This window comes from Rhinolophus sinicus, linkage group LG01, assembly GCF_036562045.2.
Source record: "Rhinolophus sinicus isolate RSC01 linkage group LG01, ASM3656204v1, whole genome shotgun sequence".
NCBI classification, from domain to species: Eukaryota; Metazoa; Chordata; class Mammalia; order Chiroptera; family Rhinolophidae; genus Rhinolophus; species Rhinolophus sinicus.
This window is the reverse complement of record NC_133751.1, coordinates 11,936,512-12,008,600: the sequence shown is the minus strand read 5'-3', so window position 1 is coordinate 12,008,600 and position 72,089 is coordinate 11,936,512.

Below are 72,089 nucleotides of genomic sequence, written 5' to 3'. Positions count from 1 at the left end.
TATCTTAATTATTTTTACTGCTCTTTTTATCTTCACCTAATAAAATATAAACACTGAGTGAGAAACTTGTTTGTAATTTTACTGCTTTGTCCTAGTGTATAGGATGTGGCCCTTTCAAACATACTCAAAAATATTTCTCAATTAAAGGACATCAATTTCCTCAACCTTTCCTGATGCAAACAAATATATTTGCCCTTCCTTGTAATGCAGATGATATGTTAGAATATTTTTCTTCTAATTTGCCTTTTCTTTAGCGCTTTAATCCTCATGCTTACTACCTTGTCAGCTTTTAACTTCTCAAAAAAAACGGGATACTATCTCTTGCATTCCATTACTCCTTAAATCATTCAGGCCACATCTTCTCTCCCTGGGACTTTTCTACATCCTTCCTAAGTACCGTATTTTGCCATGTATAATGCACACATTTTGCCTAAATTTGTGAGGGAAAAATAAGGAAGAGCATTATAAATGGGCCGTACTAAGTCCATATCTATAAAATATTTTTAACTCCTTATTTATGCTTATGAGTTAAAACTGTAATTCTAGAAATCGATTAAAAAAAAGCCATATGCAAAATAATACCCCGGAATACAATAATCGGTTTTGATGATCTTTCGACAAACTTAAAACGACAGAGTTCTTGGCCTTCAATGATTTGTAAATATGGCAAATATATTATAGGTACATAAAACCTTGTACTTTATATCTGTTATGTAAACATGCTAGTACAATAATATGTTATAAAATAAATGCTAAAATTTCTTTATAATACAAAAAACAACTAAATGTATACCAATAAAAATTTGAATTAAAAAATTAACACGAAATTTCTTTTCTCCAAATGTTTGTACCAAAAACGGGCCTGTGCATTATAAATGGGAGCACATTATACACAGCAAAATATGATAAGTACCATTTTTTTGCTCTTCCAGACACACTGTAATTTCAAAGCTAACTTCTGAAACAGTATGATTTATGGTTGTGTATGTGAGTGCCTGAGCATGTGGGTAATGACATGTAGGTGGAGGAGATATTATTTTTGATGCTGTTATAAGAATAAATGCCTGTGTTATATCAAGGAAGAACCCAAGGTTCAAGTAAATATTGTTAGCCCAATTCTCAAGAGAGGCCATAATGCTTCAGAAAGAAGAATTCACAGGCAACTGGACATAGTTTGTTAGAAACAAAAAATCATTTTTATTGAGAACAGAGTTTTGCTCAGCTGTAGGACATTAGTATCATCAACACAGTCATACCAGGGAATCAGAGATTAAGGGAGGAAAGGCTAATACTTGGAAAATAGTCAGATGATACCACAGAGCTTCAGGCCAAAAAGCTGATTTTCTAAGAAATGGTGGTTGCATGTCAAGACCTCTGTCAAGCATGGCATTTCCTGGATATAGAAATCTTGAGGTATGGATTCTTGAATCATCATTCTCTTCAGAGTCGTCATTTCCGATGCAAACGAGTCTTGGATAGTGATGTTCTAGCAGCAAGTAGAGTAACATCTTCTATAGCACAGTGGCCTGTAGCCCCAAGAGCCACAGCCAGAGCCATATCCACAGCCATATCCGGATCCATAACCACAGCCATATCCGGATCCATAACCACAGCCATATCCGGATCCATAACCACAGCCATATCCGGATCCATAGCCACAGCCATATCCGGATCCATAACCACAGCCATATCCGGATCCATAGCCACAGCCATATCCGGATCCATAGCCACGGCCATAATAGGGGCCAAATCCACAGCCATAGCCGTATCCACAGCCATAGCCACAGGAGTTACCGTAGTAGTTGCCACACATGTTGTCAGGAGAAGAGAACTCAGGTGAGTTGCAAGAGGATGTTTCTGAAATGTCTCTGTCTTCAACTTGCCGTGGACCTTTATATACTGTCAGTAATTGGCAGAGCATTCCATTCCTCTCCTGACTTAGACAACAAATATTGAAGCAACTACATATTATGTGCCAGTCACTGTTGACAATCATTAATGTTTTGCCTAAAATGACCTCATTATTTTGGAGACTGTGTTTTTATTTAAAGAGCATCATTTTCATTTGCTCTGCCAATGAATTGTCTCAATAGAATCACGTGCCCAAAATTAAAACTAATACCCAATTTCAAAACTTCCTGCTATTAAATACTTCATATAACAGGTTTGGAGAATTGCAGGAAAATATTGCCCCTTTTTCTCTCTACTCTTTCCTATAATGACTACCTCTGTCTATAGGGGAGGAAATAACTACTGTCTCCTTCCTGATTCATTACAACTTCTTGATAGGCTTCTCCCACCCAGATACCTACTGCCAAATACTTACTGGCATCTTATGGTGAAATCAAGAATAGTTCTAATTCTATAAGACACACAACAGTCTCCAAAACATAAAAAACATATGGTTCAAAATGTCAAAGTGCTGTGAGCTAGAAACCTTGGTTTATAGCTATGCATCTATAAATACGCTTCTTTATCTACACGTGTCTAAATGCAAACATCTCCTTTTTCTCACTCCACACCAAACATCTGACCATTCCGTCACCAAACATGCATTCAAATAATATTTTTTTTGCTGTTGTTTGTTTGTTTGTGTGGGAGGGTGGATGGATTTTTTGCTCACCTTATTTATCTAGGTTTTATTTAAATCATCATTCTAAGAAAAAGCCGACTCAAAATTTATATTATTTTTTACTCTAACAACTATAAAATCAAATTTGGAGGGAAATGTAAACTAAGAAAGATCATTCCTTCTACTGGATACTCGAATTTCAACAACAGAGGAAAGAGTGGTTTTCCTGTACTTTATTGAATGCCTTCAACAAGCATTTTCACAAATATTTTACAATGCTGTCAATTTTATTTTCTGAGAATTTTCAGTATTAGACATTTTTCCTTCAGATGAGAAGTCTTCCAACCTACTTTCTTGGTGATATTCCTAATTGGTCTAATCTAATCACTCTGCTTCTTTCACCTTTAATAATAAGCATAAGAAAATATATCCCCATTACAATTTTGCTTTTCCTTTGGTTTCTTTCCTCTTCTGTCTGCCTTGAAATTCAAAACCACAAATTCCACTTCACAAATTCCCTAAATAGACACATTGTTTTTCAGAAATACTCCCCAAACCTACCTTCTGGCCACAATACCTATAGATTATTTAAAAATTCTTCTATCTATATCACATTATTTCTAATACCTTTCTACTTAGATTTCTGAATACTGATCCACAATGGCAGAAACCATCTCTATTATGTGCAAGCCTGCAAACCCAGCTCTGACTACAGTGCCTGGCACATATTTGCACTCTATCTCTATTTTCCAATAAAAAACAGATGGGCAAAGTCAAACAGATGTTCAAAAATTTGTCACTTTTAATCTATAAGATATTTGGATATATTATCACCATTTTCCCATTTTAATTCAAGCTGAAAGAATCAATTTTTGACTAAGAGTGTCACACAGTTTCAGATGAAGGTATCTTAAGTGTTGGTTTGTTGAGACTGTTTTCTGGATTCATAAATTATCTTACATGCCTAATAAGTGATATGCCCTTTCTGTATCAATTAGTGTACCAATTACCTTATAATACCACTACATAACATATTTACTTGTTTCTTTAGAATGCTTTCCATATAAGGATCATAATAAAACAAATAGCTAAATATTCAAGGAATACGCCATTGTATAAATGTACCGCAGAACAGAAATAGACTCAGAGCTATAGAGATAAAACAGATGGTTGCTAGATGGGACAGGGATGGGGATAAGGGAGAGGGCAAAGGGATTAGAAAGTACAAATTAGTAGTCACAATATTGCCACGGGAATATGAAAGACAGTTTGGGGAATATAATCAATAATGTTGTAAAGATTTTATAGGGTGTCAGATGGGCAATTGTGTTATTAGGAAGACCATTTCATGGACTGTGTATTTACACAGTAATCACTGAGCTATATACCTGAAGCTGAATAATATTGAATGTCAACTACAATCAAATATATAAATATAAATATAAATATAAATATAAATATAAATATAAATATAAATATAAATATAAATATAAATATAAATATAAATATAAATATATTCACAGGGTGTGGAGTATACCACATAGGGGACAGAATCAATGAAATTGTAACAGCTATGTATGATATTAGAGAGGCAGTAAATTGGGGAAGGGAAGTTATCACTTTGTGAGGGGTGTAAACGTTTAACTATTATATTGTTCTGAACACATAAAACTAAAAAAAAAAAAAAATCAAGGAGCTGTAATAACTAGAATCCCCTTCCCCTGTTTGTAAGTCTAACCTCAGAGTTACCCACAGCACATTCAGCCCTCAGATCTGACTTATAAACGTGCCAGCTATGAAACTGTCCTGTCTTTTAAAGAATTTTTGTTTCTTCATAATTTGGACCAATTACAGCCTGGGCACAGATAGCCTATTTCCAGGGCTAACATTGATGGAAGGACCACTTTCCTTGGTGTTGGCCATTTTGTGGTGTCTCCTAGCTCGAGCGACCTCAGGGTCAGATGTTGTGCAGTGACCCCTGCCATGTCATGGAGAGGACACAGTGATACATTATTCACTGATGGTTGAATATGAGTCTGAAAGGCCTTTTCTATTGTGGGATCTTAATGTGAGTTCTGTCTGGAAGGTCAATGAGAAAAGGACACTACTCTCAGAACCTAAGAAAGTAGTAGGCTCTCTACCTCTGGTGGTCAATGAGACTTTTTCATCCCATTTCTGTATCTGCCCCATTAAAGAACTAGGTCTTTCTCTTCAAGGGAAAAACATTGGACCACCTGTCATACCTAAACTTAATGGATTTCTTTTCCTCTTGTACTCTTGCTACTGTGCTTTCTAATCTTTCTTTGCAACTGGCACCACCTCATTTGTCACCACCTCAAGTACCTCCCTAATATTTCAATACTTCCTCTCCATACCGTTGACCTGTTTTATTCACTCCATATCTGTAATCTTTCTGAATTTATTCTACTTTCACTATTTATTTATCTTCACCTAATAAAAAAAAAAAAAAAAAAACACCTGGTAGGAAACATGTTTATAATTTTCCTCCTTTGTCTTTTGGGTATAAGATGTGGCCCTTTCAAACATACTCAAAAGAATTTCTCAATTAAGTGACATCAATTTCCTCAACCTTCCTAGATGCAAATAAATATATTTGCCCTTCCTTGTAATGCAGATAATATAATAGAATATTTTTCTTCTAATTTGCCTTTTCTTTAGAGCTTTAATCCTCATGCTTACTACCTGTGTCGGATTCTAATTTCTCAAAAATCTCTTCCATTCCATTACTCCTTAAATCACTCAGACCACAACTTCCTCTCTGGAAATTTTGTATATCCTTCCTAAGTACTGTATTTTGCCATAAATTTGTGAGTGAAAAATAATGAAGCGCATTATACTTGGGTTGCACTAAGTCCATATCTACATAAATGTTATTAATATTTTATTTATACTTATGAGTTAAAAGTGTAATTCTAGAAATCAATAACAAAAGCCATATTCAAAAAAATACACTCAAATACGATAATAGGTTTTGTTGATCTTACGATGAACTTAAAACAGAGTTCTTGGCCTTCAATGAGGTATAAATACCCTAAATTTATTACAGATATATGAAATTTCTTGTATTTTGTATCTGTTCTTGTGTTTTGTAATTATTTGTGATGTAAAAATTCATGTACAATAATATGTTATAAAATAAATGCTAAAATTCCTTTATAATACAAAAAACAAGCACCTACATATAAACAAATGAAAAGTTAAATTAAAAAGTTAAGATGAAAATATTTTATCTGAAAGTTAGTACAAAAAACGTGGCTGTGCATTAAATGGGAGCACATTACACAAGACAAAATACAGTAAGTAGCATTTTTTTGCTCTTCCAGATACACTGCAATTTCCAAGCTAGCCTTTGAAATAGTATGATTTGTGGTTGTGTATGTGAGTGCCTGAGCATGTGTATAACGACATGTAAGTGGAGGAGATATTATATTTGATGCTGGTATAAGAATAAATGCCTGTGGTATATCAAGGAAGAACCCAAGGTTCAAGTAAATACTGTTAGCCCAGTTTTCAAGAGAGGCCATAACACTACAGAGGGAAGAGTAAACAGGCAAGAACACAGAATATCATTAGAAACAAAAACTCATTTTATTGGGAATGGATTTGCTCAGCTGAATGATGTTAGTATCATCAAAACAGTCATATCAGGGAATCAGAGATTAAGGGAAGAAAGGCTAATATTTGGAAAATAGTCAGATGATAACACAGAGCTTCAGGCCAAAAAGATGCTTTTCTAAGAAATGGTGGTTGGAGGTCAAGACTTCTGTCAAGCATGGCATTTCCTGGATATAGAAATCTTGAGGTAAGGATTCTTGAATCATCATTCCCTTCAGAGTCGTCATTTCGGATGCAAACAAGTCTTGGATAGTGATGTTCTAGCAGCAAGAAGAGTAACATCTTCTGTAGCACAGTGGCCGGTAGCCCCAAGAGCCACAGCCAGAGCCATATCCACAGCCATATCCGGATCCATAGCCACAGCCATATCCGGATCCATAACCACAGCCATATCCGGATCCATAACCACAGCCATATCCGGATCCATAGCCACAGCCATATCCGGATCCATAACCACAGCCATATCCGGATCCATAGCCACAGCCATATCCGGATCCATAGCCACGGCCATAATAGGGGCCAAATCCACAGCCATAGCCGTATCCACAGCCATAGCCACAGGAGTTACCGTAGTAGTTGCCACACATGTTGTAAGGAGAAGAGAACTCAGGTGAGTTGCAAGAGGAAGTTTCTGAAGTGTCTCTGTCTTCAACTTGCCTTGGACCTTTATATACTGTCAGTAATTGGCAGAGCATTCCATTCCTCTCCTGACTTAGACAACAAATATGGAAGCAACTACATATTATGTGCCCGTCACTGTTGACAATCATTAATGCTTTGCCTAAAATGAGCTCATTATTTTGGAGACTGTGTTTTTATTTAAAGAGCATCATTTTCATTTGCTCTGCCAACGAATTGTCTCAATAGAATCATGTGCCCAAAATTAAAACTTATACCCAATTTCAAAACTTCCTGCTATTAAATACCTTATATAACAGGTTTGGGGAAATTGCAGGAAAATGTTGCCCCTTTTTCACTCTACTCTTTCCTATGTCTACTACTGCCCATATGAAAGGACATAACTCCCAACTCTTTTCCTGATTCATTGCAATTTCTTGTCAGGCTTCTCCCACCCAGATACCTACTGCCAGACACTTACTGGCATTTTATGGTAGAAATCGAAAATGGTGCTAATTCTACAAGACACAGAACAGCTCCCAAAACAAAAAACATATGTTTCAAAATTTCAAAGTGCTGTGATCTAGAAGTCTTGGTTAATAGCGATAAATCTATAAGTATGCTTCTTTTGTATAGGTTCCTAAAGCCAAACATTCCCTTTCTTCAGACTTCTTACCAAATATCAAACCATTCCATCACCAATATGCACTCAAAAAAAAAAAAAAAAAAAAAAAAACAAGAAAAAGTGGGCTTTTTGTTGTTGTTGTTCTTGTTGTTAGTTTGTTTGTTTCAGAGGGAGGTATTTTTTGCTCATTGTACTTATCTAGGTTTTACTTACATCACCTCATTCAGAACAAGCATAATTGAATTTTAAATTATTTTTTAACTAACAACTGTAAAATCAAAGTTGAAGAGAAATATAAACTCAGAAAGATCATTTCTCCTACTGGATACTTAATTTCAACAACAGAGGAAAGAGTGGTTTTCCAGTACTTTACCGAATGCCTTCAACAAGCATTTTCACAAAGATTTTCACAGTGCTGCCAATTTCATTTTCTGAGAATTTTCATTATTGGACATTATCCCTTCAGCTGAGAAATTGTCCTACTTACTTTTTTGGGATATTGGTCATTGGTCAAATGTGATCATTCTGCTATATTTCACCCCTAACAATAAGCATAAAGAAAATACAACACCATTATAGTTTTTCTTTTCATTCGGTGTCTTTTCTCTTCTGTTATCCTTGAAATTCAAAACCATAAATTACACTTCACAAATTCCCTAAATGGATGCAATACTTTTCAGTAACAACAAGTCCCAAACCCGATTTTCTGGTTTAGAAAAAAATCTTCTATCTATATCACATTTTTTCTAATATCTTCCTATTCAGATTTCTGAATACTGATCCATAATAGCAGAAAAAATTTCTGTTATGTGTAACCCTGCATAACCAGCTCTGAGTACAGTGACTGCACATAATTTGCTCTCAATATTATCCATTAAAAAACAAATGGGCTAAGTCAAACACATGTTCAAACATTTGTGTCATTTTTAAGCTATAAGATATTTCATGTATTATTGCCATTTTCCCATTTTATTCAAGCTGAATCAACATTTTTGACTAAGAGAATCACACCATTTCAGATTCTGAAAATATCTTAAGCGTGAGTTTGTCGAGACACTTTTCTGAATACATAAATTATCTTACACATGCCTAATAAGTGATACTCCCTTCCTGGAGATATTATTAGTTTATAATACTTATCTTAGTATTATAAAGATACTTAGTATCTCTCTTTTTTTTGAACAGTTTCTATGATACAATAAGTTTAATTTTGAAACAATAAGTTAAATTTTCAAGAAGGTATAATAGAGTTCCCTTCCCCTATGTGAGAGATGAACCTCAGAGTTACCACAGCACAGTCAGCCCTCACATTTCACTTATAAACATGCCAGCTGTGAAACTATTCCTGTTCTTGAAAGAACTCCTGCGTCTGCATCACATTGACCAATTACAAACTGGGAACAGATAGCCCCCTCCAGAGCTGACAGTGATGGCAAGACCATCTTCCTTGGAGTTGGCCATTTTGTGGGATCTCCTAGCTCCAGCGACCTCAGGGTCAGATGTTGTGCAGTGACCCCTGCCATGTCATGGAGAGGCCACAGTGATACATTTATCACTGATGGTTGAATGTGAGTCTGAAAGGCATTTCGTCTGTGGGATCAAAATGTGACAGTTCTGTCTGGAAGGTCAATGGAAAAAGAACACTAACGTTAGACTCCAATAAAGCAGTAGGCTTTCCAACTCAGAAAGTCAACAAGATTTTTAATGCCATTCCTATATCTGCCCCATGAAGGCACTAGGCCTGTCTCTTTTTCAGCTGAAAATATTGTATGACCTGATCATACCCAGTACTTACTGGATATCTTCTCCACATTTACACTTGCTACTACATTTTCTAATATTTATTTGCAACTGGCATCACCTCATATGTCACCACTTCATATACTTCTCTAATATTTCACCCTTCCTCTCCAATCCATTGAGCTGTTTTCTCCCCTCCATATCAGTAATCTGTCTGGATTTACCTTATTTTCACTATTTATTTAGCTTCACCTAATTAAAAAAAACACTGAGTAGGAAACATGTTTGTAATTTTCCTGCTTTGTCTTTTGGGTATAAGATGTGGCCCTTTCAAACATACTCAAAAACATTTGTCAATTAAATATCAATTTCCTCAACCTTCATATATGCAAACAAATATATTTGCCTTTCTTTATAATGAGGATGATACGATAGAATATATTTCTTCTAATTTGTCATTCCTTTAGAGCTTTACTCCTCATGCTTGTACCTATGTCTGCTTCTATTATCTCAAAAATCCCAGAAACTATCTCTTCCATTCCATTACTCTTTAAATCACACAGGCCATGGCTTCTCTCCTTTGGACTTTTGTACATCCTTCATAAGTAGCGTTTTTCTTTCTCTTCCAGAAACAAGGAAATTTCCAAGCACACTATTGAAATAGTATGATTTATGGTTGTGCGTGTGAGTGCCGGAGCATTTGGGATATGACAAGGAGAGGAGACATTATATTTGATGCTGATACAGAATAAATGCCTGGGTTAGATCAAGGAAGAACCTAAGCTTCAGGTAACATATTCTTAGCCCAATTTTCCAGAGAGGCCATTACACTTCAAAAGGAAGAATTCACAAGTAAGTACATAGAGATTTCTTAGAAACAAAAAATCATTTTTATTGAGAATGGAGATTTGCTCAACTGTAGGAGGTTAGTATCATCAACACCGTCTATCATGGAATCAGAGATTAAGGGAGGAAAGATTAATTTTTGGGAAATAGTCAGATGATACCACAGAGCTTTGGGCCTCAAAGATGCTGTTCTAAGAAATGGGTGGTTCAGGCCAAGACCTTTGTCAAGCACGGGATTTCCTAGATATAGAAATCTTGATGTATGGGTTCTTGAATCATCATTCTCTTCAGAGTCGTCATTTCAAACACAAATGAGGTTTGGATAGTGATGTTCTAGCAGCACGAAGAGTAACATCTTCTATAGCACAGTGGCCGGTAGCCCCAAGAGCCACAGCCAGAGCCATATCCACAGCCATATCCGGATCCATAACCACAGCCATATCCGGATCCATAACCACAGCCATATCCGGATCCATAACCACAGCCATATCCAGATCCATAGCCACGGCCATAATAGGGGCCAAATCCACAGCCATAGCCGTATCCACAGCCATAGCCACAGGGGTTACCGTAGTAGTTGCCACACATGTTGTCAGGAGACGGGAACTTGGGTGAGTTGCAAGAGGATGTTTCTGAAGTGTCTCTGTCTTCAACGTGCCTTGGACCTTAATACACTGTCAGTAATTGGCACAACATTCCATTCCTCTCCTGACTTAGACAACAACTATTTAAACAACCACATATTATGTGCCCGTCACTGTTGACAATCATTAATGCTTTGCCTAAAATGAGCTCATTATTTTAGAGACTGGTTTTATCATTTCCACAAAGAGTTGTTGCAATAGACTCATGTGCTCAAAAGTAAAAGTAATATCCAATTTCAAAAGTTCTTGTTATTAACTGCCTTATATGATAAGGTTTCGGGGGATTGCAGGAAAATATTGCCCCTTTTTCACTCTACTGTTTCCTATAATGACTACCTCTGTCTATAGGGGAGGAAATAACTACCATCTCCTTTCCTGATTCATTGCAACTTCTTGTCAGGCTTCTCCCACCCAGATACCTTCTGCCAGATACTTAGTGGCATCTTATGGTAAAACTGAGAATGGTGCTGATTCTACAAGACACAGAACTGTCCTCAAAACAAAAAAACAAAAACACATGGTTCAAAATGTCAAAGTGCTGTGAGCTAGAAGTCCTGATTTGTAGCTATAAATCTATAAATACACTGCTTTATCTAAAGGTGTCTCAATCCAAACATACCCTTTCTTCTTACTCCATACAAACAAATGACCATTCCATCACCAAACATGCACTAAAAAAAGTAGGTTTGTTTGTTTGTTTCTTTGTTTGTGAGGGAAAGATTTTTTTTTTGCTCATCTTACTTATCTAGGTTTTACTTAAATCACCATTTACAGAAACAAGGCAGACTCAAACTTTAAATGACCTTTTACTCTAAAAACTGTAAAATCAAATTTGGAGGGAAGTATAAACTCAGAAAGATCATTCTTTCTACTGGATACTCGAATTTCAACAACAAAGGAAAGGGTGGTTTATTGAATGCTTTCAACAAGCATTTTCACAAAGACTTTTACAATGCTACCAATTTCATTTCCGGAGAATTTTCATTATTTTTCCTTCACTTGAGAAATATTCTTATTTTTTGTGATAGTAATCATCGCTCAATCTGATCACTCTGCTATATTTCACCTCTAACAACAAGCATAAAAAAAAAATCCCCATTACAATTGCTTTACCTTCAGTTTCTTTCCTCTTCTGTCATTCTTAAAATTCAAAACCATAAGTTCCACTTCACAAATTACCTAAATAGACACATTACTTTTCAGTAACACTCCCAAAACCTACCTTCTGGCCACATTACCTCTAGGTTATTGAAAATTCTTCTATCTACATCGCATTATTTCTAATACCTTTCTACTCAGCTTCCTGAATATTGATCCATAATGGCAGAAACCATCTCTATTATATGCAAACCTGGATAGCAAGCTCTGACTACAGTGCTGGTCATAATGTGCACTCAATCAATATTTTCCAATAAAAAACAGATGGACTACCATAAATAAAGCTGCAATACAGTCTCTTACAGATAGCATTGGAGCACACTTGTCTTATATATAAATGTTTTCAGATATTTTGGGTAGATACCCAGGAGAGGGATTGCTGGGTCATATAGTAATTCTATTCGTAATGTTTTGAGGAACCTCCACACTGCCTTCCATAACGGCTGCACCAGTCTGCATTCCCACCAACAGTGTATGAGGGTTCCTTTTTCTCCACAGCGTTTCCAACACTTGTTACTATTTGTCTTGTTGATGATAGCCATTCTGACTGGGGTGAGGTGATATCTCATTGTAGTTTTGATTTGCATTTCTCTGATGATTAGTGATGTTGAGCATTTTTTCATATGTCTATTTGCCATTTGTATGTCCTCTTTGGAGAAATGTCTCTTCAGGTCCTCTGCCCATTTTTCAATTGGGTTGTTTGTTTCTTCGTTGTTGAGTTTCATGAGTTCCTTGTATATTTTGAATATTAGCCCCTTATCGGAGGCACTGTTTGCAAAAATCTTCTCCCATTCAGTTGGTTGCCTCTTTATTTTGTCGATGGTTTCTTTTGCTGTGCAGAAGCTTTTAAGTTTCATATAGTCCCATTCATTTAGTTTAGCTTTTACTTCCCTTGCCTGTGAGGTCAAATTCCTAAAAGCCTCTTTGAACCCAAGGTCCATAAGTTCAGTACCTATGTTTTCTTCTATGTAATTTATTGTTTTAAGACTTATGTTTAGGTCTTTGGTCAACTTTAACTTAATTTTTGTACACAGTGACAGATAACTGTCTAGTTTCATTTTTTTGCATGTGGCATTCCAACTCTCCCAGCACCATTTACCGAAGAGGCAGACTTTTCTCCATTGTATGTTTTTGGATCTTTGTTGAAAATTATCAGTCCATATTTCTGAAGGTATCTTAACCCTGAGTTTGTCGAAACCCTTTCAGTATACATGAATTATCTTACTCATGCCTTGTAAGTGATCGTCCCTTTTTGGATGTATCAATTATCTTATAATTACTAATAAATAATATATTTTCTTTTTTTTAGAATGCCTTCTATGATAAGGACCACAATGAACCAGTAAGGTAAATTTTCAAAGAGTGCAATGACCAGAACTCCCGTCCCCTGTTTATAAGTCTAACCTCAGAGTTACCCACAGCACAGTCAGCCCTCAGATCTGATTACAAATGTGCCAGCTGTGAACTGTTCTGCTGTTGAAAGAACTCCTATTTCTCTATCACTTGGACCAGTTGCAGCCTGGGCACAGATGGCCTCATTCCCAGGCTGACAGTGTTGGCAGAACCATCTTCCTTGGAGTTGGCCATTTTGTGGGATCTCCTAGCTCCAGCAACCTCAGGGTCAGATGATGTGCAGTGACCTCTGTGATGTCATGGAGAGGACACAGTGACACATTTATCACTGCTGGTTGAATGTGAGTCTGAAAGTCATTTTCTGATGTGGGATATGAATGAGACAGTTCTGGAAGGTCAATGAGAAAAGGACCCTAGTGTCAGAACCCAACAAATAGTAGATTCTGCAGGAAGTTAAGGGGACTTTTTCATCCCATTCCTGTATCTGTCCCATTAAAGAACTAGGCCTTTCTCTTTTCCAGCTGAAAAACATTGCAACACCTGATCATACTCGGGACTTAATGGATTTATCTTCCACTTTTACACTTGCTATTATACTTTCTAATCCTTCTATGCAACTGGCATCACCTCATTTGTCACCAGAACAAATACCTCTCTAATATTTCAACCCTTCCTCTCCATTCCACTGAGCTGTTTTATTTCCTCCATATCAATAATCTGTCTGAATTTACCTTAATTATTTCTATTGGATTATTTTTTTACCTTCACCTAATAAAATATAAACACTGAGTAGAAAACATGTTTGTAATTTTCCTGCTTTGTCTTTAGTGTATAGGATGTGGCCCTTTCAAACATACTAAAAAATATTTCTCAATTAAGTGACATCAATTTCTTTAACCTTCATATATGCAAACAAATATGTTTGCTCTTCCTTGTAATGCAGATGATACGATAGAATATTTTTCTTCTAATTTGTCTTTTCTTTAGAGCTTTACTCCTCATGCTAACTACCTGTGTCTGCTTCTAATTTCTCAATAATCCTGGAAACTATCTCTTCAATTCCATTACTCCTTAAATCACTCAAGCCATGACTTGTCTCCCTGAGATTTTCCCCCATCCTCCCTAAGTACCACATTTTGTGTGTATAATGCACACTGTTTTGCCCAAATTTGTGAGGGAAAAATAAGAATGTGTAGTACTAATTCCATATTTCCATAAATGTTTTTAATTATTTTATTTATGCTCAGGATTTAAATGTGTAACTCTAGAAATCAATAACAATATACATATGCAAAATAATATCCTTGAATATGATCATCAGTTTTGTTGAACTTATAATGAACTTGTAATGATGAAGAGTTCTTAGCCTTCTAAGATGCATAAGTATCAAAAATTTATTACTGGTATATAAATTATCTTGCACCTTATAGATGGTTCTTGTGTTTTATAATTATTTGTTACGTAAAATTTCTTATACTATATTATGTTAAAAATAAATGCTAAAATTACTTTATAATACAAAAATCAAGTCCCTAAACAAATAAAAAATTGACTTAAATTTTTTTTAGAAGATTATTACCTCGAAAGATTGGGTCTAAAACGTGGGTCTGCATTATACAAGTGAGCACATTATACACGACAAAATACAGTAAGTAGCATTTTTCTTTCTCTTACAGATACACTGCAATTTCCAAGCACTTCTGAAATAGTATGATTTATGGTTGTGTATGTGAGTGCCTGAGCATGTGGGATATGACAAATAAGTGGACTAGTAAGCATTATTTTTGATGCTGGTATAAGAATAAATAACTGTGGTATATCAAGGAGGAATCCAAGTTCAACCAAAATACTGTTAGCGCAATTTTCCAGAGAGGCTATAACACTTCAAAAGGAAGAATTCACAAGAAAGTACACTGAGATTTGTTAGAAACAAAAAATCATTTTTATTGAAAATGGTAATTAGCCCAACTGTAAGATGTTAGTATCATCAACACAGACATACCAGGGAATCAGAGATTAAGGGAAGAAAGGCTAACATTTGGAAAATAGTCAGATGGTAACATACAGCTTGGGCCAGAGAGACGCTGTTCTGAGAAACAGGTAGATGGAGGTCAAGACCTCTGTCCAGCATAGGATTTCCCAGATATAGAAACCTTGAGGTTTGGATTCTTGAATCACCATTCTCTTCAGAGTCATCATTTCAGAGGCAAACAAGCCTTGGATAGTGATGTTCTAGCAGCAAGAAGAGTAACATCTTCTGTAGCACAGTGGCCGGTAGCCCCAAGAGCCACAGCCAGAGCCATATCCACAGCCATATCCGGATCCATAGCCACAGCCATATCCGGATCCATAACCACAGCCATATCCGGATCCATAACCACAGCCATATCCGGATCCATAACCACAGCCATATCCGGATCCGTAGCCACGGCCATAATAGGGGCCAAATCCACAGCCATAGCCGTATCCACAGCCATAGCCACAGGAGTTACCGTAGTAGTTGCCACACATGTTGTCAGGAGAAGGGAACTCAGGTGAGTTGCAGGAGGATGTTTCTGAAGTGTCTCTGTCTTCTACTTGCCTTGGACCTTTATATACTGTCAGTAATTGGCAGAGCATTCCATTCCTCTCCTGACTTAGACAACAAATATTGAAGCAACTACATATTATGTGCCAGTCACTGTTGACAATCAGTAATGCTTTACCTAAAATGAGCTCATTATTTTGAGGACTCTGTTTTTATTTAAAGAGCATCATTTTCGTTTGCTCTGCCAACGAATTATCTCAATAGAATCATGTGCCCAAAAGTAAAACTAATATCGAATTTCAAAACTTCCTGCTATTAAATACCTTATGTAACAGGTATGGGGAATTGCAGGAAAATATTGCCCCTTTTTCACTCAACTCTTTCCTATCATGTCTACCTCTGTCCATAGGGGAGGAAATAACTGCCATCTCCTTTCTGGATTCGTTGCATTTTCTTAGCAGGCTTCTACAACTTAGATATCTACTGCCAGAAACTTACTGGCATCTAATAGTAGAAACAGAGAATGGTGCTAATTCTATAAGACACAGAATAGCTCCCAAAACAAAAAACATATGGTTAAATATTTCAAAGTGCTGTGATCTAGAAATCCTGGTGTATAGCTATGCATCTACCAATACGCTTCTTTATCTACACGTGTCTAAATCCAAACATCCCCTTTCTTCTCACGCCATACCAAACATCTGCCCATTCCATCACCAAACATGCACTCAAAAACAAAGTGGGATTTTATTTTCTTTTTGTGTTTTGTTTGTTTGGAAGGATGGAGGGAGGGATTTTTTGTTCCTCTTACTCTAGGTTTTATTTAAATCACCATTTTCAGAAACGAACAGACTCAAAATTTAAATTATGTTTCACTTTAACAACTATAAAATCAAAGTTGGAGAGGAGTATCAACTCAGAAAGATCATTTTTCCTACTGGATACTCGAAGTTCAACAACAAAAGAAAGAGCGGTTTTCCAGTACTCTATCAAATGCCTTCAACAAGCATTTCCACAAAGATTTTTACAAAGCTGTCGATTTCATTTACTGGGAATTTTCATTATTAGACACTTTTCCTTCAGTTGAGAAATCTTCCTATCTATTTTTTTTATTTTGACATTGGTCATTCATCTAGTCTAGTCATTCTGCTGTATTGCACCCCTAACAGTTACCATAAAGAAAATACATCACCATTACAATTTCTTTTTCTTTGGTTTCTTTCTTTTGTCATCCTTCAATTCAAAATCGTAAATTCCACTTCACAAATTCCCTAAATAGACACATTAGTTATCAGTATCACTTCAAAACCTACTTTCTGGCCACAATATATCTAGATATGGAAAAACTCTTCTATCTATATCACATTATTTCTAATACCTTTCTACTCAGATTTCTGAATACTGACCATAATGGCAAAAACCATCTCTGTTATGTGTAACCCAGCAAAACCAGCTCTGACTACAATGCCCAGCCCATAATTTGCTTTCCATCATTATTTTCCTCAAAAAAAAGAATAGATCGGTTAGCTCAAACATATGTTCAGACATTTGTGACATTTTTAAGCTATAAGATATTTTCATGTGATATCACCATTTTCCCATTTTATTCAAGCTAAAGAATCAATATTTTTGACTAAGAGAGTCACACCATTTCAGATTTTGAAGATAATATTAAGTGTTACTCTGTCAAGACGCTTTGCTGAATACGTAAATTACCTTATACATGCTTAATAAGTGATACTCCTTTTCTGGATGAATCAATTATCTTATAATACCTAATAAGTATCTTGTAATGCCTAAAATCTTTCCTTTTTTAAAAATGCATTCTATGATAATAACCATAATGAAACAATAAGTTAAATTTTCAAGGAGCTGTAATAATTAGAATTCCTTTCCCATGTTTGTACGTGTTTCCCCGATAATAAGACCTAGCAACCCACCAGCTCTAATACATCCTTTGGAGCAAAAATTAATATAACACCCAGTATTATATTATATTACATTATATTATATTATGCTATTTTATAAAAGACCAGGAATTGTATTTTATATTATATTATATTATATTATATTATATTATATTATATTATATTATATTATATTATATTATATTATATTATATTATATTACATTACATTACATTACATTACATTACATTACATTACATTACATTACATTATATTATATTATATTATATTATATTATGTTATATTATATTATATTACAATGTATTATATTAGACCCGGTCTCATATTAAAATAAGTCTGGATCTTATATTAATTTTTGCTCTGAAAGATGTACTAGAGCTGACGGTCTGGCTAGGTCTTATTTTGGGGGAAACACTGTAAGACAAACCATAGAGTTACCCACTGCACAGTCAGCCCTCAGATCTGACTTACAAACATGCCAGCTGTGAAATTCTCCTGCTCTTGAAAGAACTCTTCTTTCTTCATCACTTAGACCAATCACAGCCTGAGCATACAAAGCCTCGCTCTAGGGCTGACACTAATGGCAGGGCCATGTTCCTTGGAGTTGAACATAATGTGCAGTCTGTTAGCTCTAGTGACCTCAGGGTCAGATGCTCTGCAGACCCCGTCATGTCATGGAGAGGATACTGTGACACATTTGTCACAGATGGTTGAATATGAGTCTAAAAGACCTTTTCTATTGTGAGATCTAAATGAGAGAGTTCTGGAAAGCTAATAAGAACAGGACCCTAGTGTCAGAACCCAACAAAGTAGTAGGTTCTCCATCCACGTAGCCAATCTTGCTACTACCCTTTGGAATCTTTCTATGCAGGTGGTATCACTTCATCTGTCACCACTACAAATACCTCTCTAATATTTCAACCCTTCCTCACTATTCCCCTGAGCTGTTTTATTCCCTCTATAATAATAATCTGTCTGACTTTATCTTAATTATTTTTACTGCTCTTTTAGTCCTCATCTAATAAAATATAAACACTGAGTAAGAAACTTGTTTGTAATTTTCCTGCTTTGTCTTAGTGTATAGGATGTGGCCCTTTCAAACACACTCAAAAATATTTCTCAATTAAGTGACATCAATTTCCTCAACGTTCCTATATGCAAACAAATATATTTGCCCTTCCTTTGTAATGCAGGTGATATGATAGAGTATTTTTCTTCTAATTTGCCTTTTCTTTAGAGCTTTAATCCTCATGCTTACTACCTGTGTTAACTTCTAATTTCTCAAAAATCCTGGAAACTAAGTCTTCCATTCCATTACTCCTTAAATCACTCAGGCCACAGCTTCTTTCCCTGTGACTTTTCTACATCATTCCTAAGTACCATATTTTGTCCTGTATAATGAACATATTTTTGCCTAAATTTATGAGGGAAAAATAAGGATGCGCAATATACATGGGTCATACTAAGTCCATATCTATATAAATGTTTCTAATATTTTTATTTATGCTTATGAGTTAAAAATATAATTCTAGAAATCAGTAATTAAAGTCATGTGCAAAATAATACACTGGAACAGGATAATCGGTTTTGTTGATTTTTTACAAACTTAAAACAACAAGAGTTCTTGGCCTTCAATGATGTATAAATCTCATAAATTTATTACAGATATATAAAATTTCTTGTACTTTGTATCTGTTCTTGTGTTGTGTAATTATTTGTTATGTAAAAATTCTTGTACAATAATGTGTTATAAAACAAATGCTTAAATGCCTTTATAATACAAAAAACAACTACCTAAATGTAAACAAAAATTTAAATTAAAAAAATAAATTTAAATTAAATTAAAAAATAAAAACGAAAATTATTTCTCTGAAAGTTAGTACCAAAAACTGGGTGTGCATTATGAATGGGAGCACATTATATATGGCAAAATACAATAAGTACCATTTTTTTTCTCTTCCAGACACACTGCAATTTCCAAGCTAGCCTCTGAAATGGTATGATTTATGGTTGTGTATGTGAGCGCCTGAGCATATATATAATGACATAAGGGGGAGGAGATATTATTTTTGATGCTGGTATAAGAATAAATGCCTGTGGTATATCAAAGAAGAACCCAAGGTTCAAGTAAATATTGTTAGCCCAGTTTGCGAGGGAGGCCATAACACTACAGAGGGAAGAGTAAACAGGCAAGAACACAGAGTATTGTTAGAAACAAAAAATCACTTTATTGAGAATGGAGATTTGTTCAGCTGTAGGACATTAGTATCATCAACACAGTCATACCAGGGAATCAGAGATTAAGGGAGGAAAGGCTAACATTTGGAAAATAGTCAGATGATACCACAGAGCTTCAGACCACAAAGCTGCTATCCTAAGAAATGGTGGTTAGAGGTCAAGACCTCTGTCAAGCATGGCATTTCCTAGATATAGAAACCTTGAGGTAAGGATTCTTGAATCATCATTCTCTTCAGAGTCGTCATTTCGGATGCAAACGAGGCTTGGATAGTGATGTTCTAGCAGCAAGAAGAGTAACATCTTCTGTAGCACAGTGGCCGGTAGCCCCAAGAGCCACAGCCAGAGCCATATCCACAGCCATATCCGGATCCATAACCACAGCCATATCCGGATCCATAACCACAGCCATATCCGGATCCATAACCACAGCCATATCCAGATCCATAGCCACAGCCATATCCGGATCCATAGCCACGGCCATAATAGGGGCCAAATCCACAGCCATAGCCATATCCACAGCCATAGCCACAGGAGTTACCGTAGTAGTTGCCACACATGTTGTCAGGAGAAGAGAACTCAGGTGAGTTGCAAGAGGATGTTTCTGAAGTGTCTCTGTCTTCTACTTGCCGTGGACCTTTATATACTGTCAGTAATTGGCAGAGCATTCCATTCCTCTCCTGACTTAGACAACAAATATGGAAGCAACTACATATTATGTGCCAGTCACTGTTGACAATCATTAATGTTTTGCCTAAAATGACCTCATTATTTTGGAGACTCTGTTTTTATTTAAAGAGCATCATTTTCATTTGCTCTGCCAACGAATTGTCTCAATAGAATCATGTGCCCAAAAGTAAAAGTAATACTGAATTTCAAAACTTCCTGCTATTAAATACCTTATGTAAAAGGTTTGGGGAATTGCAGGAAAATAGTGCCCCTTTTTCACTCAACTCTTTCCTATCATGTCTACCTCTGTCCATAGGGGAAGAAATAACTGCCATCTCCTTTCTGGATTCGTTGCAATTTCATATCAGGCTTCTACAACTCAGATATCTACTGCCAGAAACTTACTGGCATCTAATAGTAGAAACAGAGAATGGTGCTAATTCTATAAGACACAGAATAGCTCCCAAAACAAAAAACATATGGTTAAATATTTCAAAGTGCTGTGATCTAGAAATCCTGGTGTATAGCTATGCATCTATCAATACGCTTCTTTATCTACACGTGTCTAAATCCAAACATCCCCTTTCTTCTCACGCCATACCAAACATCTGCCCATTCCATCACCAAACATGCACTCAAAAACAAAGTGGGATTTTTTTTGTTTTTGTCTTTTGTTTGTATGGGAATAACAGAGGGAGGGATTTTTTGTTAATGTTACACCAGGTTTTATTTAAATCACCATTTTCAGAAACGAACAGACTCAAAATTTAAATTATGTTTCACTTTAACAACTATAAAATCAAAGTTGGAGGGGGGTATCAACTCAGAAAGATCATTTTTCCTACTGGATACTTGAAGTTCAACAACAAAGGAAAGAGTGGTTTTCCAGTACTCTTATCAAATGGCTTCAACAAGCATTTCCACAAAGATTTTTACAAAGCTGTCGATTTCATTTACTGGGAATTTTCATTATTAGACACTTTTCCTTCAGTTGAGAAATCTTCTTATCTATTTGTTTTTTTACATTGGTCATTCATCTAGTCTAGTCATTCTGCTGTATTGCACCCCTAACAGTTACCATAAAGAAAATATATCACCATTACAATTTCTTTTTCTTTGGTTTATTTCTTCTTTTGTCATCTTTCAATTCAAAATCGTAAATTCCACTTCACAAATTCCCTAAATAGACACATTGGTTATCAGTATCACTTCAAAACCTACTTTCTGGCCACAATATATCTAGATATGGAAAAACTCTTCTATCTATATCACATTATTTCTAATACCTTTCTACTCAGATTTCTGAATACTGACCATAATGGCAAAAACCATCTCTGTCATGTGTAACCCAGCAAAACCAGCTCTGACTACAATGCCCAGCCCATAATTTGCATTCCATCATTATTTTCCTCAGAAAAAAGAATAGATGGGTTAGCTCAAACATATGTTCAGACATTTGTGTCATTTTTAAGCTATAAGATATTTTCATGTGATATCACCATTTTCCCGTTTTATTCAAGTTAAAGAATCAATAGTTTTGACTAAGAGAGTCACACCATTTCAGATTTTGAAGATAATATTAAGTGTTACTCTGTCAAGACGCTTTGCTGAATACATAAATTACCTTATACATGCTTAATAAGTGATACTCCCTTTCTGGATGAATCAATTATCTTATAATACCTAATAAGTATCTTGTAATGCCTAAAATCTTTCCTTTTTTAAAAATGCATTCTATGATAAGAACCATAATGAAACAATAAGTTAAATTTTCAAGGAGCTGTAATAATCAGAATTCCCTTCCCATGTTTGTACGTGTTTCCCCGAAAAATAAGACCTAGCCAGACTACCAGCTCTAATACATCCTTTGGAGCAAAAATTAATATAACACCCAGTATTATATTATATTACATTATATTATATTATATTAAATTATATTGTATTATAAAAGACCAGTATTATATTATATTTTACATTATATTATATTATACCCGGTATTACATTACATTATATTATATATTATATTATATTATATTATATTATATTATATTATACTATACCCGTTGTTATACTACATTATATTACATTATATTATATTACATTATATTATATTATATTATATTATATTATGTTATATTATATTATATTACAATGTATTATATTAGACCCGGTCTCATATTAAAATAAGTCTGGATCTTATATTAATTTTTGCTCTGAAAGATGTACTAGAGCTGACGGTCTGGCTAGGTCTTATTTTGGGGGAAACACTGTAAGACAAACCATAGAGTTACCCACTGCACAGTCAGCCCTCAGATCTGACTTACAAACATGCCAGCTGTGAAATTCTCCTGCTCTTGAAAGAACTCTTCTTTCATCATCACTTAGACCAATTACAGCCTGAGCATACAAAGCCTCGCTCTAGGGCTGACAATAATGGCAGGGCCATGTTCCTTGGAGTTGAACATAGCGTGCAGTCGGTTAGCTCTAGTGACCTCAGGGTCAGATGCTCTGCAGAGACCCCATCATGTCATGGAGAGGATACTGTGACACATTTATCACAGATGATTGAATGTGAGTCTTAAAGACCTTTTCTATTGTGAGATCTAAATGAGAGAGTTCTGGAAAGCTAATAAGAACAGGACCCTAGTGTCAGAACCCAACAAAGTAGTAGATTCTCCATCCACGTAGCCAATCTTGCTACTACCCTTTGGAATCTTTCTATGCAGGTGGTATCATTTCATCTGTCACCACTACAAATACCTCTCTAATATTTCAACCCTTCCTCACTATTCCCCTGAGCTGTTTTATCCCCTCTATACTAATAATCTGTCTGACTTTATCTTAATTATTTCTACTACTCTTTTTATCCTCATCTAATAAAATATAAACACTGAGTAAGAAACTTGTTTGTAATTCTCCTGCTTTGTCTTAGTGTATAGGATGTGGCCCTTTCAAACATACTCAAAAATATTTCTCAATTAAGTGACATCAATTTCCTCAACGTTCCTATATGCAAACAAATATATTTGCCCTTCCTTTGTAATGCAGGTGATATGATAGAGTATTTTTCTTCTAATTTGCCTTTTCTTTAGAGCTTTAATCCTCATGCTTACCACCTGTGTCAGCTTCTAATTTCTTAAAAATCCTGGAAACTAAGTCTTCCATTCCATTACTCCTTAAATCACTCAGGCCACAGCTTCTTTCCCTGTGACTTTACTACATCATTCCTAAGTACCATATTTTGTCCTGTATAATGAACATATTTTTGCCTAAATTTATGAGGGAAAAATAAGGATGTGCATTATACATGGGTCGTATTAATCCATATCTATATAAATGTTTCTAATATTTTTATTTATGCTTATGAGTTAAAAGTGTAATTCTAGAAATCAGTAATGAAAGCCATGTGCAAAATAATGCACTGGAACAGGATATTCAGTTTTGTTGATTTTTGACGAACTTAAAACAACAGAGAGTTCTTGGCCTTCAATGATGTATAAATCTCATAAGTTTATGACAGATATATAAAATTTCTTGTACTTTGTATCTGTTCTTGTGTTTTGTAATTATTTGATATGTAAAAATTCTTGTACAATAATATGTTATAAAACAAATGCTTAAATTCCTTTATAATACAAAAAACAACTACCTAAATGTAAACAACAATTTAAATTAAAAAATAAAAACGAAAATTATTTCTCTGAAAGTTAGTACCAAAAACTGGGTGTGCATTATAAATGGGAGCACATTATATATGGCAAAATACAATAAGTACAATTTTTTGCTCTTCCAGACACACTGCAATTTCCAAGCTAGCCTCTGAAATACTATGATTTATGGTTGTGTATGTGAGTGCCTGAGCATGTGTATAACGACATGTAGGTGGAGGAGATATTATATTTGATGCTGGTATAAGAATAAATGTCTGTGGCATACCAAAGAAGAACCCAAGGTTCAAGTAAATATTGTTAGCCCAGTTTGCGAGAGAGGCCATAACACTTCAGAGGGAAGAGTAAACAGGCAAGAACACAGAGTATTGTTAGAAACAAAAAATCACTTTATTGAGAATGGAGATTTGTTCAGCTGTAGGACATTAGTATCATCAACACAGACATACCAGGGAATCAGAGATTAAGGGAGGAAAGGCTAACATTTGGAAAATAGTCAGATGATACCACAGAGCTTCAGACCACAAAGCTGCTATCCTAAGAAATGGTGGTTAGAGGTCAAGACCTCTGTCAAGCACGGCATTTCCTGGATATAGAAACCTTGAGGTAAGGATTCTTGAATCATCATTCTCTTCAGAGTCGTCATTTTGGATGCAAACGAGGCTTGGATAGTGATGTTCTAACAGCAAGAAGAGTAACATCTTCTGTAGCACAGTGGCCGGTAGCCCCAAGAGCCACAGCCAGAGCCATATCCACAGCCATATCCGGATCCATAACCACAGCCATATCCGGATCCATAACCACAGCCATATCCGGATCCATAGCCACAGCCATATCCGGATCCATAACCACAGCCATATCCGGATCCATAACCACAGCCATATCCAGATCCATAGCCACGGCCATAATAGGGGCCAAATCCACAGCCATAGCCACAGGAGTTACCGTAGTAGTTGCCACACATGTTGTCAGGAGAAGAGAACTCAGGTGAGTTGCAAGAGGAAGTTTCTGAAGTGTCTCTGTCTTCAACGTGCCTTGGACCTTTATATACTGTCAGTAATTGGCAGAGCATTCCATTCCTCTCCTGACTTAGACAACAAATATAGAAGCAACTACATATTATGTGCCAGTCACTGTTGACAATCATTAATGTTTTGCCTAAAATGACCTCATTATTTTGGAGACTCTGTTTTTATTTAAAGAGCATCATTTTCGTTTGCTCTGCCAACGAACTGTCTCAATAGAATCATGTGCCCAAAATTAAAACTTATACCCAATTTCAAAACTTCCTGCTATTAAATACCTTATATAACAGGTTTGGGGAATTGCAGGAAAATATTCCCTGTTTTTCACTCTACTGTTTCCTATAATGACTACCTCTGTCTATAGGGGAGGAAATAACTACCATCTCCTTTCTGGATTCATTGCAACTTCTTGACAGGCTTCTCCCACCCAGATATCTACTGGCAGATACTTACTGGCATCTTATGGTAGAAACTGAGAATGGTGTTAATTCTACAAGAAACAGAACAGCTCCCAAAACAAGAAACACATGTTTGGAAATGTCAAAGTGCTGTGATATAGAAATCTTGGTTTATAGCTATAAATCTGCAAGTACGCTTCTTTTTTTTTTTATCAAATATTGTTTAACTAATTTTTTAAAATTTATTGGTGTAACAATTGTTAGTGAAATTACATAGATTTCAGGTGTACAATTCTGTATTACATCAGCTATAAATCCCATTGTGTGTTCACCACCCAGAGTCAGTTCTCCTTCCATCACCATATATTTGATCCCCCTTACCCTCATCTCCCACCCCCTACCCCCCTTACCCTCTGGTAACCACTAAACTATTGTCTGTGATGCTTCTTTATCTATAGATGTCTAAAGCCAAACATACCCTTTCTTCTCACTCCATACCAAACATCTGATGATTCTCTCACCAAACATGCACTCAAACTATATATATATAGTTATAGTTATATATATAGTTATATATAGTTACATATACTATATATATAACTATATATATATATATATATCCCACAACTATATATATATGGTTATATATACTATATATACATATGTATATACATACCTACGTATATGTATATATATACACACACACATATATATGTTTGTTTTTGTTTGTTTTGCTGTTATTAGTTTGAGCAGTAGGGTGGATGGATTTTTTGCTCATCTTACTTATCTAGATTTTATTTAAATCACCATTATGAGAAAAAAGCAGACTCAAAATTTAAATTATTTTTTACTCTAACAACTATAAAATCTAAGTTGGAGGGAAATGTAAACTAAGAAAGATCATTCCTTCTACTGGATACTCGAATTTAAACAACAGAGGAAAGAGTGGTTTTCCTGTACTTTATTGAATGCCTTCAACAAGCATTTTCACAAATATTTTACAAAGCTGTCAATTTTATTTTCTGAGAATTTTCAGTATTAGACATTTTTCCTTCAGTTCAGAAGTCTCCAACCTACTTTTTTGTGATATTGCTAATTGGTCTAATCTGATTACTCTGCTTCTTTCACCCCTAATAATAAGCATAAGAAAATATATCCCCATTACAATTTTGCTTTTCCTTTGGTTTCTTTCCTCTTCTGTCTGCCTTGAATTTCAAAACCACAAATTCCGCTTCGCAAATTCCCTAAATAGACACATTGTTTTTCAGAAATACTCCCCAAACCTACCTTCTGGCCACAATACCTATAGATTATTTTAAAATTCTTCTATCTATATCACATTATTTCTAATACCTTTCTACTTAGATTTCTGAATACTGATCCACAATGGCAGAAACCATCTCTATTATGTGCAAGCCTGCAAAACTAGGTCTGACTACAGTGCCTGGCACATAATTTGCACTCAATCTCTATTTTCCAATAAAAAACAGATGGGCTAAATAAAACAGATGTTCAAACACTTGTGTCAGTTTTAATCTATAAGATATTTGGATATATTATCACCATTTTCCCATTTTATTCAAGTTGAAAGAATAAATCTGTTTGACCTAGAGTGTCACACCATTTCAGATTCTGAAGATTTTTTAAGTATTAGTTTGTTGAGACTGTTTTCTGGATACATAAATTATCTTACATGCTTAATAAGTGATATGCCCTTTCTGTATCAATTATCTTATAATACCAATACATAATGTATTTCCTTGTTTCTTTAGAATGCTCTCTATGATAATAAGGATCATAATAAAACAAATAGTTAAATTTTCAAGGAATATTCCATTGTATAAATGTACCACAGAACAGAAATAGACTCAGAGCTATAGAGATAAAACAGATCGTTGCTAGATGGGACAGGGGTGGGGAGAGGGTAAAGGGATTAGAAAGTACAAATTAGTAGTCACAATATTGCCACAGGAATATGAAAGACAGTTTGGGGAATATAATCAATAATGTTGTAAAGATTTTATAGGGTGTCAGATGGGCAATTGTGTTATTAGGAAGACCATTTCATGGACTGTGTAAATGCCTGATCACTGAGCTATACACCTGAGGCTGAATAATATTGAATGTCAACTATAATCAAATATATAAATATAAATATATAAATGTAAATGTAAATATAAATATAAATATATTCATAGGATGTGGAGTATACCACATAGGGAATAGAATCAATGGAATTGTAACAGCTATGTATGATATTAGAGGGGTAGTAAATTGGGGAGGCGGGTTATCACTTTGCGAGGGTTGTAAATGTTTAACTATTACACTGTTCTGTACATATAAAACTAAAAATAAAAATAAAAATTCAAGAGGCTGTAATAACTAGAATCCCCTTCCCCTGTTTGTAAGTCTAACCTCAGAGTTACCCACAGCACAGTCAGCCCTCATATCAGACGGGTCAGCTGTGAAACTGTCCTGCTTTTTAAAGAATTCTTGTTTCTTCATCACTTGGACCAATTACAGCCTGGGCACAGATAGCCTCGTTCCAGGGCTAATATTGATGGCAGGACCACCTTCCTTAGAATTGGTCATTTTGCGGTGTCTCCTAGCTCTAGTGATCTCAGGGTCAGATGTTGTGCAGTGACCCCTGTCATGTCATGGAGAGGACACAGTGACACATTTATCACTGATGGTTGAATGTGAGTCTGAAAGGCCTTTTCTACTGTGGGATCTAAATGAGAGAGTTCTGGAAGGCCAATGAGAAAAGGACACTACTGTCGGAACACAACCAAGTAGTAGGCTCTCCACCTCAGGTGGTCAATGGGACTTTTTCATTCCATTCCTGTATCTGCCCCATTAAAGAACTAGGCCTTTCTCTTTTCAAGGGAAAAACATTGGACCACCTGTCATACCTAATAGTTAATGGATTTCTCTTCCTCTTGTATACTTGCTACTGTGCTTCCTGATCTTTCTTTGCAACTGGCATCACCTCATTTGTCACCACCTCAAATACCCCCCTAATATTGCATTGCTTCCTCTCCATACCATTGATCTATTTTATTCCCTCCATATCAATAATCTGTCTGAATTTATCTTAATTATTTTTTTATCTCCACCTAATAAAATATAAATACTAAGTAGGAAACTTGTTTATAATTTTACTTCTTTGTTTTTAGTGTATGGGATGTGTCCCTTTCAAACATACTCAAAAATATTTCTCAATTAAGTGACATCAATTTCCTCAACCTTCATATATGCAAACAAATATATTTGCCCTTCCTTGTAATGCAGATGATATAATAGAATATTTTTCTTCTAATTTGCCTTTTCTTTAGAGCTTGAATCCTCATGCTTACTACCTGTGTCGGATTCTAATTTCTCAAAACTCCTGGAAACTGTCTCTTCCATTCCATTACTCCTTAAAGTGCTCAGGCCACAACTTTTCTCCCTGGGACTTTCATACATCCTTCCTATGTAAGTATCATTTTTCTTTCTTTTCCAGATACAGTGCTATTTCCAAGCACACTTCTGAAATAATGTGATTTATGGTTGTGTATGTGAGTGCCTGAGCATGTGAGATATGACAATTAGGGGGAGGTGACGTTATTTTTGATGCTGCTATAAGAATTAATGTCTGTGGTATATCAAGGAAGAACCAAAGGTTCAGCTAACATATTGTTAGTCCAATTTTCCAGAGAGACCATAACACTTTAAAGGGAAGAATTCACAAGTAGGTATACAGTGATTTTTTAGCAACAAAAAATCATTTTGATAGAGAATGGTGATTTACCCAACCATAGGATGTTAGTGTTATCAACACAGTCATAACAGGGAATCAGAGATTAAGGGAAGAAAGGCTAACATTTGTAAAATAGTCAGATGATACCACTGAGCTTTGGGCTACAAAGATGCTATTGTAAGAAATGAATGGACAGAGGTCAAGACTCTGTCAAGCATGGGATTTCCTGAATATAGAAATCTTGAGGTATGATGCTTGCATCCTTCTCTTTACAGGTATCATTTGAGATGCAAACAAGACTTGGATAGTGATGTTCTAACAGTAAGAAGAGTAACATCTTCTATAGCACAGTGGCCGGTAGCCCCAGTAGCCACAGCCAGAGCTATATCCACAGCCATATCTGGTTCTATAACCACAGACATAATAGGGGCCAAATTCACAGCCACAGCCACAGAAGTTGCCGTAGTAGTTGCCGCACATGTTGTCAGGAAAAGAGAACTCAGGTGAGTTGCAAGAGGATGTTTCCTAAGTGTGTGTGTCTCCTACTTGCCTTAGAACTTTACATACTGTCAGCAATTAGCAGAGCATTCCATTCCTCTCCTGACTTAGCCCAACAAATATTGAAGCAACTATATAACATGTGTCAGTCACTGTTGATAATCATGAATGCTTTGCTTAAAATGAGCTCATAATTTGGAGACTCTGGTTTTATTTAAAGAGCATCATTTTCATTTGTTCTGCCAAAGAGTTGTCTCAACAGGATCATGTGACCAAAAGTAAAACTAAGACCCAATTTCAAAACATCCTAATACTAAATACATTCTTAGAGACCGTAGGAAAATATTGCCCCTGTTTCATGCTACTCTTCCCTATAATGTCTACCACTGCCCATAGGGAAGGAAATAACTGCCATCTCCTTTCTTGATTCACTGCAACTTTTTGTCAGGCTTCTCCCACCCACCCTGCACTTCCATTCCTCCCCTATGTTCAACTCTACTCAAATCCTAAGAAACAGATCAACATCTAATAATTCAAGTCCAACAACAACCATTGGTACACTGACTACTTACAGGTATGGAGACAATATTCTATATGTAAGTGCTTCATGTATATATACATCCTCCTTCCACACAGCAGGCAAAGTGAGAGCCTAAGGAGGTAGAGCAGCCCTCTTTTATTTCCCCATTTTTTTAGTTATATAAGTGTTGTTATTGAATTGCCTTGTGCAGCTTAACCACTTTTATTTGGATTAAGAAGAAGAAACCCTTCGTTAGACCAGTAACTAAACTTTTTTTTTCCAATGCAGATCTTATCAGCATTTTGCATTATGAACTATGGGTGCATTCCTAGAATTGAAAAATGATTTTTTTCTTTCTTCTCCTATCACTACTATTTCTTGCCCATCTAGTTCAGAAGCTGAAGGAGAGTGGATGAGTCTCAGGTGCCGACAACAAGAGTCCACCCTCACCTCCTAATACTTTCATGACATAAACTAGCACAAAAATCTGTTTGTTTTCTAGCTATGTATATGTACATTGTAGTCTACTGATTCAAAGTTCTCGAAATTACCTATTTATTAGAGGTTCTCAATCCTCTACAAAAATCTTTATTGTGATTCTGAAATATAATATGTCCCCTTTCTTCCAAATAATCCTTTCTGTTACACTTAAACTTTCAACACGTAAAAGAGAAAAACAAATATCATTTCCTCTGGTATTAATATTTTTCTTGCCATCCTTAATTCTCAGCTGAAACAAAACAAAATAAAAAAAACTCCTATTTAGACGTGAAATTTCAGACCTATAGTCACTTCCTGCAGGATACCTTTGCTCACTCCTGCAATCTGGATGGGAGGATCCTTCTCTTTACTCCTATATGTAGACATATTCAATATATATCATAGTACCTGTGAAGGTTAGAGGAAACTTTGTCTTGGTCACTAATTAAAACGTGATATTCTTGAGGAAGCACTGTACCTTCCACATCCAGACAGAGTCAGTGTTTGATCCACATTTCACGTCAGAGAAATTGAAGGATTAGTGTGTATTAAATGGAAGCCACTACTGGGAGGCATAACTGCAGCAAGCTGCTTTGATGACACAGTCACTATCTTTCTACTAAAGATCAAGACATGGCCATAATGCAGAAAACAGTATTTGTTTCTTTCTTTTTGGCCTTCAAATTACCATGACATCACAACAATGTCTAGTACGTATAACTTCTTTACTTTCTCTAAATATATAAATATTTTTAATTTTATCTTTACAGCCCCAGCTGAACCACAGTAATCTTCAAGATGATACCTATAAATTAGTATTTTCACCTGATCTTCTCTCTCTCTCTCTCTCTCTCTCTCTCTCTCTCTCTCTCTCTCACACACACACACACACACACACACACACACACGCATACACACACACACACTGGGGCCAATAGTTCACTGTAATCAGAAGTATCTGGACGCTGATGGTAACCCCTTTGAGCACCTCTTGTAATTGCAGAATTCAAACATGACTTGTATTCATCTTTTGTCATTGGTATATATTATTACAATTTCAATAGATTTTCCTTTCTTAAAATGTGTATACATTTTTTGGCACCATCTGTATACATAAAATGGAATTTTTCAATTGAGGTAATATACACTACAAAAACAAAAGAAAAATATATTACTACATATTGCCTCAATTACAAAATTCCATGTGCAATGCAGCTCAGCACTCCACAGAAAATATCCTTCTGATATGTTCAAAGTGATTTGGATAAGCAAAGTATTCGTGAGCAAAAAATCATATTTTTCAATGAACTTCAACTTTGCATTCTTACCACTAAATGATTACAAACTTTATCCACATCCATAATACAATAAAGACTAGGGTTCTACATCACTTATCAGAATTCCTCAGACTTTTATGGCTGATTATCCTTACAGTGATCAAGGTGGTTTAGATTAGTGGGAAGTGGCCATAAAGACACTTGCTTCAAGTTCTTGATATTTTAGGAAAGGTATACAACTGAGTAGAAAATGAAGTGTTATGCAGAGCTAAGTAGGGTGTCTTGCCCTGCCTTTTCCTTCTCACCTTGGTTCTTCCGTGGGTACAACACAGCCAATAACATTCTTTGTGCAATAAGTTGCTGTTAGAATTAACTGCATATATTTACATCAACATCTTGCAAGAATGTACACTTAACCTCTATGAACTTCCATTTAAGAGAACATTTATAAATTCTAAAGATGACTGGTTCTTTAAACAAAGGAGGACCACACATCCTTCCCATGGGATATGGAAGGGTATAGAAACAATGTCAGGGTCCTCAGTGCTCTGTTCTCTATAACAAATACCCATCCCAGGTTTCCAGTACCCCAGAAAGCCTATACTCCTAAAATCTACTCCTGGAGTTCTAATCCAAAGATCATTGAAAAAGTCTTCTATCTTTATTGCCTTATTTCTAAAACCTTTACATTCAGATCTCTTGAAACTGATCCATAACAGCAGAAACAATCTCTATTCTGTGCTTCGCTGAATCACCAGCTCTGTGTACAATACCGGGCACATAATTCAGACTCAATCGATTTTTCTCCAATAAAAAATGGATGACTAAGTCAAACACATGTTCCAATGTTGTTATCCTCCTTGTAAACTATAAAATATTTGGATATATGCGTAAGTTTTCTGAACACCAGTCTCTTTTTTCTACAATTGGGTCTAAGCATTTTACATAATTGTTTTTCATATGTTTCATGCCTATTCAGTGCTTTTGGTGCAGGAATCATACTCAATAAATGTTATTCCCATCATCTAATTTTTTCCACACAATAGTTTTATATTCTCATCTAATAATCATTTTTCAAATATCCATATTTTTTGTACTGAAATGCTGATTTTGTGTGAATTTAATGTAATAACTTTGTAGCTTAAAGAAGGTTTTTCTAGTGTGTGTGTATATGTATATAATTAAAAAATTCTTTGTGATGAAGAAGCAAAATTCTTCAGAAAATAAATTGCTCTTCTAATGGCCTTTTCACACCCTGACTGAGCCATTTTGTGTACTAATTTGTTACTAAACATAGTATCAACATTATATCATTGGACATTGTATCATGCAAATTTTCAAGTTCAGCAATTAGAGTATGACTTTATGTTGTGTTTATAAAGCACATCATTTGGAAACATGCTTAAGTAAGTATCATACAAAAAATCGATGTGAGATTTTTGAAATTCCAGAAGAGTCAAAAGATCAGTTTATAGTAGAAATATATTTCATTTTTAGGACTATATCTGATAGCTTGATTAGGTATCACCATATAGTAAGAGATTTTAGTCAAGATCAAAGATTTATCGAACAGTAAATTTTCACTATCCATGTAAATACGTTCTAGAGAATCCATAATTTGAGATGTACATAAATTTCTCCCTCATAGTATAGTATTTTTTCTAGTTCCCAATCCCAAAATAATCTTCTAGTCTAAACTTGTTAAACAATGAAAAATTCCCTCTAACTAGTCCATCTATATTGCATTTGTAAAGTGTCTATACACACATTATCTCAATTCATTCTCACAACCTTGTGAAATAAATAGAGCACGTACTTGACAAACAAGTGTTTGGAGAAAGACGCTGAGGCTCAGAGTGATTAAGTCACTACCCTGAGGTCACATGGTGAAGTGTCAGGGCCAATTCTTCCCAATCTTTTGCTGGTGGCTCATGAGCATACCCTTCCGGCCTGGCCCTCTCCTGCTCACGGACTAGGTATGTGCTACTCTCTGGATACTCTTGTGAAAGTAGGGAAAGCATGGAGATTCTTCTCCAGATCTGGTTAGTGACTTCAGTTCTCCCAGCAGTGATCACAAGTGTATATGAAGATGTACTGTCCAGATCTCCCATCTGACTAGCCAATTCCTATTAGTGCCTCAGGCCTCAATGCAATTGTCTCCTCTTGGAACTCTTGCCTGACTCTCACACCACTAAATAACCCCTCTGTCTTTTACAACGCCTATAACATATCTCTATAAAAACAATTACCTCATTCTATTTCAATCTTATTATATCACTCCTACACAAAATTATGAATTCATTGAGAACTGAGCTCATTTGGATAGACAGATGAAGATAGATAGATAGATAGATAGATAGATAGATAGATAGATAGATAGATAGATAGATGATAGATAGATGATAGATGATAGATACAGATTTTCTACAAAATCTACTGTGACACAAGCTTTTCCTCTCTTTTCTTAGCCTCTAAATTTTATAACAACTCCTTTCTACACAACTGAGTATGCAGAAGACCGGATTTTATTTGAAGAATGACTGAAATTCACACCAGCCACAATATTTTTCCCATTTTTCTACCATACTTTGCAATATGAAAAGCTGACTCCTCTCTTTGTCCATACTCCCTACTCTTGCTTTAAACATAAGAGACAGTAAATGGAGCAGAGGAGGGAGAGAAAGTATCTCCCTTTACTTTCCTACCTCTCTGAGCACCAGCATCATTTGCTCTCAGTCGGGCTCAACACATCAACTCATTCTTCATGAGCAGCTCGCAGAATCTCAGGGCCAGTTATCACAAGATCACTACCTATCCTGCAGTTCTCGTGGTTCCCCATCCCTGTGGTGATCTTGCTTGCACTGCCTGTGGTTGGCAGTTTCCATCCCATGAATTCCCATAGAATACCTCATTTGACTCTCACAGCTACAGTTATCAGAAAGATAGCTTACATTTAGAAGTTATTCTTTCTATAACTATTATTTTTTTAATTCCAATTGTGATCTCTGGGACATAAGAAGCAACCTTCTTGCCACATTAGACTTTAAATATATTTTGATAATCCATGTCACTTTTTTCCTAGCAAGTCTAGCAAGCACTGAATTTGTCTTCGTTGGACATTTCTTCTATCTTCTTCTTCATTATCTGTAGAATTTGGAGATCTGACCTCCAGATGGGTCCAGGAGTCTATCACGTTTCCTTTCATTATTACAAATACTCAATTCAGGCCCACATCGCATCTTCCCTAAATTCTTTTAGACTCATAGCTCTTTCAATCAATTCTACAAGACATACACAGTTTCATTGCCCATAAACACAACTCTGATATCTGTGCATATGCATAGACAAGTGTACTTTTTCTTATTTTATATATGACTAATGACTACACAGTAAATTATTGGGGAAAAATATTTGCAAAATGTTTAGAAAAACAAATGAAGTCACAGGAAAGCACACACAAAAAATCTTAAGTTAAAAACAGGGAAGATACAAAACTTGTATAATCTTTGACGATTTAAAGTAAGACTGATGACACAGACTTGATCAATTCAAAGAAGCATTTCAATGGGAAACTTATTTGCCCCTCCCTGAGCACTAACACTAATGACCAAGCCCACAGCACAGAAAATAAATCATGAGAGGGAAGGGTTCAATTTCAGAAAACAATTGGAAGTTTATCTCCTCTATTCCACTGACATCAAAGCCCATCTATGGCAAAAAACAGTTAAAAGGAGTAAAAACGGTCAATGACTACTTCTTGGGACAAGTTTCCTCCATTCATTTCATCAGCAAAGGATACACTGATGATGATTTTCTAACAGCAAGAGTATCTCCTGTCCCAAAATGATAGTCATGGCAATCGTAGCCATAACCAGAGCTGGACCCTTATGACCTCAGCCATAGCAAGATCCTAGCCACACCCCCGTTCTTGGGAGTGCCTGTATCCACACACACAGCCACATCCACGTCCTCAACAGGGATCTCCTTAGCAGTAGCAACGCATGGTGTTTCAGAGGTGAAAGTGGGAAATAGATGTAAGAGAGGGGAGGTTCTGCAGGTCTGAATGCTCTGCACAATATGGAAGCTTTACACGCAGTCAGGGGTGGGTGGGAAACAGAGTCTGCCTGCTTAGTCACATAGCAATTTGCTTCAAATTAGCTCATTTTACTAGGCACGCCAATTTGGTCAGGAAGTCTCCTTTTAATTTGCTGTCATTTAGGATTTATCTCTAGTTAATAATGAGCCTGGACTAGAATTGGCTTCTTTTCCATCACCCCAATTCTAATAAAAATATAACACTCATTGTGACTTATGACCTTACATGGACCAAATATGTGTTTTATCCTCTAATTAAATTTAGTGGCTTTGAAAATGGTGTGTGTGGTGTATGTATGTTGCGCATGTGTGTGTGTATGTTTATCCTTGTTAGATGAGACTAGTATTACTATTATCATTATATTCATTTTATAGAAAACAACACAGTAGTTTCCACACCCATCCCCACCCCCCAGCTGTAGGGGATACGTTCCAAGACCCCCAGTGGATGCCTGAAACCGCAGATAATACTAAAACTTATGTATACTATATTTTTCCTCGTACATACATTATCACTCAAAGGAATCACTTTAGGTCTTCTCTCTGGCATATCCGAGTTGTCAACATCACTATTCTTGCACTTTGGGACCATTACAAAGTAAAATAAGGGTCACTTGAACCCAAGCACTGTGATACCACTACAGTCCATCTGATAACCGAGAAGCCTACTAAGTGACTAACATGTGGGCAGCGTATACAGCACAGATTCATGGAATAAAGTAATTAATTCACGTCCTGGGTGGGACAGCGTGGGATAGTGCAAGATTTTATCACACTACTCAAAATGGTGTGCAATTTAAAATTTATGAATTGTTTATTTCTGGAATTTTTCATTTAATATTTTTGGACTACGGTTGACCACATGTAACTGAAACCACAAAAAGAGAAACTGCAGATAAGGAGGGACCACTGGACTCCAGCCCTTAAACTTAATAATTAAGTGACTTGGCCAGGATTACACAGTTGTATAATGACAGACATACAGGTTATTCATTTTACTCCAAATTCCATACTCTTTATGTTTGACCTCAAAAGAAAGCCATAATCTAATAAATTAATTTTCACTAAAAACATCACAATGCCAACACTCACATTTCATAGTCAACCTCCATACCTTGCTCTTTTATATTAGTAGATCACTTCTTACATTTCACTTTGACCTTCATAGATAGGTTTGTTTAAACCAAATGAAAGTTGATTATTTTAGCTGAGTCCCAAGTATCCCTTAATGAACAAGGTACCATTCTTACCTGCTCGCCCATCGTACTGCTCTCTCCAGATGTCAGGACTGCCTAGTCTTCTTCTTCCTAAGAGAAAAAGTAGATAAAAATAAGTTTAAAGGGAATTAATATGGCTCTTTATAAGCGTTTCAATTCTGGATCTAAGCCTGTGTAAAAGTATTAACTTTATTTCATGATCACGTAAAATCAAGCCATAAAATAAAAGGCATCTTGAGGCTTAGATTTTCATCATTATTGTCTGCCCATTCCCATAAAAAAAAAAAATGTCCCCAGTAAATATGCAATCCTGTAAAATTCTGATTCCATCCATATAGCACATAGCCAATTCTTCTCTGCCTTGTCCCCATAAGAGTTTATAAGGATGATATTTACTTGCACAAATTTAATTGGATTCTTCACTAGTCACTAAACAAATCAATTCAACTTACCCAGCGTATACTGAGTACACACCATACATGAGGTGCAATGAGGGCTAAATGCATGAGTGTGCAACCAGTGGGCCCCGTGCTCAGAAAAGGGGCTCAGTTACCATCTTTTAAGTTATTAATACTTTTATCTTTGAAGTTGTGGTTTGTCACTAAAGTCTGCTGGGACAATGGAAAATGTAGTTGGATTTGGAGTGTCATCTCACATGCAGTCCTACTTCCCACCCCTCAGCATGGGTCCTCAGTTTCCCAATATCCCATCCACACACAGTGACTGCTGCCACTTTCTCGTCTCCACAGCAGCCCAGGCACAGACATGGGAAAGGTTGGCCTCCAGCACCAGTGACAGTCTAGATTCACTCAACAGGTATCCTCATGCCCAAGAGCACATGACATTAAAGAATAAACAAAAAGCACCATGATATGTCGAAAGAGACCACAGAATATAAGAAAAAGACTTATATATGCTTTAAACAAAAATGCATCACATTTTCAGTGTGCGCTGGACCCTGTAAATTATGTAGCTGGCCCTACACACAATGCCAAGATATGAGAGCATGTAAGTAGGAAGAGCATGTGTTCCCAGACCTTTAAGATTCCATCAATATTTTAGAAATTTCTCCTTGACCCTGCATCCTGGTCCAGTGCTCATTCTACATCACTGCTTCCTTTCACAACTGCACTTCTTCAAATTGTTGGTTGTCCTCAGTGTGTCTTTCCTTTTACCCATTAATTTCTTAATTCTTTGCAATTTGTATTCCATCCCCACCATTCCTCTAATCTACTCTCCATAAGTCATCAAAGATGGCCTCACTGCCTGCTTACAGAAGAAACATTAGCATTACTCATATTTAACCTCCCTGAAGCTATATACATATACACACACACACACACACATATATATGTCTTGGAAATTCTTTATCTATCCTGTGATTCTAAATGATAGCTTTGCTGAGTAGAGTAATTTTAGTTGCAGTTCCTTGCTTTTCATCATTTTGGCTGCCCCCCTGTGTTTGTTATATATATGTGTATATATATATATATATATATATATATATATATATATATATATATATATATATACACATATATATGTGTGTATATATATGGGTTTTTTTTCAATTATAGTTCACATACAATATTATATTAGTTTCAGGTACATAACACAGTGATTTATAAAACTTATAAAGTGATCACTGTGGTAAATCTAGTACCCATCTGACACCATACATGGTTATTACAATATTATTGACTACATCCCCATGACTCTTTTGTAACTATCAATTTTTACTTCTTAATCCCTTCTCCTTTTTCACCCAGCCCCCAACCCCCTTGACATCTGGCAACCATCAGTTTGTTTTCTATATCTATGAGTCTGTTTCTGTTTTATTTGTTCATTTATTTTGTTCTTTAGATTCCACATATAAGTGAAATCATATGGCATTTGTCTTTCTCTGTCTGACTTACTCCACTCAGCACAATACCTTCTAGGTCCATCCACATTGTTGCAGATGGCAAGTTTTCATTCTTTTTTTATGACTGAGTAATATTCCATTGTATATATATGCACCACCTATTCTTTATCCATTCATCTGTTGACGGACACCCAGGTTCCCTCTATATCTTGGCCATTGTAAATAATGCTACAATGAACATATGAATGTACATGTTTATTTGAAGTAGTGTTTTGGGTTTCTTCAAATAAATACCAGAAGTGGGATCACTTGTCTCTTTTTATAGTTTTGTTTTAAAGTCTGTTTTTTCTGGTATAAGTATTGCTACCCCAGATTTTTTTCTATTCCATTTTCATGAAATATCTTTATCCATCCCTTTCAGTTTGTGTGTGTCTTTCTATCTGAAGTGAGTCTCTTGTAGGTAGCATATGTAAAGGTCTTGTTTTCTTATCCATTCAGCCACTCTATGCCTTTTGAATGAAGCATTTAATCCATTTGCATTGAAAGTAATTGCTGGTAGATATCTAGTTATTGCCATTTTATTACTCATATTTTTATCTTCATTTTTCTTCTTCTTCTCCTTAAAGAAGTCCCTTTTACATTTCTTTTAATACTGGTTTGATGTTGATGAATTCCTGTAGGTTTTTCTTGTCTTGGAAATTCTTTATCTATCCTGTGATTCTAAATGATAGCTTTGCTGAGTAGAGTAATTTTAGTTGCAGTTCCTTGCTTTTCATCATTTTGGCTGCCCCCCTGTGTTTGTTTCTATGTATCAGGTAGACCTGCTATGTCTTCCAGTCTTAGTAGAGTGGTCATATGTAGTAGGTGTCCTGTGGGGTCTAGTGGCACAGTCTCTCGTCACCTGAGCTGAGTGTTCCAGGTATGTCCCTTGTGTGGATTGTGTGTGTCTTCCTGTTGTAGTTGAGCCTTGTTTGCTGTTTGTATGTCAATGAGAGGGACTGACACTCAGGCTGATTGGTTGTGAGGACTGGCCATGACTACAGTGGAGGAATTGTAGTACAGAGGCTGACCCTATGGAGCAAAATTCACTTTAGCAGGGCTCTGGTGCCTGGCCAGTCTGCCCTTTGGGTGTGTCATTTGTGGAGGGGGTTGGGTGGTGCTCTGGTGTGGTCTGAAGCTGGACACCAGGTGTGTTTGATCTGGGACTTCTTGGCAGGGGCTCTGTTGTAAGCCAAGGTCAGCTATTGCCTGTGCCTTGCCCAGGGCCACTTGGTATGAGTTACAAAGTGACCTTCAGATGGTTGCCACTTGTGCTGGGCTTGGAGGTGCCTGGGAGAGGCTAAGCTAGCTGTAAACCAAGACTGGCTACTACTAGTGCCAATCTTGGGGCATTTTAGCAAGAGTACAGGGCATGCCAAGACTAGCTGCTACTTGTTTGGAGTTTGTGAACCTTTGACATATTTTAGGAAAATCTGCAGCATGAGCCAAGACAAGCCGTTTATAGGGAAAAGCCATTGGTAATGGCTTGGGTAGACCCACAAGTTGGGTGGGACGAGGTCTCAGGGAATCACCAAGGGCAGGGCAAATGAACAGGTTGATGGAGACTCAGATATGATGCCTATCTACGTGTGTGGGCTGGGTGGCTGAGTAGGGCTAAACAGTTCATCAGTGAGTAAGTCCATGAGTGGGCCCTTTAAGAGGAACACCTGGGACTCTAGCAACCTTCCATCTCAGTCACAATCTCCACTGGTTTTCACAGCCACAAGCTGTGAGGACTTCTCTTCCTAGCACTAGAATCCTGGGCTGGGGAGCCTAGTGTGGGACTGGGACCCCTCACTCCTCCTGGGGAGACCTCTGCAGTCGAGACATCCCTGTTGATTTTTAACTGCCACATGTGGATGTGAAACCAGATCATTCCACATCTCTGCCTCTTCTACCAGTCTTGACATGGCTTCTTCTGTCTGTCCTTAGTTATAGGACTTCTGTTCAGCTAGACTTCAGATGATTCTCAATGATGGCTGTTCTGTAGTTGTAATTTTGATGTGGTAGGGAGAGGAGGCAAGCACAGCATTTACCTACTCTGCCATCTTGACCAGAAGCTTCCCTGAAGCATTTAGTAAGAAACCCCTTGGGGTGGCCTAATGGCTCAGTTGGTTAGAGTGCAAGCTCTTAACAACAAGGTTGCCAGTTCAATTCCCATATGGGAAATGAACCTCTCACAACTAGATTGAAGGACAACTTGACTTGGAGCTGATGGGCCCTGGAAAAACACACTGTTCCCCAATAGTCCCCAATTTTTTTTTTAATTATTTTTAAAAATATAAGAAAAACCTCCATCTTCTTATTCAATTTTAATTAGTTACCTCACAATTTTCCCCTCAAACTATGTAGTTCCCTCCAAAATAGAACTGATCATGTATATTTGCTAGTAACAACTCAACTTATCTAGCTGCTATATATTCTCCAATTCATCCCTAAATGTATTCTTAACTTCATCTATGTTAAAGTATTGTGATTCTATTTAAAATATTTAATTAATATTTTGATAAAGAATAAAACAAACAAGACCAAACACTCAGATAATAAACTAGCCTTAGAAGTTTTACTACATGTTTTCTGGAGCAATTTGTAAAATTATTTAATACCAAAAATAAATGCTATTCAGTATATTGCCATCATCTCATAGTTTGGAGTTCATTAACCTTAATATGAATATGTGCCTGCTAAATCCTTCTGATCTAGGAACATTTTTATGTATAGTACACATGAAGGGTGTCCTATACTCCTACTAAATACATGCTTCTCCTCATGCAACTCACCAAATGCCATCAATGCTAAGTCAAGAAACTAAGTAATTCTCTCACAAGAAAAAATATTCTCCACAAAAAAATCTGAGGTTGCTTAATAAATTAAACAGTCTCCTCAAATTCTTAAAAAACCATTTGATCCCAGTAAAAATACTGTGAAAGAGGTTGCACAGTTATTTTAATCCCGTTTTTACAGAGAGGTTAAAAACGAGACTGAAGAAGAACAGGTTTTTCCCCAAATCTCCCAGATCGTAAGTGACTACACAATAGGCTTCAGGTGCAGAGCTCCTTCTTCTGATCCATTTCATACAAGATTTTCCAGTTTCTTACCCAGGCTTGTTATAACAAAGAGATAGCTACTTCTCAAGAAAATCCATTCCGTTGAGAAATAGTTCCAACTGTTAGAGTTGCCCCAGAGTCTCTCGGCATTCAACAATGAATAGTCCCCACTGGTGGAAACCTTCTCGTCTACACTGGATACCTCTTGGAGTCACTTTCATGAATCTTGATGCAAAGGACTTGCTTAATGTAGTCTTTCTCTGTTCCCAGTTCCTGGCACAGATGAGTTGATATGACATCTGCTAGCCAGGCCTTCCAAGACACCCGGATTCTGAGAATATTTGTAAGAGAAGCCTGAGATTGTCTGTCCTAATCTGGCTCTTCCAGTAAAAGCCATCAATAAAATGACAGTTTATTGATTCTTTCTCCCTTCTGTGGCCTATAAAATCATTTCCCCAATCATCTGACAGTCTACCTCCCATTCATCCTTCAAGAACCAACATGAGTGTCCTAAAATTTCCCATTCCCATGCATGTCTAATTTTGATGGTTCTCTGGATTTTTTCCCAAAACACCCTATGCGTAACTATCACAGCAATTATCTCATCCATAACATAAACTTCTGGCAAATGACTCACTGGAAAATAAATTTTAAAAATATTTCCATTTTGGCCAATTTCAAACTACCAACACACGGTCACTGATGTAGATTTGGGAAGAGAGGCACACAGTTAGCCCTCCAAGCTGATACAGGCTGGCCCCAGCATGCCTCTGCAAGAGAGGCCTCTGGTGTGGTACTGAAAAACAGAGTCTGGCTTCAAATTCTGGCTCTGTTACTTACTAGCTCTAGAGTCTTAGAGAATTCATTTAATTTTTTCTGTGTCTCAGTTTCCTCATCTATAAAATGAATAAATATAATGATAGTATCTATCTCTTAAAGTTGTTGAAAGAATTTGAGTTAAGAACACATAGAATAGCACCTGGCTATAGTAAGGGCTCTTTAAGAGGTTGTTTTTTGTTTTGTTTTGTTTTTATACAAAATGGAACATGTGATCTTCTCCTTGGAATCTAAAGCTTTATCTTAAACCATTAAATCTACAGCCCCTAGTAAAGTCCAACATATTATATTTTATAAATGTTTGAGAATGACTATTAAATGTTTGATGAATCTAAAATAGAGAATAGCCCATAGAAGGTGAATTTTTGTCTTTTCTCAAAGAATCAAGACACACACACACATGCACACACTCACATTTTATCTGCCCCCTGCTTTGAACCATAAATTTATTCAATGCTAGAAGGTATCTCTCCAAAATGTGATGAGGTTTCTAAAATGAATTATTACTAGTTAATCTTTCCCTTCTTTATAGAAACTTGTGCAAAATTATATTATTTTTTCTGTTTCTGTAGCCAGAATTACCATTTTGTCCAAGCTTTTGTATTTCAATGCCATTCTTTATTTATAGAATCCCAGAGTACTACAGCAAGAAGAGACATGAGAAAGCAATCAGTTCTGCTTCTCTCCTGGATGCTAGAATTCCATTCGCAACATGTCCACAAATTGGTGACTTTAATACCTTCAGAGACAGGGCAGCCAGGCAGATTGCCAAGCTACTTCTCAGACAGAAGTACCTATTAGAGGAATTTCTTATGTCAAGAAGTCTAACCCCTTGAATCTTCCATTTATTCATTAAGATTATTGTCTTTTAAAGTGGGCAAAGCAAATAGAATACAGTCATCTAATACTCTTCAAATATACATCACCACAAACAATGTTCCCTGTCCTCATTTCTAATCATTTTAAATACTAATATGAAAACAAGCCTTTTTTTTTTTTCTATTAAGGGCAAGCATCCATTTTCAAATGCCGATATTCAACATATCTGATAGGTTAATACTAAATTCTTCCTTTGTATTCCCATATCTTGTTTTCCTTTTTTTATTTTTATAGATCTAATTGTGGTTTGTTTTACAAGCAGATCACTGTGACTAGCTCACAAACCCATAGTATGTCTTCCCTAAGGTACAGAATATCATTGTCACAGCTATTCTCTTGTAACAGTTAAATGCAGCTGGAATAGAGAGAGAAAGTGGGATCACTCTAGGAGTTTGTTTGTTTGTTTGTTTGTTTTTCTAATAGTAACGAAATGTATATTACCAAAGAGCAAAAAACCCACACTAAAGACAGAGCTTCAAGTTCTCAGCTATTTGTAGAAATTCTTTATATTCAGTCATGATTGGCAAAGTTTGAATATTTTTATCCATGAAACAGTAGCCATCCTTTCTCTATTCATTCTGAAGCCAAGCACTTTTTCTGCATTTGTTTCTCACATTTCTTCTCTCTCAAGTAGTTTCATAATGTCAATATTTTAATTAATTGTGTTGGTTGTCATCATAAGCAACAGCTCTTATTACAAACAGACAATATATAAGCTGGCATGCCATCATCAACAGAACCCTAAGATAGCCCTCATGATTCCTAGCCACTGGTACCATGCTTTTTGGTGATCCCCTCACTTTGAGTACAGTAGTCCCCCCTTATCCAAGGTTTCACTTTCTGCCGTTTCACTTACCTGCGGACAACCCTGGTTGGAAAATATTGAATGAAGAATTCCAGAATTAAACAATTTTTAATTGTACACTGTTCTGAGTAGCATGACAAAATCTCAAGCCTTCTGGCTCAGTCTCACCTGGGATAAGAATTATCCCTTTGTCCAGCCTCTCCATGTTATATATGCTCCCTGCCTATTTGTCACGCGTTGGTTATCAGATCGTATGTTGCAGTATTGCAGTGCTTGTGTTCATTAACTCTTATTTTACTTAATAATGGCCCCAAAGCACAAGAACAGTTTAAACTTTATCATAGGTATGTATGGATAGGAAAAAACATAGTGCCTATAGGGTTCAGTACTGCCTGTGCTTTCAGACATCCACTGGAATCTTGGCACATATCCCCTGTGGATGAAGGGGGGCTACTGTATAGACAGGACTTGTAACATCCTTCTAACAAGTAGAATATCATAAAAGTGATGGGATATCACTGCTAGTATTATGTTACCCCCTCATATGGCAAAAGGAGGGATTTTTGTTGATATAATTAAGATCTCAAATTAGTTGAATTTTAGTTAATCAAAAAGAAGATTATCTTGTGTGTGCCTTACCTAACCAGGCAAGAAATTCCAAGCAGTATTCTCTCTCTCTCTCTCTCTCTCTCTCTCTCTCTCTCTGTCTATCGCTCTCTCTTTCCCTATCCGTCCTTACCTCCCTCCCACCCTCCCTCCTCCCATTGCTGGCTTTGAAAAAACAAATTAACTCTACAGCACAACTTCTGCTCCAAATCCGAGAAAAACTGAAGTAGATCATTCTAGTTCAGGCTCCAGTTGAGAATTCAGCCTGGCCAACAACTGGATGACAGCCTTGTAAGACTATAAACACAGAGCCCATCAAGTTTTCTTGGACTTCTGACGTACTGGCAGATAATAAATGTACATTGTTTTAAGCTACTAGTTTATGGTAATTTGTTACATAGCAATAATTAATACACATGTAAAACCCTGGGTAGTTGCAAAGTTTAAGTGTATATATGCTTAGTCTAATGTCACCAGATACAATTTTTTGGAATTTCCTCCTTTACCCTACATCATCAATTACCATTAGTCTTCCTCCTTCTCTTAACCATGAATCTTCTGAAAACAGTAATCTATACTCATTTTGTTCACTTCTTTACTGTTCATTCATTCCCAAGTTAAACAAACTGTATCCATTCTCACCACTCTACTAAAATATTCAATATTCTGATTAAGATCATCGTAATTGAACTATTTGTCAAACCTAACTGATGTTTTGAAATAATTACTATATTATTTTATGAAGGAGAAAATTAAAAGGTCAAACCACAGAAATATAAGTCTTACTTTTGATGACCTTATTACAGTTTGCTTGAAGTGATTTATACAATAATGCATTATTTAAAAGGTAATGAAAGCAACCTGGTATGATATAACACTTTGGATGAACAACTAAGGATTAACAAGTTTTATCCTTGCATAACATCTTACTTGGAGATATGTCTACATGTTATATTGTGAAGAGTTGTAATTCTTCCTTGAAATTCTTTTATCATTGAATGATTTGGATGACATATAGATGATTAACTCTTAAAATGTAATAAATCCTTCTCTAAAAGCTACATTTAATACTCATAACACTCTTATGAGACAGGCACTATTAGTCCCTATAATTTATTTTTTTAAATACAGTTTAGGGAAGAAAGTAAATTTTTCAAGATCACAAATCAAGTAAATGACAGAGAGAAGATTAAAGCTTTGAAATCAGAATTTCCATGCTATAATGCTATATCCTGGAATTTTAATCACTAGATGCCAAATAAATTTAGACTTAGAAATGTCATATTAATGAATTAAAATCATTATTTCTTGTAACAGGAGATTTTAATGGTAATCGATGTTTTTTCAATATTCATCAAGAATACAGAGGTTCCATGAATCAGAGTATCACAAATATCACATGACTAAATATATCATTTTTTATATTCTCTTATATTTTCTTAGATTCCGCTTTCCATCGAATTTTGTTTTAATCTATATCGATACCTTTTTAATTTAAATAATTATATTGTAAATCTTATGAAGTAAAAATAAAAATCTTCCCTATGCCCTCCCTGAATGCCACTCTCAAAGGTTATTATAATTTAAAATCTGGTGTAATTAATTCCAGACCTTTAGGAGAAGTAGTGGAGGGAATTTTTCTTCAGGAAATAAATGGTTCCTGAGTTAGGAATATAACTTTGTAGATATTTCTATTTTTAGTAGAGAAAAGTTAGGTCCCAGGAGCATAACCAGGGTGATGGCCACAAAAAGAACTAAATTATTCTGCATATTAAAAGAGAAAGAGAGAATTTGGAAATGGAGGACAGAGAAAGCATAATGAACGGTGATTAAAGAGGAGATAGTCGCCCAGACAGAAATCCCCTGTGAAATAGATGGCAGAATATTTATAAAACTTCCATTGCAGTATAACATGCATGCAAAAAAGTACAAATCTGAAATACACTGCTCAGTAATTTTTCATAAAGTGAGCAAAACCGGGTGAGCACCATCTAGATCAAGAAATAGCAGTTTCTCTGAAGTCCCCACATTCCTCCTCCTAGTTGCTGCCCCAATTCTCTTCCCAAAAAGAGAAAACCAAATTACAATCAATATCAGGACTTTTAAATACCATAAATTAGTTTTACCTGTTTTTAAATTTAACATTAACAGAATCAGGCTCACCCATTATTTTGTGTCTGATTTCTATTGTTCGTTATATTTGTGCAATTCTTCCCTTTTTTGCATATATTGAAGTACTGTGTTCTTTTTTATTTCTACATAGTATAGAATTTTCTGAAAACACTGTATTTTATTGATGTACTAAGTACACAGAATCTCATTTTAAAAGATAATGCCAAAAAATGTTCCAAAATTTTACTAGATATCCCTTCTGGTAACAAGTAGAAATGGCATTTATCCATATCTTTAATAACTCTTTATTTTGTCTGTCTTTTACACTTTCACCACCTTGTGGGTATGTAATAATATGCTGTACTTTTAATTTGCATATCCCTAATAACTAATGAAGATAAACATCTTTTAAAATGTTTGATGGTTATTTGAATATCCTCTTTAGTGAATTGTCCAAGTCTTATGTCCATTTTTCTACTGGGTTATCATTTTTTCCTGATGAATTTATATTGTCTTATATATTTTGGACACAAGTCATTCATCAAATATAAATACATATTGTAAATATGTTCTACTAGCCTGTGGCTTGCCTCTTACTCTCTCTGTTAACCTTTCTCCATGGTACTTTCTAGAATATTAAAGATTAAATTCAACATTCCCTATATGATACATCAAATGCCTAAGACATATTCCCACCAGAGTAATGTCTGGCAAAATCCAGTTCACTATTTGAGAATCAACACAGACAACACCTTCTCCAAGAGGCCCTTCCTGGTACCCACAATCTGAGTCACGCATCCTTTCTCTGAGGTGGCAGCCCTATGATAGAGATATCTATCATGACCCCTACACATTATATTACTTTCTCTTCGATTATCTACCTTCCTTACTGAATTTTATTTGCTTACCAGAAATGCCTTCATATTTTGTTTATTTATCCTTAAGACTTAACCCAATGTCTGATTTAAAGGAGGCACTCAGTAAATGGTGGTTTAATAAATGAAAGAATGAATGAGAAAATGAATTAATTGATTAATGAAAGACAAAGAATCATTAGATCTGAAAATATTTAAGACCCTTCCAATTCCAATATTCCACTTCGTTATTTTAATATAGAGATAAAAATAAAAATTCAACAATAGTTAAAATAACTGCAAACATGAATAACTGTATCTGATTGTAAAGCATTCCCACACAGGTTAGCCCACCTTATTGTCTGTGAGGAATGTTTTATAGTTTGTTCTTTTCATTTTATATATAAATAAATGGACTAGTATTAGAGATTAAGTTACTTACAAGATCACTCAGATCTTCAACATCAGAACTTCAGTCAGGTCTCTTGAATCTAATGTCTATTCTTTTTCCTTAATGTCCCAATTAATAGAAGTATAAATAAAATCATTCATTACTGAATTTTTGTTCATAAAGCTTCTATTTACTACATCTTCAATGTAACAAACACTTATGACTCTTTCCTTTTATATCCCAAATCTTTTTTTTAAGTTCCTTTCAGACCTTCGCCACTGTAGTTGAACCATGAACACTTCTTAGTAGACTAACTTAATTAGCTCTTATATTTACTGCAAACATCCCTTCAGACTCAAGGTGTCATGTTTTTGTAATAACATTGTACTATTCTCTGGTTTTGGATGATTTTTATGAAGAGGAGTTATATAATATTAGAAGTTAGGGAGAAAGAACAATAATTTTTTCAGCAGTTTTAATTTTAAATCTTATTTGATAAAGTATCAAAATCTACACCCTCCAAGTTGAAGATGTGCCTTTTATTCAAACCTTCCTCAGCCTTGGTTAATTATTATGGGTGCTATGATTACTCTTTTCTATAATAATCTTCTGAAATATCAATCTTTCCAGACTCCAAGATTTACTATAAATGTATTTTTCCACTAACATTACTGGAAAGTAGATTTTATTGCATTAATTTTTTGCTTGCTTTTCTATGGTCATCAGACAACTAGTAAGTATTTATTAAGCATGTATAATATAAAAGACATTAGGATATCGAATTTTAAAAATATGTGTCACTGTCTTCTATGTTTAAATTTATATTTCAAGAACTCCAATTTGTCCCTACATGCACCTATCTGTGACCCATTTGTACTTCTCTTTCATGTTATTATCTTCATGACTACACCCCAACCCCATCATCCATTGCAACTACTCTTGGTAAAAATTCTAATAATGACCCATGTTCCAATCTTCAGTGCCATCTTTAGTTTCTTGATAACATGCTTTTCTAGTTTCAACCCTACTTCTCTGAATTTTTTTTTATTTTTCTTTAGCTCCTCTTAGTGTACACTCTACCCATCCTTTTACTATTAGGGTTGCCTTAATTCTGTCTTCACCACTTATTTCTCATTCTCTACATGATTACTGAGCTCTCTTTCCTCTTCCCATTGTTTTAACTATCTGTGATGCCAAGTACATGGATCCAGCTTACTAAAAAGAAAATTTCTCATATGCTTCACTGAGATACCACGAATTCCGTATCTATTTTTCACTACTGTATTTCGTAGAACCTTGGGTAGTATCCAGCACTTTGTCAGATCCAATAAATATTTCTTATATGGATAAACGAGTAAATACACCTTATTCATCTTTAAGGCTTCTCTTCCTCCTACCATGTTTTCCCAAAAGTAAGACCTAACTGGACCATCAGCTCTAATTCGTCTTTTGGAGCAAAATTTTATATAAGACCGGGTATTATATTATAGTAAAATAAGACCGGGTCTTACATTAACTTTTGCTCCAAAAGACGCATTAGAGCTGATTGGTCCAGCTAGGTCTTATTTTCAGGGGAACACGGTATGTTCCTCTTCTTAATGACTGGTACTACCCAATTACTTGTTGACTTGAAAAATACAACAGCCAAGGAGAGCAGGTCTAAGTTGACAATATAGGAAAACCCTGTCCTCTCATGGACGCACCAAATCTATACCTACAAATAGAGCATTTTCTCCTGAAGAACTGAGGGCTGACTGAACAGCTTCTGCACAACAAACAACAGAGGGACCACATAGGAATGGGTAGGAGAGATGGAGACACAGTATTAAGGGTAACCCAACCTCCGCTGAGGCAACCTGCAATAGGAAGGGATGCCACTGAGGGGCCTGCCTTGGGGCACAGTGAAAACACAGTGGTTTAAAGAGCACCTAGACTACATAGGAAGGAAATAAATTTACTAAACATAGAGGAGCTGCCAAACAGGTGGGGAATTGCTGGAACTACCTTTGGCGTTAAAGGCACTGGAGAGCACCACTTTTTTGTGTGTTCCCCTCCATGTGATAGTGCTGGTGGGAACATTTTTTGCCTGCCAAGGCTATTCCACTGTGCCCCAGAACCCTGGCCCACACCATTTCCAGCTATCCTGCCAAGGCAGCCCCAGCATGACACGTCCACCCCTGGACTCCCCCCACCCACCACCCATACCTATCCCAGCTCTAGTTTTACTGTCCGCCAAGGGGGTCCCAGTACAGCATGCCCCAGGACTCCTACTAGTATGCACCCATTCCAGCTCCAGCTGGCCTGCCAAAGCTGCCTGAAAACACACAGCCTACCAAGGGGACACTCCTTCACAAGGCCACTCCTTCAAGACCAGGTCAGGTAGTAGCTGCTTTGACTAATTCATAGAAACAAACACAGAAAGTCAAACAACATGAGATATAGAAATGTGTTCCCCCAAAAACACAAAATAAAATTCCAAGGGGAAAAAATGCTCACTGAGCTCAAGAGAAGAATGCAGGAACACAGTAAGAACTTCAGCAAAAAGTTAAAAAATATTAGAAAGAACCAATCCAGCATTTCTATATGCTAATAATCAAAAAGAGAAATTAAGAAAATAATCACATTTACAATTTCATTAAAAAGAATAAAATACCTAGAAATGAATTTAAATAAGGAGATTAAAGAGGTATATCTGAAAACTATAAGACACTGATGAAAGAAATTGAAGAAGACACAAATAAATGGAAAGATATAGCATGTTCTTGGGTTTTAAGAATTAATATTGTTAAAATGTCCACACTACCCAAATCAATATACAATTTCAAAGCAATCCCCATCAAAATACAAATGGCATTTTTCACAAAACTAAAACAAAGAATCCTAATATTTGTATGAAATCACAAAAGACCCCAAGTATCCAAAGCAATCTTGAGAAAGAAGAGTAAAGCTGAAGGTATCACATCCCTGATTTTAAACTATACTACAAAGCCATAGCAATGAAAACAGTATGGTACTGGCACAAAAGTAAACACATAGATCAACATAAAAGAATACAGAGCCCAGCAATAAACCCACACATATGGTTAATTAATCTACCAACAAATGAGGCAAAATATACAATAGAGAAAACAGTCTCTCTTCAATAAATAATGTTGAGAAAACTGGACAGCCACATGTAAAAGAGTAAAACTGGACCACTATCTTATACCATATACAAAAATAAATTCAAAATGGATGGAAGACTTAAATATAAAACCTGAAACGATAAAGCTCTTATGACAAAATATGAGCAGTAAGTAAAATATGACATCAGTCTGAGCAATATTTTTGAACCAGTCTCTCTAGGCAAGGTTAACAAACTCAAAAAACAAAACAAAACAAAAATATTGGATTACATCAAACTAAAAATCTTTTGCACAGCAGAGGAAACCATTAACAAAACAAAAAGGCAACCTGTAAAATTGGACAGATACTTAACAATCAGACATTTTCAAATATCCAAAATTTATAAAGAACTTACACAGCTTACTATCAAAAGCCAAACAACCCTATTAAAAAATGGACAGAGAACATGAATAGACATTCTTCCAAAGAAGACAAGCAGATGGCCAATAGTCACATGAAAAGATGTTCAACATCACAAATCATCAGGGAAATGCAAATCAAAATCACAATGTGGTATCACCTCACACCTGTCAGAATGGCTATTATCAAATAGACTAGAAATTATAAATGTTGGCAAGAATGTAGAATAAAGGGATTTGTGTATTTTTAATGGGAAGTAAATTGGTACAGCCACTATGGTAAACAGTATGGAGGTTTCTCAAAACATTAAAAATAGAGCTACCATACAATCCAGCAACTTCACTTCTGGATATTTATCTGGAGAAACACTAATTGAAAGAGAGATATTCACCCTTACATTCATAGCAGAACTATTTAAAATAGCCAGGATATGGAAGCAACCCGAGTGTCCAGTGATAGATGCATGGTTAAAAAAGATGTGAGATTCTATGGTTATTATATTATATTACATTACATTATATTTAAAACATTTATATTAGTAATATTCACCCATATTATATAACCTAAAAAAGTTTTATTATCACTTATTTGACCATACTTACATGTAATTTGACATATCAAATAAGCCTAATTAGTTTAACATCTCCCTTTTTATAAGCAGAGAGAACAAGTCATTTGAGAAGTCCCAGAGTCCCCTTCAAATTCCCAAAGTTACTTCCAGGTTAAAAGACTTTATTTAGAATTTGATTTGGGGAAGTTTGTCAAAAATATCACAAGGTTTCTGGGCGGTTGACCAAATAGGATCACATGAAATTATAAAACAATACTTAATTAACCATTTCACCAAAGTGACACAAATTTCAAAGGCAAATATAGAAGATTACATAGTTCTGAACAGAACCCAGATCTTTTAATACTAAGGAGACTTAGCTTTTGATAAAGACAAAACACAGATTCTTTTGTTTCCTCAGTAGATGACATTAAAGGTAAATAATTTTTTTTTACAATTTTTATTAAGAGTAAACCAATAATCTGAGAAGGCTTCATCCTTTTAACAGAGAGAAAACCAAAATTCTAATTTTGCACCAGAGTACTTTTGATATTAAAACTCATTTTAAAATACATTAATTTTAATGTATTAGCTTAACCACATTCAAATTCCTTTTTTAAAATTTCTTTCCTACAAAACTTCTGTAACTTTCTATGTCCACTCTAGTCTTCCCTTGTTCTCTTTCCCTTTCCAAAATAACCTGCTTTACTTTAGGACAATATCACTTTCTTTTTCCTCAACAAAAATGCATTTCTGTTTCTCATACCTTCTTTTACCAAAACACATATCCTACTTTTTTTGCATACAAAGATGTTTACTTTATGATTTCTAGTAGCCTTGGGTACATATATTATAATTCTTAACTCTTAGAATTCTAAATTCCTAGTGAAAGTAAATAAGCAATTAAGGACTGAGAAGTTTAGTTTCTCTACAATAGGAAGTCAAAAGGAAATAGACCAATGTTCAGTAATTAATGTTTTAGTATTTTATCTTGTTTGGAGAATAATCTAGCTATTCAATAAAAAGTCATCATTTACTTAGCAAAACTCTAAAGTTTTAAGTTACCCAGAAAGATTTGGGGATGACAGTTTTTAAGCACACATACCATAAAACATAATTACTGCACTTAAAAATCTTTTCCTATTTTTAATCTATCTAAATTCTTTGTTTAGATTATACTTAGATTACTCACAAAAACTTCCTGAGATATTAGACAAAGTCAGCCATCATCTCAAGAGAATTTTCTTGCTAACAAATTTTGAAACAGAGATAACATGAACTTATTTGACTAATAAACCAAGGAAGAATAAAACTATTATATTTAAGCTGATAACACTAAAGATATTCCTGTGTCAATTAAACCAATGAATTTAAAATCATTTTAATTTCAAATATTTTCTTAGATCACACTAATCTGAAAAGCATTTGAGTTATATCTATTATATTTTTGAGATTTTTTAGCTATACTTAATTCACACAAGCACTTAATTTTCCTTAAACCAATTAAATAGATCTCTTTTACAAATTAATTTTGGCAATACCATCTAGAGGTAGAAAAATATTACATCTCTATTACATACATACATAGACATACAGAACATACAGACAGACACAGAAATCACGTAGTTTTCATTTTAAATATTTTAGGCTTGTTTCAGTTTCAAAACTCCAAAGAACAGTTGGATCCAAATTGTGTTTCTGACACACATACTAAGTTAAATGGCCAAAGTTGTTTTTCTTTTTTTAATTTTACCAAAGATTTCTTTTCTTTCTTTCGTTGCTTCTCTCTCTCTCCCTCCCTCCCTCCCTCCCTCCCTCCCTCCCTCCCTCCCTCCCTGCCTCTCTCTCTCTCTCTTTCTTTCCTTTTTTTTATGCTGTAAGCATCCTTTTAGAGCCGAGTTTTGTTTTGTTTTGTGTTTTTTAATCTTTTTATCTTTAAGAAGCTTCTCCAGACCACCAAAGCATGTTTGCCATTGTCTCTGAGAGTTTTAGGATCTAAAGTTTTAGGAGCTTTAAAGGGCTCCCCATAAGGTGGACCTATCTAAAACAAAGTTTCCCCAGAACGGTCATGGCAAATCCAGATTATCTAAAAAATTCACCCATTTTTCCAGAAAGCCACAAGAGCCTGGTCCACGGACCAGGTGAAACCTATCTTGCGTTTGGATTCCTTAAAATGTCTTAACTACAAAGGGCCCTGGTTTCCAAAAGCTGTTCTAAAACACTAGGTGTCATGTTTTCCCCCTTTTGAACAGGATGGGTGATGTATCAAGAGGCTTCAACAAACAGAAACAGAAAGCAAAAGAGTACTCACCAGGAAGAGCGATGGTATCAAAATAACAAATCCAGAAAACAAGAGCTCAAAATGTAAAGCAAAAGAAGCTTGGACTCAGGAGAGACTTCACCCTCAAACTCTAAGGTCGGCAAGAAAGAAGTGAGCTCAATAGGTTCTTGGGCATTGTATTGATTTTTTCACCATCTTCAGAGTTTTGGGGCCCTTCTCTGGATCCCACTTCTAATGGGATCAAATAATGTTGACTTTGAAAATAAAACAGCCAGTTATTTTACCAGCAAAATGGGTTTATTTGAGACTAGCAGAATAATTGCAATTCAGGACAAGCAAACTATAGCAAAATCCATAGGCAATTCCACCAAGCAAAGAGAGGAACATTACAGAGCCAAAAAAAAAAGGAAGTTGGGAGTTGTTCTGAATGAAAGTCCATTGGAAGAAAGCCAGAGTTAAGGATGGTACAGCAGAGTTAAGGATGGTACAGCATTTCTCATTGGCTGGGCTTATTGCTGGGCCAGGCGACTTCTTCCTGTTGAAGTCTGTAATTGAGGTTTCTTGTTCAGGTCTGTAATTGGTGTCTTCCTATTGGATTATGTAATTGACCTGGCGTGGTAATACAGTAGGGCTCCCTCTTCTGACTCCAGACTCCATTTTAAATGAGGTTTCCTTTTCTCTCACACCCAAGCCACAAACCTTGGGGTCATGCTTCACAATAAGATCTTCATCAAACACTAACAATCCAGGCATTCAGCAAGTCCTGATTCCGCCTCCTACATATATTTGGAATCTGCATCATCCCCTCAGGTCATGATCTAGTCATGTATCATCATCATCGTCATCATCTTTCCTGCATTATTGATATAAGTTATTTGATCTTTTTAGCACCAATGCATCCTGCTAACCAGTACCATAATTTTTCTAAGTTACAAGTCTACTGAGTGTCTTCACTAATGCAATACTCCCTGTAACCATGACAGTGAAACACAAATTCTGAATGTAACATGACATACTGTGTATGTCCTTAACCTTGCCAAGCTACTCACAAGACAATGATGTGAATCCTGGACTGCAGAAAGTTCTTAATAAATAACTGTTGAATTTAGTTGGCAGGAGGAATCCCAGGTTTTTCAAATTTCTGTCTTTTTAACATGCTATTTTGCCATATCCACTATTTGGCTGTTCAGTAAATTCAGTCTTCACCTCTTTTGTGAAGTTTTCAGGACCTCCTTTCATACCAGGAAGTGTTTGGCACAGTATTGCATTGATGGCTTTACAAATGAATAAACATATGCATTAAGAAGAGGTATTATTTTTATCTGTTGTTTTATTATTCATTTCAAATTTTATGTAAAAACTAAACATTCAGAGACAAGTCTTAATTAAAAACAACTACATACCATCCTGACATAACTTTTTACAATTTTCATCTTACTGTTTTTGTTTCTTTTCTTATAAAGTCTATGAATACCTTGGGTGCAATAATTTCTTTTCTTGTTTATCTTCTATTCTCCCGTTGCTTATCAAATGCATAACTGGTATATATAAATATAGTCTTTCATTAATTATTTGCTACATAGAATGGGATGGAATGCAATGGAATTTGGTTGGATATCAAAAGTTAGTTCTTATACTCATGTGTAGTATGAATTGAATAAAAGAAAAACTGAAGTCACAGAGAATTTTTATGACGTTATCGCACTAGTTAAAAGGCAAGGAATTTCCAGCACACAGCACTTGAAATGGCACTCTAAAGAAGAGGAAGTTAGAAGAAATACAAACAGAATCTGGCAAGAGATTGGCTCTGGTAGTGAAGAAAAGGAGAAATGGACGATGATGTTCAATTTTCAGACCTTTGCAACTTACCAGTGATGACACCATTTTTGAATTTGTTATTTTATTTTTCTTAGTTAAGACAATTTCTACTCTCTATGTGTAATTTCTTTGGGATCAAGGAAAGTGTTGCACAAAGCATAGTGAGAACATGGCCCAGTTTATGTTACAGTAATATAATAACAGTGATTAAAATAAGTAATGAAAGCTCTGATACTCATCTCCGCTGGTTATTCCACACCCAGGAGGTGCTTATAAAAGAATTATCTAGTTATTAACTTTACACCTTTGGCTATTTTTGCAATCACTACAATCCCTTGCTATCAACACAGGTTGCAGCTGTTATATCATTTATTTTGTCATCCTAGTATAACAGCAAGTGGGGTAAGCATGACAAATATAAATGTGGGCCTGCCTAAGTGTTCCTATTAGGAATAACCCTCCCAGTTTCATATCAAATAATTTCTTTCTCAGAAGCTCTGGATCACCGACAAACTGTAATTGGCTAATTTCTGGGAGAACATAAATATCAATGATAACTGGTCATTACTTCTTTAAAATTACAGGACAGTCCAGGGAAGCCAGTGTTAGGCTGTGCTCCTAAGCTGTGCAGAGCAGAAACCCAAGCGAGGACATGCCCTGTGGCCTGAGTTGTGCCAATGCTGATGTTAGAAAAACAAGAAGTGCTTTCTTCACAAGTACTAAGACTGAGTTTGCAACCACTGACTCTCCAAAATTAGCATTGAATGGCAAACCATGTGTGATATTTTATAGCCACTATATTTTTTGTGCCAACTGCATCATTTTGCTGGATTTTTCAAGAAGAAACTAGAACAATACATTGCATATGTTGTTAAAACAAAAGAGAATTATTTCAAAGAGGGTACAACTGTGCCCCTACAATTCTGTGAAATGTTGTGTAGTAGCTGAGAATTGAAATCCATGAAAAGACCTATGATAAACTACACTTTAAACAGGCTGCAAGAGGATTCTTGATGGTTCTCTCTATACTACCCTGACACTTGGTAAACCAGCCCAATTTTTGACAACATACATTTATCCCTATGGACGGAATTGTGTCCCCCAAAAAATCTTTATGTCTAAGTCCTAACCCCCAATGGGGTAGTATTTGGATTGGGGCTTTGGGCTAATTAAGTTTAGGTGAGGTCATGAGGGTGGTTAGTGTCCTTGTAAGAAGGGACACCAGAGAGCTTTCTTCCTCTCTCTCTTTTCACCATGGAAAACACACAGCAAGAAGGAAGTCATCTGCAAACCAGGAAGAGACCCCTTATATGGGAACCTTGATCTTGGACTTCTCAGCTTCCAGAGCTGTGAGAAATAAATTTCTATTGCTTAAGCCACCCAGTCTATGGTGTATGGTTATGGCAGCCCAAGCTAACTAATACAGTTATTATTGGCTCAGAGCTGGTATGACAATCTCCAGTTTCAAAAATAACATTCAAAAGTCAGGATGTTATTATTAACAGCTCCTATTTAGATTAATTACAGTAACAGAGGTTTTCAGATCAAAATAGAAATTTTTTGAATGATAGGTATGGTGCAAAAAAATAGCAAAAGTCCAGAACAGATTACAATTTTTAATATTTTAACAGGTAATTAAAATAACACATCCAAACCCAACTTTTCTTTTTGCAAGTCCCCAGAATTTAGAAAACACACAAAGAAGTGACAAAGAAATTGCTACAACTTAATACAGTTTGTAGAATTTAATTTGACTGTTTCTAAACCTTCATCCTAATGAATACCAAGTTGATTACTTTTTTATTTAAAAATTGTATGCAGAGCAGAGAAAATCAATTTGAAAGATATTCTACTGAGTAAATATCTACCCACCAAGAAGAGTTGTAGAAAACAATTTTAAAGTTATAAAAGAGAGAATTGCTTGGTAGGAGAAAGAGTAGAATAGACAAATAGGTTGAGATTGTTGCTTAATTTTTTTAAAATTTGAGCTGGCCCGGTGGCTCAGGTGGTGGGCGCACCTATTCGATTCCCACATGGGCCAGTAGGCTGTGCCCTCTACAACTAAGATTGTGAACAATGGCTTTCCCTGGAGCTGGGCTGCCGTGAGCAGCCAGAGGTTGGCGTGGGCTGCCCGTGGGCTGCTGTGTGTTGCCATGGGCTACCGTGTGCTGCAAGGAGCGGTCGGCAGCCAGCATGAGTGGCTGGCAGCTGGCAAGAGCTGCCGTGAGCCACTGTGAGCGGCTGACCAACGACTGGCAACCGACTGCCTGGGGTGGGGGAGGGGGGAGCACAAGGCTCATAACACCAGCATGGGCCAGGGAGCTGTGTCCTATACAACTAGACTGAGAAATAACGGCTTGAATCAGATTGGGGTAGGGGGACAGGTGGGAGAAGGGGGAAAATAGTACATCGTCAAACATCGTCTAACAATACATTGTTAAACATTGTCAAAAATGAAAACAATAGTTTCTGGATGGTCAGATCTCTTTAACAATGAATAATTAATCAAATAGTAGACTCAACATTGTTGAAGGCCTTAGAAAAATACATTGCTAACAAATTAAATGACTTTCCATGTTAAAGACAATATCATAAATGAATACATCAGGAAATCCAGCCTAAGGATATAATACCGTAATTCAATCATTTTCACTCCTGTTGAGTTTTGCACTCTCATACTCAATCAATGAGAAATAAGCAGGTAACAATACTGTGGATTTCTTTCCTCCTCTTTTCGTTTTTCCAGGCCTGAAATATCTCTATTATAAAAGAATTGATACAGTTTGGCAGATTAATTCATTTTAATGCCAGCAATATTTTTCCCTCCCTAATGCACTGGCAAGATTTTATCTCCCTGCCTACATTTTAAGTTTTGAAATATTACTTCAGGTAATAAATATCATAAAATAGGTGCTTGATTAAATATAAGATAAATTCAAATAAATACAAAAATGTAACTCTCATTGGCACCTCATGTAATACAAGTCAGGAAGGTCTGGGTGTTTTATCAATTTCACTAGAAAACAACCCAGACCTTGTCTTCACATGATCAAATGTCTTATCTGAAATAAAAAAATTTAAAAAGTAGACAGTATTATAGCTACTTCAAATATGTGAATGCTTAGTTTTTACACACAAGTGTCTACATTTGCTAAAATTTCTAATTCTCAATTTTTCAAACATTTTTTCAAAAATTTCAAATATGTATCATGGCCTAAAAAAAAAAAAAAAAAGGAATCAATCTATGTGACAGAGTAGCCACAACACTTCATTACTGAGGAACCCCTCAGGCCAGTGATGAATGAAATCAGTGGAGTACCAGACCATCATATCTGATTAAGCACTCTACGATTTTATTGGCAATTTAGGAACTCCAGTTTAATGCTGAGGAGGAAAGCTAAAAGAATTAAATCTTTCATATCTTTTTTTTTCAGGAGGGAAAACTTAATTTGATATTCAGTCCATACGACATAAGGGATAATCTATGGAGACAAATATACTGAAACACAGGCATACGTAAATAAGTAGAGGGAAAAAATGTCCCGCAAACACAGAGTATTACCAATAACCTTATTGTTGAGTCAACTGTTCTTTCCAGTGAACTCCTTTGGACCTCAAATGACAATGCCAATAATAACTAATAAAATGAGGTCTCTGCTTCTTGTGATCCTAGGAACCACCATGTTATTTAATAGTCTTTCCTGATTTTCCCTGTATCTCCTATAAATGAGAAGCATGATCTATTGCCAAGTAATTGCCAGAAACCCAAGAAACACCTGAATACAGACCAAAGAAAAGAGGGGTACACAAAAGACTGAAGAGGTTGTGGAGGAACTCAATCTTGGATGTAGAGAAGAACTAAATCTTGTAAAATAGAGATTGTCATACAAGCAGTGAGTCTAGAATAACCTTATATTAAGTGAAAAAAATTGGGCTACTTCATAGATAATAGAGAAAACCATTATGAATCCTCTTGTTGCTTATCTTCACGTACAGCTTATCATGAGTCTTTTTATGGGTTTCAATGTTTAAGTACATGCACAATGCTTCATGTGGCCTGTAAGGACACAATTTTACTTCATTCCTTTCTACTGCTAAATGGTATTTCATTATATGAATATACCACATTTATCTATCCATTCATCGATTGGCAGACATTCGGTTTGTTTTCAAGTTCTGGTTAATGTGACTACTGCTATTTAGAGTCAAGTTTTTGTGTAGACACCTATTTCATTTCTCTCGGGTATATATATATACCTAAGAATTGAATCGCTGGGCCATATGGTACCTTGTGTTTAAAACTTTTTAGAAACTACCAGAATATTTTCCAAAGCACCTGTTGGAATTTTACATTCCCACCAGCGCTGTATGAGGGTAGCAATTTCTCCACCTCCTCACCAATATTTGTTATCTTTTTTATTATAGACGTACTGGTGGGTGTGAAGTGACATCTCATTGGGGTTTTTTGATTTGCATTTATCAGAAAGCTAATAATGTTCAGCATCTTTTTATATGCTTATTGGCCATTCATATATCCTCCTTAGAGAAATGTCTATTCAAACCCTATGCCCCTTTCTTAAAAGGGCTGTTTTTTAATATTGAGTTTTTAGAGCTTCATATATATTCTAGATAAAGTCCTTCATAGAATATATGATTTCAAATATTTCTCCAATTCTGTGGGTTGTCTTGATCATGTGCAATGATGACCAAAGGTTTTTAATTTGATAAAGTCCAATATATTTATGTTTTCTTTTGTCACTTGTGCTTTTATTATTATAACTAAGGAGGCTTTGCCTACTAAATGTTGTGAGGTTTGCTGCTACATTTTCTTCTAATAAGAGTTTTATAGTTTTAGCTCTTTTATTTAGGTCTATGACCTATTTAGAGTTAATATTTGTGTATGGTTATAAGAAAGTATCCAAGTTCATTATTTTGCATACAGATATCCAATAGTCCCAGCACCACTTATTGAATGGAATATTCTTTTATAACTATGTAAAAAATATATAGATATTCACAAAGTATTCAGCTTATCAATATGTTTTAGGTTTATATAATGTCAGTGTTTTACAATTCTTAAAAATATATTTAAACTATTAAAAATTTATTCATCCATTTCTCAAACCCCCACCTCTCCTCTGGCAACCACATATCTGTTCTCTGTTTCTGAGCTTCACTTTTTATTTATTCAATTATTCATTTACTTATGTTTTTAGAATCTACATATAAGAGAGATCATACAGTATTTGTCTTTCTCTGTCTAAGTTATTTCACATTAGGTTCATTCATGTTGTCACAAATGGCAAAAATTTATTCTTTTTATGGCTGGATAATATTCCATTTTGTGTGTGTGTGTGTGTGTGTGTATTTTCTTATTCATTTTGTGTATGTATGTGTATTTTCTTATTCATTTAACGATGGACACTTAGATTGTTTCCATATCGTGGCTATGGTTTTATTTTGGGGCAAGTAAATACCCAGAAGTAGAACTGCTGGGTCATACAGTAGTTCTATTTTTAATTTTTGGAGACACCTCCATTCTGTTTTCTATAGTTCTTGTACCAATTTACATTCCCACCGCAAGTGTATAACGAATCCCTTTTCTCCACATCCTCCCCAACACTTTTTATTTCTAGTCTTTTAGAAAGTAGACTTTGTAACAGGTGTGAGGTGACATCTTATTGTGGTTTTAATTTGCATTTCCTAGTGACTAATGATGTAGAGCTTCTTTTCACGTACCTGTTGGCCATCTGTATATCTTCTTTGGAAAAAATATCTGTACAGATCTTCTGCCCACTTTTAAATCAGATTGTCTGTTTTGTTGTTATATGAGTTCTTCATACGTGTTTTATACTAGCCCCTTATCAGATATATGATTTGCAAATACTTTCTCTCTTTCAGTGTGTGGCATTTTCATTTGCTGATGGTTTCCTTTGCTATCCAGAGGCTTTTTAGCTTCACGCAGTCTCACTTGTTTATTTACACTTTTATTGCTTTAGCTTTTGGTGTCAGATTCAAAAAATCATTGCCAAGACCTATGTCAAGGAGCTTACCACCTGATTTTTTGTTTTTTATTCTAGGAGGTTTATGGCTTAAAGTCTTACATTTAAGTCATTAATCCATTTTGAGTTAACTTTTTTGTATGTTTTAAGTTAGTAGTCCAGTTTCATTTTTTTGCACATGGCTGACCAATTTTCTGAAAACCACTTACTAAAGAAACTGTCCTTTACTCATTGCATATTAGTCATAAATTAACCATATATGTGTGGGTTTATTTCTGGTCTCTATTCTGTTTCATTGATCTATGTTTCAGTTTTTATGCCAATATTATACTGTTTTAGTTACTATCTCTTTGTAATATACTAGTAGTTTGAAATCAGGGAGCATGGTGTCTCTAGCTTTGTTTTTCTTTCTCTAACTCATTTAATTATTCTCTTTTATATTTATTCAAGGAACATTAGATTTTGTGCAGAGGAGTAAAGATAAAATACACAATTTTTTGTGCATTTTAAGATTAAAATGTAGGGTGGGGAATCAGCACCAAAAATTACTATTTTAACATTTAAAAAACATATTAAAACAATGTCTTTGTATTCCAAAGTAATTAAACATATAGTGAAAACATAGATTTGGAAATCATAAAGTTATGTTGAAGCTCCTGCTATCTTTATGTGACATTAAATAAGTCATTAAAACTCATTGAGGTGGAGTTTCTTCATTTTTGAAATGAGATGTTAAGGCCAATCTTACCCACTTCACTAGATTATTCTGAGAACTTTTTGCAAAAGTTTTTTGTATTAAAAGTTGAAGGCAATACAATTTGCATTGTTATAATTAAAAAATTTATACATCATTTCACAAAAATACGTTGAGTCCATATATACCGGATGCTCTTCTGGAGCTGGTGATACAGAGATGAACAAGAAATAAGACCCAATCTCTGATCTTACAGAGCTTCCAGTTAGACGATGAGCTTTCAGGCTCTTGATGAATACAGATTTAGACGTTGTGCCCTTTTATTTTTCATATATATATATATGTATATATGTATATATGTATATATGTATATATGTATATATGTATATATGTATATATATATACACACACATATGTACATCTGTATATGTGTGTGTGTGTGTGTATTCACTCTAAAATCTAAAAGGAAAAGACAGTGAACCAAATGGTAACAATGAAAACACAAAAACCAGCCCCAGTGCTTGGCATCATGCATACAAATTTTTGGTGCCTGGGTAAACTTCGTCTATGAAATTTTTTGTTTATTGGAACATGATATTTTTGCAAGTGCTAAGAAAACTCCCTCTTACATTTCACTTTTAATATGCCATTTTCTTCATTTATATTCAGAATCTTTCATTTTATTTCTTTCCATCTGGGCTTACTTGCCCGAAGAATTTCCTATCTGGACTCACTGAAGTATAAGCTATATTTCAAGTGTGAAAATTGTGCATGAGCCACAAAAGAGGTAAAAATAGACTTTAAAAAGGATAAGGAAATCCTCTATAGTTTATTTTATAATGGATTCACTAAAATACAAACCCACAGCCCAGATTGGTCATTAAACAGTGTTCAAGACAGTTGGGGTGATGGAAATTGATAAACACAGTAACATTTTTATGTCATAAGGGTAAAAAAGGGTATGATTTTTTATCAGTTTGTTGTAGGAAGGGAATAATAATTGTGCTGCATTATAATAAACCAAGACTCAGAAAGAGATTTCTCAAATAATATTGTTCTACAGCACTAGAAACTTAGAAATTGGGCATATAAGACATAAAAGATTAGAATCAGAAACCAAAAACAATTCAAGCTCTTTCATCTGGTCTAATCTTTGTATGCCTTTGTGTCTAGCTCTGTAGGTAGACTGATTCTTTTGGACTACTACAACTCTTAAATGTGGCCTGGTTTATAAATGATGAAAAGAACCATAAAATCTTTGACAAACACAAATGAAAGAATATCTTGTGAGGTGAATTTAAATGTATTTATTTAGGAACTGTGCTGTAATACATAAAACTAAGTGAGTATAGAGGTTGAAATGCCTTAGTTTATAGTATAAGAGCAAAAGCTTAAATGTTGATTATATCCAAATGTAGAAAACCCTGCCCCAGAGGCTGAAGAATAAATGAACTGCAATGTCATGTTGTTTTCTACTGTCTACAAGTGATGAAGATAAATGTGAGGAAAATCAACACAGCTTTCCTGAAAGCCATCACAAGATGTTAGTAAGAGGCATAAAAACTTGGAAAGTGAAAAATTAGCAGAAAGATGACCAACATCTTTGGGAACAGGATGGTCAGTAGAGAGAGTCAACTTAGCAAGAACTGTATCCACAACCATAGCTTGACCCATAGTCACCACCATATCCAGAGCCTCAACTACAGCCTGGTTCTGAGTAGTTCCTGCACTCACTCATGTTATAGCCACAGCCAAGGTCACATACATCCACAGGCTCCCCCCAAGTCTTCCTGACATAATTGAAATACATTGTGTCAGCAGGTAAGGCTTTACTTTGTTGTAAAGGAAGATTGATGTCATTCAGAGCTCCAAAAACTATATAACAACTGCCAGTAATGGGTGAAGCATGTCTCATACAGACTGCCTGCTCTACCACAGCCTCTCATTATTTTGTGGTGTGTTCCTAAAAAGGCCTTGTCACAGCAGTTAAGACTATTTCTCACATGTCATTGTACATAACCATCAGAGCGACACCTTCTGTCAATGTAAAGGTCCCACATGAGCACACGTCCGTGTGAGAGCTCCTACAACAAACCCTTTGCCTTTTTCATCATCCTGTTGTTTTACCTAAGACCATGAAATCAACTTCTCCCTCATTGCAATGTACCTCCTCATATCAGCCAGGAAGTTATATTCCCATTAACACATAGGCCACAGAGGCAAAATCATGCCTGTGTCTACCTGCTTCCAAAACAATATATACAATCATGATTAGGTCACATATGCCATCGAATCTATAGAGTTAACTAACAAGGAAAGTTATCAACACATGCATCAAAATGTTCTGAAGTCAATAATTTATTTTTTTCTGTTTGTAGCATCTTTGCCTAAGTTGTTAGCTGTTAATAGTATTTTGATAATTTATCTATCCTTCAAGTCACTGTGTTATGCATGTCTATTATTCAAAATGTATTCCTCTGGTAAATACAGTAAAAAATGTTCTATACTTTCAACATACTCTCCAAATTCTTCATTTTGTTTCTCTTTTTTCATGGCCAAACATCACTTATCTTCTGGTCACATCCAAATGAAGAAATATTATAAATATAATGCATTTTAAATATGTTGTTTTACTGAGAGTCAGTGTAATCACATTAGTAAAAGCTAGAAGGACCATGCACTTAATTCATTGATGTAAATATTAAGATCGCCACTCTTTACTCTCAAGGGTATTACAGTTTGGATAATAAATTATATCATGGCCTATTATCAGAGACTTGAGGGACAACTTGCATAAGTCAAAATTTAAGCTTTGTCGTTGACATTTGTATAAATTTAAACAAGTGCAAACTGTCTTTCAGTTGCTTCATCTATTATTGAAGATAATACCAGTACATGTTAAGGATTAAATGAAATAATATACATAAAGCATTGAGTGAAAAAATGGTCATTATTATATTAACTGTTAGCTATGGTTATTGCTGCATATATTAAATTATACATTCAGAGAGAAAGAGAAAGAAGAGAAGCATGGCCTTGTGGCCGATGGCACTTCAGAAGTAAAACAAATATAAGATAGAACACCAACTAAAACAGTCTTATTTGATTATACATAGCATTAAGGACAGAGCATATTAATAGGAACATTGGGAATGTGAAACTTTTAGAAGGAAATTGTTATTAGCTTTGATATTTTTCACCTGAGGCAAAATGTATGCTAATATTTCAGAGAAATGTTAACAGTTGGATTTGAATATTAGCTTTAGTTTAACAATTATGGAATACAAATAGGATGCATTCAGAAAATTCTAAGGATGAAACAGATATAACAAAGTTTTTATTAATGTGATAGGTAGTTTTTAATTAAATTATTGTGCATTATTTTATTTTTGAAAGATAAAAGTAGAATGCTTTTATCTTTCAAAGCATTGTGAGGCATTGTGGAAAGTGAGAAATAAAACGAATTAATTTTTCAGAATTTTTCACTTAGAGAATGGTTTAATATGCTACCTACTGACGCTTCTGGAAATATGGGAATTGCAAATTTTTTTTTTAGGAAAACATAGTGTGTTTTGGATAGCTCTGTCGAGTTCTTTTAGCATTTACATAGTTTTTACTTTTTATAGGTATGACAGAAATAAGCCATCAGTAGATCATGTCTTTGAGTATCTAGTTCTAAAAAGAAGCAGTGGATTTGAAATACTCAACCCATGGTTTTTTCCTTTAGAAAAGGGCAATATGCAAATTAAGGGTGATTAACCTGGACTGGAAGCCAAGCCCCAGTCAGTGAACACATTACGCTCATGTCCCCCAAATAAGAATGACGCCCATGGCCTGCACATGATTGAGAGCCATTGACAAGAATGACTAATCAGACCAGATGCCCTCTTACATTCAGTATTGCTCCAAAGTTTTGAGTTTTTCCCAGGAGAGAATTACTTGTACCAGGAAATATAGCACAGTCAAAACAATGACAATCATTACATCAAAAGTTCAGAAAATTCTAACAACTCCTAAGTTGATTTACAGCTAGAGTGCGCATAAAGAACCATAAGAAGTTACCTCTACTTTCTTTCAGTGAGAATACAGAAGAAAGAGCTTCCTTTGCATGACAGCCAGAAAAGATTGGACAAAACAAAAATCATATTTCTCCATGGGGCTAACCAAGAGCAGTAAATGCAAGGAGTCCTTGTTGAACTGAATTCAAGAGAGAAACAAGCCTCGTAGAAGAGTAGGAAGCCACGGGTGCTTTCATTTCTGAAGCCAGGTGCCTGCTCTAGATTTAATCAGGTCAGACTCAGAGAGAGAATATCAAGATACTCCTTATTTATTTCAAATATGAAAGAGACGCCAGTTCTCTGACTCCAACTTGTGAAGTAGCATGGGTTCTAATTTCCAACAGGGAAATCGAAGGCTAACCCATTTTAATACCACCAAATGTGTACAGGTAAGCCACAAGAGAGGAAAACAGGTTCTAACGCAAGCATTCAACTCCTGAGCATCCCAGTCTCTTTTATTCCACGCCAGTACTCCTTCCTTTTAATGTGCATCTGACATCACAATGATTGCTTCTTCTGGAGGATGCAACAGACAACATATAAAATGTAATAGCAGCCAGGTAGAGCATTAAAGTTCCTGAAATGAAAGGAGATTTGCTGTCATAGAAACTCAATTGCCATATGCTGCATCAGCTGTAAGTGGCATGTTGGAACACAGAACACACAAGCCACTTATCTTAACACTCGATACCTCGGGCAGAAACAGGCTCATAATAGATGCCTTTGCAGACAGACAAATAATAACAGCATTTTACGTTTTATAGCGTTTTACAGTTTACAAAGTGTTTGCACATATATAATCTCGTACGGCAATTAAAAATTATGAATTCAATTTTACAGAAAATTGTTTCCCTCATATAAACCTGAGTCACATTTTATCTTTCTTTAAGATTTTCTTGACTGCCATTTCCTCAAGACTTTCACTGACCGTCTTATTTCACATTTCAGCTCCCGTCCCTGGTCCTCCATCTCATAAACCTCTCTTATTTTTCTCCAAAGTTTTTTTCACCATCTGACATGGTTTCTTTTATTTATTTATTGTAAATCCCCCCAATGTTAGAATGTAAGCTCTACCAGTGCAATGGTTTTCATCCAGAATAGTAATTAGAGAGAAGGTTCCCAAAACATATTTGTTGAATGAATGACTAGTAGGTGAACAAGATGTAAGGCAAAGTATCATAAGGGGTGAAGCTTGAAATCTAAGCCATATTTACCAAATGATGATAACTATCTGCAGAGTGACCATACTTTCTGGTTTGCTGGAGACCATCTCTGTGGTTTTGGCATAAATATTAACAGGGCTCTACTTTAGTCCGTTCAGGCTGCTATAACAAAATACAGGCTGGGTAGATTATAAACAACAGAAACTTATTTCTCACAGTCCTGGAGATTGGAAGTCAGAGATCAGGGAGCCATAATGGTCAGGTGAGGGCCCTCTTCCCCATCATGTCATAGACTTCTCCTTGGAGCCTCACCTGGTGAACCGGCTAAGGAGCCTTCCTCAGGCCTGTCCTACAAGGGCTCGAATCCTATTCATGAGTGTCCTACTCTCATGTCTTAAGCACCACCCAAAGGCGCCTCTTCCTAACACCATCACATTGAGCATTAGGATTTCAGCATATGAATTGGGGGGAGGGACACAAGCATTCAAACCATAGCAGCCTCCTTTAAACCACCCTCAATTTTTCCGTTTGGATGATAAATTAAATATTACTCTACTTACGTGACAATGCTAGGAAATTTATATTTTTTTTTTCCTCATAGGTAATAGGAAGCTATCAGAAGACTTAAAACAGGTGAGTGACATAAACAGACATGTGTTTTAAAAAACGATTTGAGAGCAGCAAAATGAATGAAACTGAGTGTAGAGGGACTGGTAGTTCGTAAAATAGTTAGGAAACCAATACACACCTTCCCAGTTGGAGATTGTTCGAAACTATGTGAGGGGCCATGAGGATTATGACAAAGGGAAAATTTAAGATGGAGAGATGGAAGAATGGATGATCAGCGGGATTTAACAGTCAAATTACATATAGTTATCATCATTTTGTAAATGTGCTTAAATTTAACCTTAACAGGTCAAGGCCAGGTGAGTGATTGTTAGCCTGGGGAATGGTGAAGATCACGAAGCTGTTCACTGAAGTATCTGACACAGGTGGATGACCACAACTGAGAGGAAAATATTAAACTCAGTTGAGGCATAAGTTGGAGACATATCTGTGTATATCTAGGAGATATTTCAGTGAATAGGGAAGCAAAGTGATCTGAACATACATGAGAAATTTAAGATAAAAAAATACAGAGATAGGACTTAGTGCACATTTGGGAGCTTAAAACATTTTGGTCTGTGCTTTATTGCAAATTTTGAGTGATATCAATGATGAGCAAAATAATTCCATATTCACCTCCAATAAATACTATTGTATCTTCAAATGAAAAGATCACATACCAGAGGTAAGTGAAGGCTGTACATTTTTTTCAATATTTATCCAGACTCATTTGAGAAGTATTTTTGTTAACTTTCCCAAAAGAATATTGGATATTGCAAATCCATTTTTTATTTGGGCACAAATCTACTTGATGACACTTGTTTATCCCTATAAGTCTAGTATTGAAAGTGCACTAACAATAGATTTTGACCAAAGTCAAACAGCCATATTTGAAATCAAGGTTTGACTGAAGCAGAAGTCAACATGAAATATCACTATCACAGAGTAAATTTCTAATATATAGGAATAAATCTAATTTTTTTTTAAATATTGTCTTATTAAAAAATACGTGGACAAATGTTTAATGTTTGATATATTAATTCAGAACAGTAATTTCTCAGCACTCACCTGTAAGATTAACTATGGGGTCACTAACCTGAACCTCTGCACAACTAAGTAAATGTGTGCTGCCAGGCCACGTGGGAGAACAGCAAAGTGCTGTACTGAAAACTGTGCCTCGCCACTGAGTTACTGAGCTTCTCTCTCTCTCTAACAGAACCTGAGGAAAATGTATCTCCTCTTCAACTCTTGACCTGAAAAGGTGGTCACTGGCTCTGATGCCTTTTCACTTAAGCAATCTCAAACTGAAGCTTAGGGTGATGCTTTCTGAATATTTTCTGAGATGGACTTAAGATTTCCACCCTCATTTTTATATTAATTCCTAATATCTTTGGTGTTTTACAATATAGGCTTTATTGCTATGTAGGTAGAGTGAGGCCAACAGATCAGATCATTACCATTGAAAAGAGAGTTCATTACACTCGCAGATCCCAAGAAGAGGGGGCATGCCACACTATGGGGGGCCACACAGAGAAGCTTGAGAGTCAGTCAGGAGACAAAAGGAGGGGGGAAATGTGGGCAAGAATCTTTATTGTGGTTTCCTTGGAAAGGAACAGGAGGCAGGGTAAGCAGGCGTAGGGGTGGTATGATGACTAATTTCAGTGGGCCGAGGGGTGTAGGATCTTTCCCTAGTTGTCTGGTAGTTGGCCCTAGGGTGATGTGAGCAGATGGATAATGCCCCTGAGTGTGAGAGCCTGATAAATGAGGTGGTCAAAGGTGTGGGCTCTGAATTGCTTGGTTTGCTTTTGAAAGGTATACTTATGGGATTTGTTTGCTACCTCAAGAATTTGACTATTTCTGGAAGGGTAATTTCCTCTGGGTTACCAAGGCCCCGGTTATCAAAGCATCAGAATACAGAAAATAGAAGGTACTGTTAATACATGTGCACATATTTGTTGCTTCAAACAGTTGAGAAAAATTTGTCCTTGTACATCGGATGTTGTGGAGACTTTCAAAATGAACTATTTATGAAATATGTATACACCAGATTTCATTGCATGCACACCAAGCTTAACATCTCCTCTAGAATAGAATAACAGGCAGCCAATAGGATGGGAGAAATACATGTATGCATGAGTTTGATTACTTTGGTAGCAGATTCCAGTGAATAGATTCACTATCTGCAGGTAATCAGATGTCCTGCTATATTGATATTATTTGTCAAGTGCAATATTAATGTTTTATTCTAAGACCATTTAACACAATAGATATTATTCCATATTGTTTGGAACATCTTATATAAGCACATTACAAAAAAGTTCCAAAATTCTCTTTTTGTCATGGTTTGTCCTTGGCTAAAGAACAGTGATTTAATTAGTTCACTGATTATAGACAATAATACCGTTTTTCTACTGTGTGCTGTAATTGTGCCCTGAACATAAGACTGAAGTGGGAGAAAAAAATCATAATGTACATAATTACTAAATCTCT